The 70,539-nt window shown below is 39.0% G+C and overlaps 6 protein-coding genes across 8 annotated transcripts; 3 read left to right on the top strand and 3 right to left on the bottom strand.

Annotated features, from left to right (window-relative positions):
- Nucleotides 1-2,628: 2,628 nt before the first annotated feature.
- On the top strand, nt 2,629-5,872 carry LOC145467360 (protein FAM151A-like). The gene is made up of 2 exons (XM_081450910.1): nt 2,629-3,742; nt 4,389-5,872. Exons 1-2 carry the CDS (start codon nt 3,712-3,714, stop codon nt 5,870-5,872), a joined length of 1,515 nt encoding a protein of 504 aa, XP_081307036.1. The 5' UTR covers nt 2,629-3,711.
- Nucleotides 5,873-10,907: 5,035 nt separating this feature from the next.
- On the bottom strand, nt 10,908-14,098 carry LOC145467491 (uncharacterized). Its single transcript, XM_081451046.1, has 2 exons — nt 13,056-14,098; nt 10,908-11,392 (listed from the first exon to the last, which is right to left on the bottom strand). The coding sequence occupies exons 1-2, from the start codon at nt 13,644-13,646 to the stop codon at nt 11,279-11,281; spliced, it is 705 nt and encodes a 234-aa protein (XP_081307172.1). The 5' UTR covers nt 13,647-14,098; the 3' UTR covers nt 10,908-11,278.
- A 4,485-nt stretch (nt 14,099-18,583) lies between these two features.
- LOC145467350 (neogenin-like) lies at nt 18,584-47,322 on the top strand. 2 transcript variants are annotated; one of them, XM_081450902.1, is made up of 9 exons: nt 18,584-18,685; nt 19,012-19,161; nt 20,440-20,547; nt 21,551-21,871; nt 22,293-22,568; nt 38,993-39,307; nt 39,460-39,527; nt 42,416-42,644; nt 46,320-47,322. In XM_081450902.1, the coding sequence occupies exons 3-9, from the start codon at nt 20,469-20,471 to the stop codon at nt 46,640-46,642; spliced, it is 1,611 nt and encodes a 536-aa protein (XP_081307028.1). In that variant the 5' UTR covers nt 18,584-18,685; nt 19,012-19,161; nt 20,440-20,468; the 3' UTR covers nt 46,643-47,322. The 2 variants fall into 2 exon arrangements, with proteins under 2 accessions (XP_081307028.1, XP_081307027.1); XM_081450901.1 differs by lacking the exon at nt 18,584-18,685 and having other exon boundaries at nt 18,900-19,161.
- On the bottom strand, nt 31,631-33,496 carry LOC145467413 (putative ATP-dependent DNA helicase RecS). Its single transcript, XM_081450971.1, has 2 exons — nt 32,877-33,496; nt 31,631-32,691 (listed from the first exon to the last, which is right to left on the bottom strand). The coding sequence occupies exons 1-2, from the start codon at nt 32,989-32,991 to the stop codon at nt 31,880-31,882; spliced, it is 927 nt and encodes a 308-aa protein (XP_081307097.1). The 5' UTR covers nt 32,992-33,496; the 3' UTR covers nt 31,631-31,879.
- On the top strand, nt 46,762-49,915 carry LOC145468675 (uncharacterized). Its single transcript, XM_081452385.1, has 5 exons — nt 46,762-46,921; nt 47,016-47,118; nt 47,752-47,984; nt 48,951-49,178; nt 49,695-49,915. The coding sequence occupies exons 1-5, from the start codon at nt 46,762-46,764 to the stop codon at nt 49,913-49,915; spliced, it is 945 nt and encodes a 314-aa protein (XP_081308511.1).
- A 14,294-nt stretch (nt 49,916-64,209) lies between these two features.
- LOC145467467 (uncharacterized) lies at nt 64,210-66,279 on the bottom strand. 2 transcript variants are annotated; one of them, XM_081451025.1, is made up of 5 exons: nt 66,202-66,279; nt 66,002-66,070; nt 65,322-65,378; nt 65,133-65,252; nt 64,210-65,024 (listed from the first exon to the last, which is right to left on the bottom strand). In XM_081451025.1, the coding sequence occupies exons 1-5, from the start codon at nt 66,211-66,213 to the stop codon at nt 64,788-64,790; spliced, it is 495 nt and encodes a 164-aa protein (XP_081307151.1). In that variant the 5' UTR covers nt 66,214-66,279; the 3' UTR covers nt 64,210-64,787. The 2 variants fall into 2 exon arrangements, with proteins under 2 accessions (XP_081307151.1, XP_081307153.1); XM_081451027.1 differs by having other exon boundaries at nt 64,211-65,024; nt 65,133-65,249.
- Nucleotides 66,280-70,539: the final 4,260 nt, after the last annotated feature.

Below are 70,539 nucleotides of genomic sequence, written 5' to 3'. Positions count from 1 at the left end.
TTTAAATTTTTGCTCCGGAATTTTGCCAAATTTGACCTAATTTAAACATCCCCTGTGATTCAGACAAACTCAGTGGAAACGAGTTCTATGTCTACAGTAAATATGGCTCACGGAAACCACTGTTAGCGATAGTAGAGTGAAAACAGTACTAAAATAACCAGTTTTGCTAGATTCCGGTCGACAAAACAGGTAGCGAAATAAACAAATTCTCAACCTAACCAGTGCTTCGATAAAGACAAATTTTTTACGAAGGCAGAACTTATACTAAAGAAGTAAAACAGCGACAGAAAACAACAATTGAGCTGTCTCTGTTTATGATGAGAAGCTTTATTTTTGTAAAAATGCTCAATTGCTCAAAACAACACTCACATTCAGTGTAGTAACACTCGTTCTCTGGTCATCTCAGCGAAGTGAACCAACGAGTGGTCAGCTCAAAGCTTGCTCTAGATATTCTCCTCTGTGGTCGAAGTAAAACCGGTGGGAGTAGTTTAGCCTGTCTAATTTTTACGCTAGTTCGGGCAATCTTGCTGCAAGCGGCTGCAAGCCGTAAATAACTGTAGCTCCTTTCAAATTCAACTCAGCAAAATTATGGGCTACAACTTAAAGAATGCCAGAAATGGAAAGAGCGCATCGAAAATATCAAAATGGCCAAGTTTGAGGCCCCCATCATTAAAGAAGGAGATTTTATGACGCTCCAAATTTTTAAAAGAATAAGAAGATTTGTATGGAAAGCGTTGTTGGAGAGCAAGGCCTTGCTCTCCAGCAACATTTTCCATACAAATCCTCTAAATTTTCCGAAAATTCAAACTGTCGTATAAACTTACTCTTTAATTCCACGGGCCTCAAACTTGGCCATTTTGGTATTTTCGATGCGCTCTTTCCATTTCTGGCATTCTTTAATTTAAAGCTCATAATATAAAAATTTTATAGGAAAAATTTGGTCACGTGACCCCAGCTGCAAAGGGCCTATTATTGGATTCTTTACCATAAAACAAATAAAGAAGCCTCGACTGTGCTCTGTTCTGTTGTAAAGCACTGAGGAAGCGGTAGAGCACTCAAGAAAAACACGATTTCGTCTCGTGTTTTCCCCTACACTTCTTTCGTGCTCTACCGCTTCCTGCGTGCTTTACAACAGAACAGAGCACAGTCGAGGCTTCTTTACTCGTTAAATAAAACATGGGTTTTCGACCAATCAGAGCGCCAGGGCCCTATTTATATTATAAACAAAAATAAAAACACATAGACATCTATACACCATATAGAATATTACAACAAACACTGGAAATATGACTTGCCGATATTTCGTCTCTATTTAACAAAGACTTCGTCAGGGCAACTGAACAAGCGATCAGTACCGTTGCAAAAAATACCAAGCGTAATATAAGAGTTTGCAGTGGTAAACGATGGCTGAAATATAAGAGTTTGTATAGAGAATAGAAGATGTCATCGAAATCAATCAATGTATGGGTATTTTACCGAATAAAGACTCTTGAACATTTAATGGTGTCATTCTGGAGAGTTTATAGGAGATTTGAGGAAATTTTGATTTATTTATTTACCCTACGGTGTTATTAATAACAGCGTAGGACAAATAAATCAAAATTCGCTCAAAATTTTCTTTAAACTCTCCAGAATGAGACAAAATGACACCATTGAATGTTCAAGAGTCTTTGTTCGGTAAATTACCCGTACATTGAACGAATTTAATGCCATCTTCTAATCTCCATACAAACTCTTATATTTCAGCGACAGTTCACCACTACAAAATCTTATATTACGCTTGGACGACCTGTGGATATGTGCTAGTTGATTATATGCAGCAATATGAAAATGCACGCGCGTTATCAAGCGCGCGCGTTACAACACAGACCTAAATGGAATCTAATTGCGCACTAAAACAAGTCCCTGCTCGGGTTATGGCTGCAGAAAAAGTTACCACCATTTAGAATATTGATAAAGGATTTGCGATGGTAGATTTAATTGATAGTCGGTTCGAGATATATTGATAGCCTAAAGCCTGGTACACACTTGTGAAATAAGCATAGCATTAGTGAAATAAGACCAAGCATAAGCATAAGGAAAAGAAACATGTTTCATTTTCTTGTCCTGGCGCTCACGATTATTTCACTAGTGTTAAGCTTATCTCACAAGTGTGAACTAGACTTTAGCCACAGAATGCTGGTTTTCCTCTCCTCAGTTATAAGGTAATACAAAGAAGTAATCATGGAATGTGAAAGTTTATATGGTAACTGAAAAGCTCCCCGAACTATGTATTTATTTGCAATTAACTTAGCTAAACATACGGGGTTTTTTTTTCTGAAAACTAGTACACATTTTCGCAAGGTCAACCACAAAGTTTCACTTTGTTCGACTGAAGGTCAGTTTCTTCAAGCCTTACAATTAGGAAAGTAAATAACATTTGAGGCAGTTTACGCCTTTCTTACGAAAGCGATATCAGAAAAATAATCATATTTAATTCCACAGTGATTGGGAGTTTGTCTGAGAACACTATTTTGCTATCAGCCGATAAGGGATTGTACACGCGAACCTCTCGACAACGGCCACCTTGGGTACAGAGGAAAGTAACCGTTGTAGAAAGGTTGATGGGTCGTTATAACCACTCTTTATCACTTGATGCTACAATCATGGTATCAAAAAACTGCCCAATCATTGGTGAACACGTTGTTATTATTTTCGTGACGCAATATGTTACCATAGCAACAGTATGATCTTCTAAAAACACCCTTGATTACATACATATACAGCTCTAGGGGCTTATAATTCAAAAACGGCACGGTGAAACTTTTTTATACTATCAACATTTAATAAGCATGATGAGTAATTAAGGGTGTTTTTAGAAGGTCATACCGTTGCTATGGTAGCCTATTGAGGCACGAAAATGATAACAACGTGTTCACCAATGATTGGGCAGTTTTTTGATACCATGATTGTAGCATCTAGTGATAAAGAGTGGTTATAACGACCTATCAAAATCTAAGTGTTAGAACCTGTTTTGAGCTACCTTAAATGGATCAATCGTCTGTGTGTATAAAAGATGAACATCGGATGAATCTCTTGTTCGGACGGTTAATTAAATATTGGAATTTTATGGATCGGTAAAAGCGCACTGTAGTTATGTGAAAGGAATGCCATTTTCTATTGAAAGTATGTGACAGGGCTACCATTTCTGTCGAAATATAAATGGGTATGGGTTTTGACCTCGGGGCGGGGCTTCCCTATAGATAACTTTTTTTAGTAGTCCCCCTCCGACATTTCGATGTCTAAAAAAGCTGGCTTATCAGAAACCCAATTTGAATTACACAAATTATACAAACCCTTCCTCAAAAGAAGTAGAAAAATATGTTTCCCTCTATCATTGTGATCGAAAACTGGACTATCACCTCTACCTCCTTCGTTTTATCTCTTCTTGCGATTGAGTTTACTGTGGTGCGTCTATCTTCATCTGCTAAGACTCTGCCGCGTCTGAAGAAACGAATGGTATCGTCATTTAAGAAAGGGATATTTAGAGGGCTGATTTCCCCAAAGAAAGGTTGTCTTCACCGAGATATTTTTCTCCAGGCCTCTTCTCTGGTCCATTAGAAAAAGACAGTTTCCTAGGAAACGTCAGATATGGTAAATGATTGAATAACGTGGTGGAGAGCCACAAGGTGGTCACGACATCTCGAAACAGCATCGTATATTTCTCGCAAAATGAGATACGTGCTGATTGGAATAGCTCTTGGTAAGTTTAGAAACTTCTCTTTTATCCAAAGCTATCGAGATTCTGGGACAGCTATCATCTTGGGTATCTACGTGGTTCGTTATTTGCGAAGTCGATTTAAGCTAGATGACTTTGCTCGGTCTATTCGCACGCGCACGTAAGCTCAGTAATTGCAAGTTGTGAGGTTTTCAACCTCTTTTCGCTGTTAATTGAATGGCAGTTCAGTTATTGTCGATGTGTAAGTTTTCTAAATACAGCATGAGTATTTGCTCTTAACTGAATTCGCTAAACACGCCATGTAATTCATATTATGATGCTTTTGAGCAGTATTGATTAAATATTCATCTTTGTGGAATCCGAGCGTCATATAATATTCATAGAAATATTGTTATGATTAAGTGAGGCCTAGTTCACACTTGCGACATAACGTAACGACAAAAACGACATAACGCTATATAAATAGTAGCTTGTGTCGCATTGTGAACATCGACATACAAGCATAAGGAAAAGATCAGGTTTTCTCCTTATCATGCTGTTATGTTGCTATTATGTTGTTATGTTCATGTCGTTACGTCGCCAGCGTGAACTACGCCGCCTTAGCGTAAATAAGAAAGTCCTTTAGTTGACCCACTTTTCACTCACGTATTTCCCATGTCGTCTTCTTCAGGATTGCTAAATCCATCAGCTATAGGTCAAGAAAGTAAACTTTGCAAACCCATTCATCACCAAGACGCACGAGATGACATTCTGGCCTTCTTTGGAGTGCGAGACGCTCTTGACATCACTTGGTTGCACGCAGTTAATTCACCGGAGAAATTGGAACAGGGCTTGTTAGGAGACATTATGATGCTAGAGGCAGATGTCTTGATGCGGAACAACATTGTGAATGGAACTCCTGTAATGGCACATCCCCCAGACGTGGACAGCAACTTAACATTACACGGCTTCTTGACACAAACAACGAATTCGACAAAAGGAATCAAGTTGGACTTCAAGACCATCGAGGTGGTGGAACCTTCCCTGAAGATGGTTCAGAACATCACGTTCGGGCAAGAGGTCAAAACCCCGATTTGGCTCAATGCAGACATCTTGCCCGGTCCCTGCTACGATAAGGTGTGCGTTCCGGTCGACCACGCTAGATTCTTGTCTCTCTGCAAAAGGTACTTCCCTAATGGAACTCTTTCAATTAGTTGGACAACTGGGAAAAATATGACAGCCCCAGAAAACTTCTACAACTGGTCTCAAGTGCTTCCTATGGGGCAACTTGTCTCTCAGATCGCTCAGCCTATCACCTTTCCTGTCCGTGCTAATCTTGTTCAAAGGTCTTGGGAACAGTTTCACTGGTTGCTCGACCTATCAGAGACATTCACCATAACCATCTGGTCTTCCACTACGGATAATCCAGATGTCCGAGACCTGGTTGCACTACGGTATAATGTTTCTGACAAGAGGAGAATCTACTATGACCTTCCACCGGATCAGGAGAAAGCGTTTAAAGACGCGCTGGCAGCAAGTTCTGACAGAAGCAAAGGTGATAGTGAAAGTTTCCCCTGGAAAGCCACCGCTAACAAGGATTGCAAAGATGTGCTAACTGGTCATAACAGTGTGATGTTTTCGGGAGATGGTGGTCAAGTTGTATCTGAAAAAGTCCTGTACAAGGTGTCAGCTCGTGAATTTTCACAAATTGTTGGCCAAGTTTCCTTCATCAAGACTGGTGGAGAAGACGGCAAAAGAAGTGTCAGCATCACATTGCATGTGAAAGACGCAACAGGCACGGCAATAGATTCAAATCCTCTTGTCACACTGGTGCTTCATAGCAGCGGCGACGTCCAGTTCTCTTTAACCAATGGGGATGTCAAGCAGGGATCCATTCAGAGCGAAACCGGTGTCTTCAAATTCGTGATCGTAGAGAGTTCGTCCGACGGCAGGCAGAGGTCTTTCAGTTGTGACATTACTGCGCAAGACAACGAGGAAGATAAAGTTTCCGTTTCCTTGACAACAGAGAGCGAGCCAGTAGGAGGGTACGCCCTAATCAGGGTAGGGGCACAGTCAGATGCGATTCTAGTGCAGGATGTTAGCACTGCGCTTGCAATGCCAGAGACTGCAGGAGGGAACCCTGGACGTGGTCAGTGCTGGTTTCAAATATTGTAGTTATTTTGTCAGCGTTATTTTGCATGTTGTTGCAGATGTGAACTAACGTGTTTTGCGTAGTTAATCTGCGCTTTCTCTAAATATTCTGAGATCTTTTTGTTAGCTTTTAGGAGTTGACCAGGCGGAGTCTCAGCCACTTACTAGTGTGGTAGATGTTGCCACCGAGACCAACATTGAATTATTAAACATTGGACAACGGGACACAATGCAGCTAATAAGATGATAATGCCGCGTTTAGATACGAAAGAAACAGTCCAGGTTTCCAGCGAGGTACTAGCTTTTTTCATAATTATTCCTCTAAGGCTCGGAGCCAAGTTAACCAAAATGTTAAAGTATGAAAATAGGCCTATTGTACCAGAAGATATTCGTCAGAGTTTCTACTCTGAAATTTTACACATTCGGCAGTTCGAGGTTGTGTTGTTGTTGTTGTTGTTGTTGTTGTTGTTGTTTAAGCGTGTTTCAGGTGTGGGTTTAAGTAAGAGCAACGTTTGTAGGTTTCTTTGATTCGTGCAGATCCAACTTGAGAACTTGCTCTTCTCAAGCGCCTGCCAGCTGCGGAAATTCCTTCGTGACAGTGTTGCAAATTTGAAACTGAACCGAATACACTTTCAAATTGTCTTCACCTCGGAAAGTTTACAGAGAAGCCAAAAACTAATAAAATTTTAGTAATGTGACCGTTGAACCGAAATTTTCGGAAAGAGCTTATTATACAATTCCTTGCGTAGTGTTCAGGCCGTTGAACAGAAGTGAGGCTAGATTTGACTTTGTTATTATACAAACCTCGATACTCAGTATCGTGCTAACTAGTTTTTGATCTCATAACATACTAACTAAGGTGAACCAAAATCTGGCCCTCATGCCAAGGTTTTTACATTTTACAGAACTGTAAAATAGCCTATTCCGCGAAAAAAAATTAAATTGAGGGCGTCCAATGTTTGTGATCGGAAAAGAGGAAAGACAAACTGGTAACCTACGTTAGATAACGGCCTAAAACAGAAGTAAAGAACGTGCTATAAGTGTAGATGCGATGCGATTAAAGTATTCAGTGTTCGTCATTCGATGGAGCGGTATGTAATCTACCTTACATACATACCTTGACATTGTTAAGTGGCTGACAGTAGGATCGCTTAAATAATGTTATTATAAATCAGCCTTTACAAGGCATGGTTGTTGCATTTCTGGCTTCTGACTGTTTCAATAATCGGATGCTTTCAGTCTTGAGACAAAAGAATTAACGAGCACAAATGGTTAACTCTGATCAAGTCCAATTAAATATACTTCATCGGTGTCGGCGATGAACTCTGATTTCTTTTGCATAAAGAGTAGTTTATTGGTGCTAACCCCTCCCTTCTTCCACCCCACACTTTTTCTCTTTTTTAAATGTGAAGTGTTCTGTTTGTAACTTAATGGTTAAAAATAAGATTTCCTTACCTCTTTAAGCATTTCTGGAGTCCGTCTTTACTGCTAAATAATTCCTAATCAATTTCTTCGTGTTCAAGGCAAGCTGATCGATGCCTTACTCCACTCCAGATTTGAGATTTGAGAAGGGCAATAAAATTCAATTCTTTCTGCCACTTTCTTTGACAATATCATACTTGCATTTTAACAGAAATACAACATTTCAGAGGAAATTATGCTTCGTACAGGTACAACGAAAGTACAGAATACAGAAGCCGCGTGGAGTCCGGAGCTTGGGCAGTGCCTCAAACATTTCCAGCCGTGAGAGGTCTGGGTCAAACGATGCTTTGCATTCAACCAAAATCTCAAATGGTAAACTCAACAAGGAGCTATTTCTCAGAAAGAATAGTGTTTCGTTTCCGGAAAGATATTCATTCAAAGTCTGAGAAAGGCTGGGGTTTTGATATCTTGTGCATGAGAATTCCCGGGGTGAGGGGTATATGTGCTTTTAATGCGCCGCCTTGCACCGCACTGATCTGCCCATTTGCTAGAGCCTGAGCTTTTTCGTCCAGGTGAGGTTTAGTACAGATCCTATTGTAAAACAGAAAGGGCTAATTAATTTAAGTTGACTACACATGTATCAGTTATTACAGTCAACGCGCTTCGAAATGTATTTACTTGTGATACTTCACTCTGACTCTACCCTAAGGGAGGAGGGATGCTCCCTTATATCTACTATATAGGTATGGCCAGCGTCAGAGGGACATGTTTTTTTAAGACATTTTAGTCAGTAGAGTATCGATCTTGGTCATTTTGGTCTCAAACTTGGTATGGTTTTTGCAAGCAAGCTAGTCTTGAATTAGGTATGTTTTTTAGGAGAAGCTACTTTTTTCATCATTATCGGTAAGACCAGCAACTAAAGCCATTCACAATACCTTTAACATCATTCTGAACTAGAGAACTACGGCAGGTCTGAAACAGGGTATTAATTTAAGGCTCAGGCCATAAATAGGTTAGAAAAATCACAGACTTTGGTCTTAAATAGGGTAAGTGCTTTGGGAAGCGGGCCGCACAGCCCCACCAAATTTTCAGAAATTCAAAGTATTGTGTGTGAGGCTAAATAAAGCTAAGAGGCAAAAGCATTTGACGCATAATATTTCCATTTCTGTGCCAGGCAGTCTTGGTTCGAATGGATGCGGCACCTTACGTTTCGTTGTTAGTGACGCAGTATATTTAACAAATGGTAAACGCCATAGCGTGTACTATTGAGTTATGGATGCACGCGGGAGGTTGCTAAGCACGAAAGAAGCGTAAGAGTCGCACGAGGCGATAGTCGAGTGCGACTCTAGCTTCTTGAGTGCTTAGCAAACCACCCAAGTGCATCCATAACTCAATAGTGCACGCTATGGCGTTTACCATTTGTTTTATAACATAACATTGAGACATTGGAACAACAGAAGTCCTTTTATTGAGCTACATCACAAAAAATGTTCGTGTAGTCTTACATGACAAGAGAAAACAAGCGCGCGAAAATTCATTCATGACAACCGACTGCATACCAGTAACTCGATAAAGTTTCATCTTCACACAACTGTGAAGACAGTTTCGCATTTCTGGCAAAAGAACGTCGGCCATTACTTTGGAAACAATGTCTGTCAAAAGATTTGCTTTGTAAACATTAGCATACACGTCAGCAGCGTACACCCATGGGAAAATAGTAGACGCTAAATTAACCAATCAGAGCGCGCGCTTTGCTTTAGTTATGTTATAATTTCTTTTCAAAAAGGACGCCTCATGTGTGACGACAGTTGTGCAATTATTCCTCCACTTTGGCTTGAATACTGAGTTATGAAGCTAAAATACAAATGCTATCGGTTTTTTCATGGAGACCAGCTCTTGAAATGCCGCGGTATGTCGAAATACAAATTTTCTTATTTTTAAAAGCGCGCTCTTTGAAGTAAAGCTACTGGAATTGTGGCGGAAATTCGAGAAATTCAACTAAATCTGGAAAATGTAGACACCTACGATATCAAGAAAACCTCATAAAAAAGCCATATTATACCAACGTTAATTAAACTACAATATGATGAATTAGTTACGTTCCACAATATATCGTATCTGTTGTATCGTCCAAACGCACCAAGTGCGTGTTCTTTTCTCGTAAACAGCCACAGAAAAGGGGCGGGATTGTTATTCCTGACAAGTGTTCTGTTTGACCAAAATTATGTCGCCGTAGTTGTCATCTTAATCACATTTAAATCAAGCACGTAAACAGATATCTTCGTTTCTCTAGAACACATCGTTTCAGTAAGACTTAGGAACATTTAAGTCGCCAATTATTGCTACCTGCATGACATTTTAATTTCGTTTTCTTTCCGTGACACGACATAAAATTTAGTTTCGAGAAGTTATTTTTGCTGAACATGTTTACCTTGTGAATTGCAAGCGTTCACCCTGATAACATTCATACTCACTATGTCAATAAATCACTCTGAAACGAAAAACAGTACCATTTCTTTGTTGAACTAAACAAAACAAAAGGGACAAATGGTATGGAAATTTTCCGGGAAAAGTTCCAGAAAACCCGGAAATTGATGAATTTCCGTAAAGCGAATCATTCAACCGAAAATTCCGAAATTTCCAGAGTGCAGATGGAACTGAAATTTCTAGGAAACCTTTTTTCGAAAATTTGGGTATACCTCAGGAGGTTGCCCTCTTTTAAGTGCAAACAAGACAAGTGCGATTTCATCCTGGTCACTGTGCCTAGTTGAGATTTTCACTCCATTACGAAAACTTGCCCCAATATCATGAAAACAATGAAACATCCCTTGCGGGGTAGTGCATGCATAGTTTTTACCATTTAATAGACTAAGGAGGCTCTTTTATCGCTGCCTCTATGTTTACAAGTGCGGTAATGGAATAACTTCCCACAGTATCCTGAGAACTGCTAAGAAACAACAGTGTACATAATTACAGTACACGCAACAAAGACGATCTTAAACTTCCATCTGTAAAACGAAATTGGGGATAGGAAAGAACTTGTTACCATGTCTTCAAAGATTGGAAAAATTTAGATAGTGATTTAAGAAACTCGTGTACCATATCTGATTTTAAATGTAAATTTCTGGAATCATTCTCAGTTATGTAATTTCTTTTTCTTTCTGCATTATTTTAGTTCTAGAACATATTTTATTCCTTTATTTATGTGATTACTGATATATTTAGAACATGAACTCTCTGTATATCACAGGTAGGTGAGTGAGCTTCCTGTAACAAATATTATTATTATTATTATTATTTAACATTTAATATTTAATATTTATTATTATTATTATTATTATTTCAAAACTAACAAGAACTTTATTAAAATCTCCTCAGAACACCTATTTACAAATCTTCACAAATTCCACTATCATAGACTAAAATTTTGATGAAAATAAAATATCATGAGATCCTAAAATACTAATTAACAAACTCATGCTATCATCGACTTTCTAAAATTGGTGGACACATGCCCGGTTGGCGTTTAAACAACAGAATTTCATTATTATCATAATATGATAACAATAATAATAAGAGAAAAAACACTATTCATGTACTAAAGATTTATATGATAACAAAGTATGAAACTGTAAAATGTGCTATTTAGGCTGGGTCGCATCGTTGAGCCACGTGTATTTTTAGGTTATTAATCACACTTGTACGGAAAAAAGTCTTTTATAGAAACTGATCTGATAGAGTTTGCATGTGTTAAGATCTACCAAATTTGTCAAATACTTTATACATTAAATTATAGATGGAGAAGGTGAAGTTTTTTCTGCATTCTGGCAAGATTCAAAAATGGCGGATGATTTCACTCTGTTCACTCTACGAAACTCGAGATCTGGGCAGAAAAAGCCGTACAGATCTGAGATCGCAGTAAGAAGATTCCGTTTAAGGCTAGTCCTACCCACAAAAGAAGCGAGTTCTGACTTGGTTCTATAGAAGTGTAAATTCTGTGCGTGAAACTTATATTTCCTTCTCTCTCACTCCGTTCGTACGAAGGAAAATCATTTTCCTTCTCCAGAACGCTGAAGCATAACACAAATACACAAGACTGTAAGGCAGGCAGAGTGAGAGCACCTGCCCGACGATGCTTTAATTCATTTCACACTAAGCTAGGCAAATAAGTACAAACAATGTGAGGAGGGGAAAACTGGCTACATCTTTACGACTGAAAAAGCCTAAGTAGGAAAATATTTAGTTAGTTGTAACCTACTTTCCAGAGAATCTTTAACATACATATTCTTAGCTTTCTCTGATTTCCATCGCCCGTGAAGCATTAATAACCTACCAGAAGCACCTGATTTCATAAGATTGTCTGCTATAAAGGTAGCACCGCCTGATCTAAGGCATGAGTACTATAGGGGATGGAGTTAATCCCTATAGCTGAAAGCGATTCTTTAATTAGCTCTCTACACCTAGTATAACTTAGTCTCCTAGGGCCTAGAGTATACAAATTGCCCTTCTTGACAAATTTAAGGGTTCTAAAAATGTGAGCAGATGAACTTAGATCAATACTTGCTGCTGAAAAATAACGGGCTAATAATGAATGAGGACATGCAAGACCACCACTTTTAGAAATAAACACAATATTGCCTTGCTTATATTGATCAGTTTTGCTATGCTTAACATTAATCTCTAGATGATCATCAAAAACTACAATATCCGAAGCCTGTATATCCAAAAGCTCATTAACCCTGAAGAGGCCATAAAAGCCTAAAACAAAAATTAATGCTGTACGTAAACCACTAAGATTACAGCCTTCATAAGCAAACTTAATACAAATTCGACGTATCATATCAGGAGTAATAGGCTCCTTTTTTCTGACTGGTCTGCTAAATATACGTTTACTAGCCTCCAGAATGTTGCGAGATAGTGCAGAATCAACTGGATTACCTTGTATCCCGTATGGAATGAGATCATGGACCCATTTTAACGCACAAAACGTCGACAAAACAACAGCATATGATTTTTTGGTTTCGTGATGATTAGACAGGTATTCAGATATAAGTAAACTATCATAAGGCAAAACCAATCTTAGGCCTCTGGACTTCATATAAAGACAGAAAAGCCTGCATTGAGCGACATACTTTTTAACAGAAGAATTAGCCTTAGACGATAAAACTTGCTTCAGCATTAAACGCCTTTTGGCAACACAGGTCCGTCCCCAAGAAGTGGCTTCAGTCAAATCCTTAATGATATCTTCGAAACATCCGACCGCATCATCATGTTCAAATAGTTGACTGTCGCTCGTCTGGTCTGTGGGATTGCTCTCCGGATGTACTGCCTGAGCCAAGTCTGGTTGTGTTTCTGTAATTCCCGAATCCAGGACCGTCGCTGAGCCTCCCGCAACTTGAACTCCAATGACCTCTCTTTCCGCATCTGAAGCAGATGTCTGCTGGAGAAGGCATTCTACGGCCTGAAAAACGAAAAAACAAAGAACGCACAGCAGAAAGCCTTCACTAAAGAAAAAATAAAAACGTGGAAAAAATAAACAAAACAAACAAGAAAACTACAAGGAGCGTCGAGTAGTGTCGCACTTGATGAATATATCAACCTATTCACTCCTTATATATATTCCAACTGGAGTCTCGAGAGACTCCACGTGCTAACACAAGATTTGTTAGCATAAATCACATGCGTGCTCACGCTGAACTTCCGAAGGAAAATACATTTTCCTTCTTCAGAACGCTGAAGCATAACACAAATACACAAGACTGTAAGGCAGGCAGAGTGAGAGCACCTGCCTGCCACGTTGAAAAAACAAAGAAAGGGCAAGGAGCATACCTCGAAAAAGAGACCGGTCGTCAGCAGCACGAGAAGTATGAGCGCTGAGGGGAGTCTTATTCTTCTCGGATTTCTTAAAAGCATTTTGCTTCTTCTTCTTCAAAGCCCTGTCCTGCGCCTTCCTGATCCTCTTCTCGTCGTCCGAATCACTAGCTAACTCCTCCGCCTCGTATTCCTTCACCGCAAGCCAACCTGCTTCGCTCTTGTCTGCCAGTTTTATGATCTTCTGACGATGTCGCAAACTTTTTCTTAAGTCCTCAACCTTTTCAGCAGCTTTGTCGACGTCGCGCAAGCCAAGAAAATTAGCGGCTTCGTCTACCGTCGCCTGAAGTTCGGAGTTAAACAGGAACTGGTCTTTGTTGCCTTGGAACTTAAGCTTGCCGGCCTCAGACGCTCTTTGCAATTTTCCAGTTTCACTTGACGATTGCGAGCTTAATCCCGACGAGAGATTTTCAATCTTGTGGTCAAGGTACGTGTTAAAACGTTCGAAAACGTCCTCTGTAGCAGACTCTTTAGGGTTCTTCGAAATTTCGGGACTCGAGGGCATCTCAAACACGATGAAACAAACAAGAAAACTACAAGCACCGTCGAGTAGTGTCGCACTTGATGAATATATCGACCTATTCACTCCTTATATATATTCCAACTGGAGTCTCGAGAGACTCCACGTGCTAACACAAGATGTGTTAGCATAAATCACATGCGTGCTCACGCTGAACTTCCGAAGGAAAATACATATTCAGATCGTTAACACGAGCGCCACAAAACGAGCTTGAGTACCCAGACCTCCTCGGCCAAAGCTACTACATTAGCCGCTGTTCCGAAAATGAACCCTGTTCCGAGAATGAAAATTTTAGGAAATTACTGAGCAAATTGAGATAGGCTTTCACTTCGTGCAAATCATGCTAACCAGAAAAAAATATATTTGTTTCATTACGGCGTAGAAACAAAGTCCGTTGATTGATCGATTTAATAAACCTTTGATCAACTTAATAAACCTTCCACGGCTTTTCCCTGTAGAGTATATGAAACGCCTTTTAAACCATTTTATTAAAGGTTTGCGTAGTTAAGGAGCCATTGCGTCTAAAATAAATATATTTGCTGGATTACGCTCGTAGAAGTGTTGTTGCACTCTCATAGCAACAATATAATTGATTCTTTATGACTGCGACCATTTATTCCTTTGTAAATTGTACAAAAAACCTTTCGGCGAACTAACTTTTGGTCGATCGGGGCGAATCGACTTTTTCGGGGACGACACGACTTTGAGTTGGGGCGAAATAGTTCGGTTCGGTTCGGTTCCGATACGGCGGCCAGTGTAAAATGGGGTTAACGGGCTTACACGACTAATACGGTTCGTGACATTTGTACATTTACCGTTCTCTTCTCGGTCTCTCGACCTTTCTTTGTTTCAAACGTGTTTATGAAGGGTACTTTATGTCGTGTTATTAGGGCCCGGCTGTTTGATTAGAACTGTTCGCAAGAAAAGTATGTTGCTTCTATTCACGGATGTCATATTTATCATTTATCTTCGCCCGATTTTCCTTCGGAGACTACCGTAGCTTTACTTCGAGAAAGAACACCTTGATTTGCAGGTCGATAGCTGTCGACCTCCTGAGTAGGTTTTAGCACGCTTCGCGGAAGGAGTATCTCCAGTCGGCGATCTACATGCGATGCGCCCCAATTAACTGAATACCTGACCAGGTAGAGTTTGGTACGCCCAGATTTGTGCTTAATTGATGATACCTGGCTTCGGAATTTTAACGAGGAGTATTCACATAGTCCCTGGGATAACGTATGCTTTCTTTTTGATAGCCGAGTATATGTCAATTTACAGAGATTTTATGGTGCCTCGAGTATGTCAATTTACAGCGATTTAATGGTGCCCCGAGTATGTCAATTTACAGTGATTTTATGGTGCCCCGAGTATGTCAATTTACACAGAGTTTATGGTGCCCCGAGTATGTCAATTTACAGAGATTTTATGGTGCCCCGTGTATGTCAAGTTACAGAGATTTTACATGATAGGGCTAAACGCGTAAAATCTTTGTAAACGGTAAATTCACAAACATTCTTAGAAGATTTTGTTAAGTCGGTAAATTATGAGTTCTTTCCTCTTATTCTAGCCGGTACCATTTACAAACATTTTACAAATATTTTTAAATTAACAAAACTAAAAACTAAACAAAATCTTTGCAAAATAAATTTACACGCATTTTGTTTTTAAGCGGGATAAGTGACCAAGTCTGTAAATTCAGGATCTACAGACATTTCATAAAGTCTGTAAATGGTCAAAATTTCCAGTCAGTGATTCGAGTTAGGCATGAATTAAATTTATTTATGGACACTGAACGCTAAAAATCTCTCTTTCTCAACCCTTTATGATTTTCCTTTCTCGTTATGTTAGTATGTATTTTTTTGTCTAAAAGCAGCTTGGTTGATTTTTTTTCTCGTCACAATTACCCAACCCCACTCCCCTTAGTAGATCATTTTGCATAGCTTGAACAACCTGCCATCCAACCATCCAGTCTGCCTGAGGAGCACCTCGCGTCGGACAGCAGCATTTCCTCTCAAAAATAGGTAATATAATTTTTCACGTTGTTATTGTAAGATAGTTTTGTGCTGGTATGTAAATTCGTTGGTATGCAGGTTACGTAATTATGCTAAGAAGTTAAGAAGCTGTCTCTGTAAAAACCGACCACTGATTTTACTTCGAAAATTCGATTTTTCTCATAAGCTGGGATTTTGAAGCCCTTACCTAGTCAATTACTAAAATGAGTTTAATCTGATTAAAAATTCTAATTGAAGTTTTCTAGGATTAATTGAAGTTCGGTCCGCTCGACACAAGTTACGTGTTTGCCCAAAGTGAAAAAATAGCACGTATTGCCGGCGCTGCAAAAAAAAAATAGTATTCGCTCAAAAGTCCCAATTCTTTTTTCAACCATAGAAATATCATAGCAGTTTGTTTAGCCATGCTGCAGTTATAATTCAACGTTGTTCCTTCAACGGTTAAAAGAAGATTTTCTACCCGTTAAATCGAGTTTTGAAGCAAACGCGAAAATAGCTCTACTTTGAAGGCATGTTTTAAAAATGTGGCACCTGCTTGAAACCGCTGAAGTACATGAATAGAAAGTATAAATGTCCCTTAATTTAAAACAATAATAAAATTTGTCTGCCCACTAGGTTTTCAAAACTAAGGACCGCTTAAAGTTCAGGAAATTTGGAAAATATTCCAGCGAGTAACCAACACACTCGCCTTCTTAAAGTGCTCCGATAAATTCACGTAAATCTCTAACCTGGCTTCAAGGTTAAAGTTTTGGTCCTTTGCAGCGATCCTTGAAACCTAAGTAGCATTAAAACTGCCACCTTTTCCTTCCAGCTGTAGGTTTGTATATAAAGTACATTTATACGTTCCTCATCTGTGTCGAGCGTGACGATCACATACTTCGATGTTCTTTGTATTACTGACCATTGTTTTCCTCGAAGCCGGTTTAATCATGTAGAGTCCTCTTGAAAGGTTTGCACTCTTTTGGACAACTCTCGGCACACATACATGTATGAACAGTAAACGGTGATCCGGGGAGCCAAGGAAGGACTGACAAATGCCACGGCCATTTTGTCTTTACAACAGGTGTTTTAGTTCCCAATGTTCCGGTGAGGATCACATTCCTGTTATACTCACGGGAAGATTGGGAACTAAAAACACCTGTTGTAAACATAAAATGGCCGTGGCATTTATCAATCCTTCCCTGGCTGCCCGGATCACGTTTACTGTTCATACATGTATGTGTGCCTGGAGTTGTCCAAAAGAGTGCTTCTACAAACGGTCGCAGCCTTTTGTAACATGACTTTAGAATTTACAGTGGAACATGGCTGCAGTCGACTACGCGGTCACATCAACACAGTTAACTACTTTTATAAAGGCTAGTTGTGCCGGACTTGTCTTTGTGTGACGTCAGAGTTAACAGCAGTCAATTACATCGTCAGCGTTAACGGTTCTTCGGGTTACTATTTGGTGACATGACGTCAGACATAACGGCAGAAAGTGGCTACAGTTGACCGCTTTGCTATCACAACAATACCACTAAGTTATACATTTCTGACTAGCTTTGTAGTTGACAGTCCAAGTTATCTGGTCAAATCTGGCTTACGCATCATGAAGATATTTCTTTGCTTTTTAGTGTTTCTTTTTTTCCCTACAATCTTTCAATCTTTCTTAATCAAAACAGATCACTATCTTGAAAACTGTGTTTACAGAAAAAAATACGAACAATCGGCTCCTCAACCGCCATCTACTACAAAAGGCCTTTTGATGGCAAGTGCGAACGGTCACCGTGTTTAAGAACTATATTACATCGTGCGACGCGTTCTATCTGTAGACCAAATTCTAAGGGATGTTTTTGAAACTAAAATATCCCGAGAAACTCATCGCCTCGAACATCAACGGTCTCCAGTAACCTCCACACTTGACTCGTATGCCATAGGGCAGTCCTTTACAGATCAGTATATATGCCTTACAAGGATCAGAAATCTGCCGACATGGTTCACAGACAACTTCACGACCTTAGAAGAAAACAAAACAATCATGATTTGCAGCCTTAAATTTAGAAGCAGAAAGATTAGGGAAAAAAATGAGGAATTTAAGTGTGAACTGTGAGATGCAAAATATATCGGCTACACGTGGCGCTACCTCCATCAACGTGTACAGGATCAGAAGGAAAAAAAAAGACATTCAAGGACGGACATAATGTAAAACCGCTGGTGAACCTTTGTGAGATTTTCAATATCCCTAAGGGATGCCGGGGCAAGCTTAAGTGTTGAAATTTTGCGATGCTCAAAATTAGACAGAAATGTCCGGAACTGGACACTCATAAGACTCTATTCGCGCGAAACGTTTCGTATCAGTTAAGGACTTGCTTTTACCCTCTTTGAATGAATGAATTTTGTCAGAATTCCATTTCTGAATATATAGCATTATAGGTCACTTATTTTAATTTCTTTTCAATTCCACAATCATGACATGACGTCGTCGAGACGTCATGTAACGTGCTTATCGTTAATTTTCTTTTTCTTCTCTTTTAGTAATTAATATAATCTACATGTTTTTCATTATAAAGGACATTTTAAATTAAGAAAGAGAGAAAGTTATGGACAGAGAAACAGTTAAATTTTCCGAAATGTTGATTACCCCAGTGGTCTCCTGATAATTTCTAAATGTCAGTTTTGCAGGTATCTAGGCTTGAAGTCAGCCTTCAGAAACCTCTGCAGGTGTCTCGAACAGACATATTACTTCATATCAGGTTGCATGCAGATATTGGTACCTTCAATTCCCAGTTGGCAGTTTAATGTCTTTCCGGGAAACGTTTGGAATATTAAGTTTTTCTTTCATTCTACCTTTAGGCAGGCAGTGTCTGGGCTTTAACACTTTAATCCTGCATTGCTCACAACGTGAATAGATAAACAAATAAATGACAACAATAGAAATAAAGATATGTAAGGTAAGTGAACTTGGTATCAGGGCTGACAACGAAATGGCTTAAGATGTATAAATGAAGGCAAGCCCCGAGGATCAAGCACGTCATACAGGTAACTTATAATATCAGCCGTAGAGGATTGTGTCTTTTATATTTATCTATCAGTGATTTTTTTTTATTATTTTCTTTTAAAAATTGAAAACCATAGAAAAAATTAAAATGCCATCTCTGAGGTTTAATTACCAGCTATATGATGAAATACACCGTTGCTATGGCACCATCAGACAGGTGGTTTATTGAGCAGTGTGACAAAGTACGGTGCCTCTTTTCCGTCGAAATAACCCTTTTTAGCATCAGTTGAAAGTTGAAAGTTTTATCCTTAGAAGACCCAAACGTGTTGAAATCACCACCGAAATAGGAATTTTGCTCTAAAATCAGCAATTAAAGAACAAAGGCAAAGGCAAAGACAAGAACGCAGTTAAATATCAGGCTAAGACAGATGCCAGTGGCTTCATTTTCTGGCAGGTTGAAAGGAATACTGTTAATGTCTTTGACTGAGAGCTTTAAGATTTGACGCGATTAAAAAAGGTAAGCAAGTACTATTTTCTTCTCTTAAATTTCGATTTTTTTTTAGAAAAATCTTAAGTTTGGACGGCGACCGACAATCTTTGCTTCATGTTGAGAAACATTATTGCTGACGGTTGTTCTATAAACTTATTATCATCATGTTTGAAAATTTTGGAATAGATGATTATTGCAAAGCAAGCTTCCGTAACTGTCGACTGTCGTTTCATCGTGTAAAGCATGAGACTTGTTATTTTAAAGTACAAATTTATTTTGTCCGAGTCTGGCGTAATGATTACCATGCTATTTAATCAAACGTCATATAGTCCCGTTGTGTACCCGTGCAAGAAACTATTGGGAGGGAAGCATCTAAGTACATCTTTCCAACGTCCTAGAGTGTCAAATAAAATGTCTAAGCATTTTAACATAAAATTTAATAAAAAATAAAAGCTTTTAAAATAAGAGCCGTATTTCCAGATCAACTTTCTAATTATAATATTTAATTAAATTGTTCTCGTTAAATTGTCAGCATTGATAGAAAGACGTCATAACTCCCAGTCGCCGATAATCTTCGCGCAAAGCATTTTTTCTCTTTTTTTTTATAGAGATTTTATAATGATGAGCGCTTCAAAGGAGCTAATCTATATATATTTTTTTATATTTTTGTCTTAGAAATGTTTCCAATGTGTATGCTCAGCAGCTGTTTAAATTATTAAGATAACTTAATACAGGAAGTTGAAACTTGGGAATAATCGGCATAAAGCATTAACTGTGAATCGTGCATTTTCACAAAGACAAGAGCATCTTCTTCCCGACATGACATTTCACAGATCAGCAATTTTTACAGATATGGTTTTCAAATAAAAAAAAGAGAGAAAAAAGAAAAAAAAAAAAACAATTCCTGCCGTAACGTTTGCTCGTAAGTGACCGCAACCACTTTTAGAGCTAAAAGTTTCGAATTTTCTTTTGTTCTTATCCTCCCGTAAGCGATCTCTTGACAGGTAATAGAGCGGAAATTTTGATAATATGGTGTTGTGATGTTTTTGCATTTCTGGGTAGTACTAGAGACGGAAGTTTCTCAATGGGAAGTACCAGAGTTTATCTTAAAATTGACTTATCGCATGAAAACATTCAAAACTTGGGGTAAGTCTCTTCAGTTACCATATGCTAATTTATTAAAACAAAATACCTTTCAAGCAAATTGTGGTAGAAAGTTTAGAGATTCAGTACCCAATCAGTTGACCGCGTTTAGTTAGTCAGTAACATAATGTTGATTGTTGTTGTTGTTTTTTTTTTTTCCAGGGGAAAGAAAGAAGAAACGAAGAATCGTCATGCTGTTGGTTATGGCTTTATATGTAATCGTCGTTGATGCAGAAATTGGCTGTGTCGCTGTTGAATATCTACATAAATGTGAGTGATACAGAACTAGAAAATACTCATCTTGAATTAGGGACTACCTTTTCTTGCTCTTCTACTCTTTGTTAAAACATTGAGCACAAAAATAGTAAAATCGTTTAAATTCACTTATGAAATTGTGTTTCTCTCCAATCCTCCCCACCCCTTAAGCAAAACAAGGGTATGGTATTCTTCCATATATAATTACCTTTTTTGATGTTTTGTTACGCGTTTTGTTTTTATTGTTATTCCTTTTACAAAATTAAATGCCATTCATTTGGGAAGGAAGCTCTTGCAATGAAGGGAAGGCGTTTCTAAAGTGTGAAAACAGTCCTGGTCATGCCATCATAACAAAGTGTTTTTATCCGTTTTAAAATTACGGCACATCCCCTGAAATTCCTTCCCGCAAGTCGTGTTGACTGAAAAGTAGTCTGACTTAGTTTGCTTAATTCTGTGTAACGAACTGTGGGAAAGAGATACCAGCATCAATCCAGTGCTAGTGTTGGGGAGTAAAATTCGAAACTGACTTCATGGAAGAAGGGCTAATTAAGAAAATGATTTATTCCACGGAAAAAACTAAAAACAGAGTAACAATGGATCGAGCGGTCCGAGTTCGAGCCCTAGCCGGGGACATCGTGCTCTGTTCTTGGGCAAGACACTTTTCTCTCACAGTGCCTCTCTCCACCCAGGTGTACTATTGGCTAACGGCTGGGGATAACCCTGGGATGGACTAGCATCTCATCGAGGGGAGATTAGAATATTCCTAGTCGCTTTATGCTACAGACACCGGGATAAGCTCCGACCTAATGGGTCACTTGGCTCGTATGCAGACTTTACCTTAGGTTAGTAAAAAGGCACAAAAAGGCTTCAATAAGCAAACGTTGCGAAATACAGGATTTAACGACTCCTTACTTTAGAAACTGACCCTTATGCAGTTTGTATCGAGTTTAAGAAAGTGCTATTTATTTCAAGGCTGTAGAGCGAAAATTTGATTAATTGAGAATAAAATCTCTACCAGATCCTAAAGCTCCTTCCATGTCGCTAAACATTTTGGAATTTCCGGGAGAGGACGTCCTCCCAATTGGCTACGACATAACAATCATTTGCACCAGTAACTCTTCAAAGGAGGGAAGTCATCAGGCTGCTCAACCTTATACGATCCAATACTATTACAACGAGAACTACGATGACTATATAAAGGATTGCGATGGCAGCGGAGAATCACTGGTATGCAAGCTTTTCATTCAAAATGCCAGGAAGAGCGATTCCGGTAAATATGAATGCGTGTCAGAGAATAGCATGAGATGCACGAAGGATAAACTCACATTGAAATTTAAAGGTAAGTCGTGACACTACCCCGTGATCTGTTGTTGTTATAATGGCGTTCTTATAATTCAACGATTAGCAAAGTATTAGCCATTAGTGTGCTGATTAAACGGGTAAAACTACTTCCGTTTTCAGCTAAACAGCAAATCACTATAAAGTACGTCGTCGACGACTGCGCGACGACGAACTGACAGAGACGAACATCCTCAGTTCCTTGAAAGTGTTATGAACTGACTTGTAGTCGTCATCGTCGTCGTCTTCCTCTCATCGTCGATGCTTAAGTTCCCTAATTAAAAGCACGAGGTTAAAACGTCTTGCTTAATTTGGAATCATTAAATTTGCGTAATTGCATTTTGAATGTTTTGTCCTGCTGATTTATACGAGATTAGATCTTAATTAAGTGTCATTAACAGTGGAAAGTATTTCAAATGCAGACCCATTACCACCATATTTCAATGTCGATCTTCCAAGTCAGAGAAACTTTTCCGCGGGAAGTACAGCGAATCTGAGCTGTCACGCGTCAGGTATCCCCCGCCCAGTCATCACGTGGTTCAAAGATGGTCATCGCGTGCCAAGCTTTTCTGTGAAGGAATTTAAAGGTCACTCCATACTAGCTTTTGACTCTATTCGCCTGAACGACCAAGGGAAGTACTGGTGCGAGGCAAACAGCACTGAAGGCTGGAACAGATCATCTAGTGTGAGTTTAACAGGTACATGTGCTTACAAAGTACAGGGTTGTTACTATCAGTATAATTGAATGAAGAAAACGCCCCGTAAGAAACCGCACCCTAAAAGCCATACTCTATTGGCCTGATGGAAACACAAATCTAGCTGTAGACGGAATTATGGAGGTGCGTTTTAAAAGATATGGAAAACAATCTCCACGAAGCTGTGGGAACTTCTGGCCACGGCTCGTATTCCCTCAGCATTTCTCCCTCCCCAACTTCCACTCGTGTTTCTATAACTTGGTGTATGGACAGAAAATGTTTTCTATCGCTTAAACGTTGTTGAGTTAAATCAATTACCTTGTAGTGACATTGCCAAATACTCTTCATAAATCAGTACATTTATTAAAGCAAATTTTTGCTTTCAAGATGCTGTAATTTAATGAGTGGGTAGACTACGAGTAGTCCCTCTTTCGCTTAGTCCGTCGTGCGTGACGCGAAAAAAAAAAACGCGAGAAAAAAATGGCCGCGCGAAATCCTGGGGGCGAGAAGAACGCGAAAGGAGGGACTACCGCCTAAGCCCAAGAGTTTGCCCTTTCACGGTCAAGTGATTTTTTGGTGTGAAATTTCCAATCTAATTAAGCGTATCCAATCGAATTCTTTATCTTGACGTCCTGTCATTATCGGCTGTCGTCGACAACCTCGAGAGATGTCTAGGAAAATAATCGCTCAAATGTCAAATAGCGGTGCCAAAACATGTCGTGAAGGATGTCTTTCTCAAGCGATCGCAAAACCCCCAAAAAAGCTGTGAAAGGAAGACCAACGAGAGAACAATCGTGTAACGATTTTTGCCGCGTTTGTAGATGCAACTTTAAAGGTTTTTACGGCGATTTTAAACGTAGAGTTTCGACGAAGAATTTATTTGAGCCCTCCAAACGAGTGGGAGTAGAAAAATGTCGTCTGGCTGATCTGGTCACAGAACTTGGTTTTTCTTGTGAGAAAAATGTGGCTGAATCTAACAGAGTGTGCGCCAAATGTGCCACTAAAATTCGGAACGCTTCAGAACTTATGAGGTATCTGAAGAGTGTATTTCTTGTCCCGCAAGAGCATCCCATGCCATTGCCATGACTTGTTCGCCTATTGCAGCGGAACTTTTTAAGCGAATGTCCGTTTCGCGGCCTCATTCAGCGAATTCTGGAAAAATTGGCAGGACCGACTCACCGAAGGAGGATGGAATTTCAAAACTTGAAGTAGAGTCAAGGAAAGCATCAACGTCCAGACGATCCATTCCTCATAGTTTTGCAAATGCGACCCTGCAAGAAATTTCTGAACTCATGTCCGCGCAGGAAGTCGAGAGACCGGCAATGAAAGTTGTTATTCCAACTGGTGATGACACGTACTCTTTTCGTTCAACACCAGATGCCGCAACGGCTGACATCGTAAAAAATATCTGCAACCGAAATTGGAAGCCAGTTGTAAACGCGATGTTTGTGCACGAGGAACTTAAGAAGGAACTCTTGTCGTCGCTCGCCAAACAATTGGCTCGTGAAATGACCGAGTACACTCGTAGCGAGAGCATGCTAAAATTCAGTACTCCGTCAGAACTTGCATGCTTTTCTAATCGCAAATTGGTGCACGAAATAAAGGTCTTTTGCCCTTTGTGGTACACGTGCATTACAGGGGCCGCATGCGTCGATCCGTCTGATGAGAAATTCGACGAGAGCATAAATTCCCTGGCATTAGCGACTTCTGCAATTGCACGCCTGCGAAATCCACGAATGTCTGCTCATGCAAAGCGAGTCTCCACCGTTCTTGTCCACAGTGGGGCAAAAGCGGCCGATTTCACGCGTCTAAATCGGCTTGGAATTTGCATCTCACACGGGCAAGTTGTTCGTGATCAAGCCGAGGTGGGAAGAAATCATGATTCTAAAGTATTGCTATGGAAAAAGGCGATTGAAGAGAGGAATGGCACGTTGTCGCTGATTGAGGAAATTCTTGGCCAGCAATTACTGGATGATATTATAGATGTCTCTAAGTCATCTCTGGAAAGCAAGATTTATTATTCTTCTCAGGCATTCGAGAAACTTATGGATCTGCTGGCTGGTTGTGACACAAGCAACATCAGCAAAGCAGATCTTAAAGAGGCTAAGTGTAAGCTGCTCAAGGAAGAGCCATTGTCTTACAGGTAAAACTGATGACTTGAGTTTTCTGCGGCTTTTCTTTGAATGTCTATTCCCCGCAAAAATCCACAATCCGTGCGCTTATTAAGGCCAAATCCGTCGATCCGAAAAACCTAGTCACCCCCTTCCTTGTTCTTTTCAGAGAGCAATTCTTACTCTATACTCTATTATAATTTCTTTTATGGTATAGATAGGACCCTTTATCATGAGCCTCTGGCTCCGGGGACTGGGAGACCACCCTCTGTGTAATTTGACATGAAATAAAATTGTTTTATCTTATCCTATCTTATCTTATCTGCGCACACTCTGATTGGTCAAAAACCCATGTTTTATCAGAGTATAAAGCATAGACAAAGGGCGTTTTATTTTATTTTTTGCCTATATCATAAAGCAAGTGAAGACGCCTAAGCCGTGTATTACACTGGGATAAAACACTCTGGACATTCGAGAACACTTCAGAAATGCAGAAAACACTTGCCTGCGGCTCGTGTTTTCTACATTTCCCTCGTGCTCTCAAATGCTCGTCGTTTTTTATCACAGTGTGATACACGGCTTAGGCTTCTTCACTTGCTGAAGTAAATAAGCAACTGGTCTGCCTCCTGCCAGTTGGGATTTTTGTCAAGTTTCCGTTTAATTTACAATATTTGTTTGCTTTTGTCAGTGTCTACAGCAGTGCTAAACCACGTAAATTAAGTGATTTAGTCATTTTGTTTTATTTCATTTACAGAATTGTTGCTGACAATCTTGACTTCAGTCTCTCAGCTAGAATCCAGACCAGTAAGTTCCGGAATCAATCAATTCATTGGACACATCACCTGGCTATTCGCGATAGGGTTATACGAGACCCCAGCTCAGGCCCATCTGTCTTCCCTACAAAAGGCCAGTGCAAGATTGCAGATCTAGAGCTTTCGGAATTACTACCAAATGTAGAAAGTAACCTTGCTGTGGAGAGTGATTTTGTTGTCTTGGTTACACGAATGGTTGTAAAGTTTGTGCCAGCTTTTACAATGTTCAGGGATGTAGTCATTCACCATATTCCTCACCAATATAGCAACGAAATGGCCAGAAAGTCTGATGTGGTAAGAATTATTTGTAAAATAGGACAAGAATGTTTTTTTTTTAGAACCTTACCATTTTATTTACCCAGTATTTTACCAACTTAATCCATTACCTTGTCTAGTTTATCAACCTTACACTTCACAACAAAAATGATTGATAACTTTATAAATTTTATACATTGTAAAAATTCATTCAGCAAAGTTTAAAGGTAAAAATGAAGCAACCCATGACTTAAACAATTGAAAAATAATTGATTTAGTAGGTAGCCTACAGCAGTTGCAACTAGTGTCTCAGTTCACAGGTAGTCACTAGATTAAAGAAGTAGTTATTGGTTGTGGAATACATAATTATGTTAATTTAGTTGTTTATTCTCAGTGTATTTGAAGTGTTTCCTTGGTTTGGAATTCTACAATACAAATATTTCTGGTGAGATGGCACAGTACTTGATGTCTGTCCAAGAAAAGTATGTGCCACAACTGACCCAAGGTGATAGGAAGATGATTCTTCAACCAATCTTTTTGGATGGTGACCAGTTAACTGAGGAAAGGGCTAGGAATGTTCAGTGGGTGTTTCAAGATGGTGATGATCAGTTTGATAGACTAGGGGGGTTGGATCCCACTCATGCAGACTGGCATGCCAAGGTCAATTTATACAAGGTAAAAAATCTGTCATTCACCCTTCATGTTATTATCAGATGTACTGTCATCATCATCATCATCATCATCATCATCTTATGTCTGAGATAACTGGAGAGAGTTAATTTTCTTGTCTGGATTTTTAAATAAAACAAATGGACGATTAGTATGAAAGTTTACATCAAATTTTAAAAAGAAAGAGGGTATTTTCAGGATTCCTATATTTCTATGGAGAAATTATGCCAAAAACTTTTAAGTGGTCAGCGGTTGATTGGTCAGCGGTTGGTGTACAAGATGGCGGCAATTTTGTGAGCTCTGCCAAAACTGTTGTATCTTCAGTATTTTTTTATGTTATATGTTGTTCTAGTCGCCTTAATCATGTCAGTAATTACAGCGGAGGCTTTGGAAGCCATCCTTGACAAAAAATTAGCACCACTGAATCAGAAAATTGAAGATGTTAATCTGTCCATGTCCCTCATCAACGAGAAATACGAGCATATGCTTAAGAAATTCTCTACCTTTGATGAAGAGAGAAAGGAACTTACTAATGTGAACCAGGCCCTTAAAATGGAACTTCAAGCGACCTCTAAGAGACTGCAAGATTTATCTGCGGCCCATAATGATCTAGAGCAGTATGTTCGGAGGGAATGTGTGGAAATTCGTGGTAATACCACTTCCAAGTAGCCAGTCAAAGGAGGATACAAATGAAATAGTTCTTAAAGTCGCTAACCTGATGGATGTTGATATCTCCATAAGTCACAGACTCAGGAACAGCGAGTGTTACAAAGGGAAGGGTAACAAATCCCCACCAATTATTGTCAAGTTTGTGCGAAGGATAACCAAGGTAAGTTTTATAAAGCCCGAAGGAAGTTAAACGATCTTTCAACTAAGGATCTTGGTTACCCAATTGCCCAGAGAATCTTCATCGCAGAGAGTCTCACCCAGAAAAATAAGGAGCTCTTCAAGGAAGCTTACCAAGTGAGGAAGGACAAACAGTTCAAGTATATTTGGACTTCTTCAGGGAAAATATTCTTTCGTAGAAATGATACCAGCCCTGTCCTCCCAATAATGGGCATGAATGACCTTGTAAAGATCAAGGGATGAGCTTACTTTTCATCGCATTCTTCATCGTAACTCAAGTCATCTCCCAGCTAAGTATAGCTTATATATTAAGTTTACTTTATGAATAGTAATTTACAAAGTAGGACCCAAGAATATAGTCTATTACCTCGCCTGGATATAAGCTCATCAAAATCAAATATACCTTATTTAACCAGATCTGATATAGATCTACATATGCCATGTGAACTAAACTTTAACTATTATACTTCTGAAACTTTTAATAATGACAATGACAATGACATTATTGAATGCTTTAATGGGAAAAATTCCTTCTCAGCACTAAATTGTAATATTAGGAGCCTTTCTGCCAATTTTGACAATCTTGTAAATCTGTTATCTGAATTAGCCTTTACATTTTCCTTGATAGGTCTCACTGAAACCAAAATTAAACTTAATCAAGATCCTATAGTAAACATTACGTTATCTGGTTATCATTATTTATCACAAAAGCTCAACAAGCTAACCGTCTTCGATCCCGAACCCATGCCAGCAGCTATTGACTTGTTTCAGAAGTTGAATGGAGACAAGTTCTTTTCGAAGATCGATCTTAGCAAAGGATACTGGCGAGTTACAATACCAGAAGTAGATATTCCTAAGACGGCCTTTGTTACCCCAGATGGTTCCTATGAGTTTCTGAAGATGCCTTTCGGCACGGTGAATTCTGCGGCTACACTGAAGCGTGGAATGAAGAAATTGCTCAAAGGCATGAAGAATGTCGAGTTTGACTGGGATGATATCCTGGTCCACACCCGTACATGGGAGGATCACCTTAAGATCCTACGAAAGCTGTTTAGGCCCTTAGCTCAAGCTGGCATGACGATTAGACCGAGCAAGTGTATCTTTGGTGTTGACAGCATTGATTTGCTCAGCCATCAATTGCAGCAGGGTTTAATTGGTCTCCATGAGGATAATGTCGCCAAAATCAGAAAAGCTTCGAGACCAACAACCAAGAAGCAGGTTGGTTCCTTTATGGGACTGGCAGGATATTACCGAGATTTCATCCCAAACTTCGCTGCTGTTGCAGCTCCCCTTTCTGACCTTACACGAAAGGGTCAACCAAGTAAAGTGGAGTGGGGTGACGCCCAGGAGAAAGCCTATCGAACCATCAAGATCCTTCCCACTAGTGATCCAATCTTGCGACTACCAGATCCTGAAAAGACCTTTGTTCTAAGAACGGATGCTTCAAACTACGGGATCGGTGCAGTTCTGATACAAGAGCATGGAGGCAAATTGTTTTCTATCTGTTACGTAAGTAAGAAGTTGAGTGATGCAGAGCTTAATTATTCTACGATAGAGAAAGAGTGCCTAGTAGTCGTGTGGGGTATCAAGAGATTCCATATGCATCTGTATGGTGTGCGCTTTGTACTACAGACCGATCACGAGCCTCTCAAGTATATGAACAGTGCAAAGTTCACTAACAACCGGTTGATGTGGTGGGCTATGTTCTTACAGAGTTACAATATGAAAGTGGAAGCTAATAAGGGATCAGACAACGTGGGAGCTGATTAACTAAGTCGAGTGCTGGAGTAAGCTCATTGCTGGAATAAGTGTATACTGCCTATCCACATAGACAATTTTTGGTTGTTATGCAGAAATTTTGTAAATTTCTTCTCAAAGAGGGGGTTATGTTACGAAAAATTGTCTAAGTCAATTTCTAGAACAATCTAGAACCGGATGTCATTCAGCCGTGACCGATTTGTATAAGAACATTCCAGAACATTCTGATCCTTATGTAATTACTCAGATTAGAAATTGTGTCAAACTACTTAATTTAGTTCCAAATAGAAGTTTCTAGAACTTTAAGCCTCATGTATATTAGAGCGAGAGGTTCTGCTGTAAGAGAGATTGATTCAAATTTGAAGAAGCTTAGTGCTGTAAATTCGCGAAGTTACCTTACGGAAATAAATTAGTTTGTTGCTCTTACCGGCGATCCTGAGTTCTGTCTGGAAACAACCTTGCTCTACAGCAATACTCGTAACACCCACCTTTGCTGAAGATATCATCAAATGCTTGTTATTTTAAGATAGGTTATTTGAGAAAAATAAACGTCACGCTAGTGGCCTTATTTACGCCAGAAAGTTGTTTGCTCACAGTGTTTGCTTAACTTATTAAACGTGCTTCAGCAAACGAGCGCGACGAGAGCAGTCCCCAAACCCTTCCGAGGAGTAAAATGGAACGAGATAAAATGTTGTTTTCGCAATAGTAAAGGTACCAATTAATTATAATTTCCTTGTTTATTTTCTATCTTTTTAATTCAGGCATCGCCAAAAGCAGCATGGAAGTGAGTTAGTTACCACTAGTAGTAATGCAAATGATGCCACAAATCCAAAAGAGAAGGAAAGCAAGGAGGATTATAAATTCAATTACCACAAAGCAAAGATGCGCTTTGGCCTCCTTCTAGCTGACCTCAATGATTCCATCCGCGAGGGGGATGGAAAGCGTCTCGTCAATTTGTACAAAATTGCGGTTCTGCTGTACAAATACCATGGCCATACAAAGTGTGCTTATACTACCCTCCTGTTCTTGACCAAGGTAAAGTCAGTCTTACCAGCAGAAAGAGCAGAAAGCTTAATTGCAAACAGATTTTGCAATAACCATGGCAAACCTGGCAAAAACATTTCTATGGATTTGTTCCTTGAACACGAAAATAAATCTGTTAAGTCCTACACTGATCTCTTAGGGTCCAACTTCAAAGAGGAGTCAGCCCAAAGAGTAGCCAGGGCAACCGGAATCAGATTTTGTTTAGTGTTGATGTGGACTGCAAGGAGTCCAAAGAAGTCGCCAATCGATCACAAACTGATCCAACAGAAGCTGTTCAGCAAGTCGAGGCTGACCTGTTAACTCAAGATGTTTTTATTTACACTCCAGGGAGAGAAGGCTATCCCTCCCTTCTAAAAATTAGTGCTAACCTTGTGCGTGGTATGGACTATAGGGACTTGTACCAATGGATACAAACCAGGCGAGATAAATGGGCTAAAATTTATGAGCATTAATTTTTTATTCTCTTATGGTCTCCTACATGAGAGATGAACAGGTACCAATAATTTACAGCTTGTTGTTTGTTATTACGAAAAATTGTTATATTTGCCATAAATACATGGTGCACCGACAACATGGTAACAAAACTGTCTGTTAACAAAAGTGATTAATTTTTGGATCCAATTATTTATAAGTGGTTGTTTCTAGGTAGCGTAAACTGCCGCTTAAAAGCCCTGGGCTTATACAGCTTCGTAAGGGCTTTTAGATGGGCTTATAAAGGTGGTGTGGGGGGGGGGGGCTTAGTTTTTCATACTGGTAGATAAGCTTTAAATCATAATAAAAAAATTCAAAACAAGTAAAGCTAATGGAGTTGGGGCTTGTATCCAGGGGGGCTTAAAACCGATGTATTTTCTGGTTTACAGTTAGGTGGGCCTATATCCTGGGGGGGGGGGGGGGTTAAGTGGGTTTTACAGTACACAGGTACAATTAACAAAAAATTGTTTTAGTTAGCTTAAATACATGGGGCCCAACAGTATGGTGGTGCACAATCTCGGTTCACAGTTTGTTAGCATAAGTGAATCAATTTTGCATCAAATAATTTACAACTAGTTATGTGTAACTATAGATGTAATATAGTAACAACAAATTGTTATATTTAGCTTAGAAATACAAGGTCCCCCAAGAGGATAGTTGTGAACAGTCTGTGTTTAAAGTCTGTAACAAAAATGAATCAACTTCTGCTTCAAATAATGTACAACTCGTGCGTAATACCGAAAAATATGTTATATTTAGCTTAAAAACATTCTGGCCGTCCAGGATTGCCGTTCACAGTGTACTTAGAATCATTGATTTTATACCTCGAATAGTTTTGGATACCGTGAGAAAGCATGATAGAAAATAACAAATATATGGTACAAAAGTATGTAATAACTGATTATGTATGAATTACAGATAGTTGGAAATACACATTTTCTTCACTCCATTAAAAATGACAAAATTCTGGATTTTCACTGCCACTGTCTGAACTGTCAAAATATTTCTCTAAATAATGGCTGTTGTCATCTACATTGGATTCTGAGTCAAACAATAAACTATCCACTGTGGAAATTAATAACATTGTCATCAGCTTCAGTGTAAACAATGTCTCCAAATATATCTTGGAAAATGTCTAGAACAAAATGAGCATGTGCAGTAGAGAAAACTGGGAGTGTTGAAATAATATCATCCAAATTAAAAATACTGGCAGCATTGCTAACTATCTCCTTGATAAGTTCATCCGTAAAGGCATGGGTTGATCCTAACAGTGTTGTTGTACCATTGTTCAAAAATGATTGAAACTCCTTCAATGCCTCCTCCAATACTGATTCATCTTCTTTGGAAATTACCCGTGTTTCCCTTGGCTGACTTTCCTTTGCACATTTTGCAAATGGAGTGTCCTCACAACTGCAATCTTCATCATCGCATCTGCATAAGGTTTTGCAGTTTGAGCAGCAATTGTGCAATGGGGATACACTCTCAACCGGTACATCAAGTGCTGCATAAAAGCTTTTCTTAAGCAGTCCTTTGTTCTTGCAAAATTCTTAACGGCAGTCTCGCATTGTGCTAGTTTTTGGCCAGATGTTATAACAACATTATAAGCCTGCTTCCCATCACGGCCAGCACGACCAGATTGTTGAACACGATCAATTATGCTCTGAGCTGGGCCCAGGTGGATCACGTAGCGAACATCAGGAAAGTTCACCCCCGTGCCTAATGCTGAAGAAGCAAGCACAATCCGGACATTTCCAGAATTAACTTTAAATGAATCCATTACTCTTTCTTTGTACTTCTTTAACGTCATTGAGTGAAATATTCCAATTATTCTGTTGGCTGGTGTCTTGGGCTGGCCTGGCACAAACACATGATCCTGGAGCATGCGAAGTAGGTAAACAAACACAGCTGCAATTTTATTGTATGTGTTACAGAATATGATAGTTTTTGGGGTAGAAGGTCCCTGTTTCTTTGCAAGGTCTACCAGCCACATCAACTTGTCCAGTTCTTCTGCTTTTTTCACCAGCTCCACATGGTACATTATGTTTTTCCTGTCAGGACTCACCAGTATTTCTTTCGTGTTTACACTCATGCATAGCAGCTTCTTTATTTCGCCTGCCAACTTTTTGCCAGCTGTTCCTGTCAAGGCCAGTATTGGTGTTCCTGTTAAAATAAAAAAAAAGTTTTGATAAGTGCAGGAAATTAAAACCTTTCTACTGTGTGTGAGAAGTGTGACCTCAATGTATTTCAATGGCTCCACAGGCAATGCATAAATGTCATATCCTGCATAGTTGGGAAGTCGTTCACGTAAAGGAACTAAAACAGTTAAACAGGATCATGAGCCTTACCTTGTTTGCAAAGTGATCGAAGTGTTGCCAAATTACCATAATCTTTTCGGAAGGCAGGCATCCGTTTGTTTCTCTTCGTTTGATCGGTCCCCCTTACAGACAAAGAAAAAATCATAAAAGAGGTAAACAAGAAGCGAGTACATGAACTTTACTACAAATTGCACAAATACATCGACCAACACACGCTCTCAATACATCACCGAGAATATATAAGCTCAATCTTTATAAATGTAAGTATATCTATTTTTTAAATCTTACCATGATTCGACCGTGTGAGATTCATCGACAAATACCATTTCGATTTCGGGTCCTTCGTGCTCAGATTTCAACAAATCTTGGAATTCTTTTGACAGGCATCGCTTGGCAGAACAAAAATGAAGCGGCACTTTCGTTGGGAAATATCTGCCATGCATTTTGGATCGTTCTCCTTCAAATTAACGGCAGGAAGGCCAAGCTTTGTCAGCTCCCCGACTTGTTCCTCGACTATGCTGTTGAGCGGCACAATCACAAGAACGCTCGCATTCGAGTTTGAGGATTGCTTTGCCAAACAAAACACTTGATATATCAAGCTCTATCCGAAGCCTGTTGGCAGAATCGCGAGGACATCATCGCCTGCGAGAAGCGATTCCAAAGCCCCGATTTGTTCCGGTTTCAAGGAATCTATGTTCGGAAATCGAGATAAACAGTCCTGTAAAACGTCACCCATCGTAATTATTGAAGCATTTCGAGTGTTGACGACCCGTTGACATCTGGTTGTCAACGCTCCGGCATTAGCCAATCATATTTTTGCGTTGTGAGAGCAACGCATAATTCAAACTCTTGGGCTTAGGCGGTAGTCCCTCCTTTGGCGTTCTTCTCGCCCCCAGGATCTCGCGCAGCCGTTCTTCTCGCCTCCAGGATTTCGCGCGGCCATTTTTTTCTCGCGGTTTTTTTTCGCGTCACGCACGACGGACTAAGCGAAAGAGGGACTACTCGTGAGTGGGGGACGGCCAAAAGCGGATGACTCGACGGGATTCCAATTTGGCTTATGACAGATTACACACGGGCTCGGTAAATGACGAGAACCGATATTACAGTTTTAATAAATTCCTGGAATGAAATGACACAAGATGATTTCGCACTGTCATTTGGTCAATTTTATTTCCATCACATTTTAACGTTCAGTCAGACAACTTTAGTTGCGTCTTTGATAAAAATCTTATGCCTACTAACTCGTTTATTATTGTCAACAACAATGACGCAATACATAATTAATTGTAAACATTTGCCATCTTTCATGGGTCTTAATATAACAAACATGCTGTCATGGGAAAATTTGAACTGACAACACACACGATAACGAAGTCATAAAATTTGGTGGTTATAGCTCGAATTGTTTAAAAGCTTGACCAAGTTCCAGCCAAAGTCAAGACAGTCTAAACGGCGGTAGCGCAGTACAGCTGTTACCACCTTCATCTGTGACTGCCTGACTAAACTAATGCATGATTTTAAGCAATTATCGAAATAAATTCAAATATTAATATACATATATATATATATATATATATATATATATATATATATATATATATATATATATATATATATGTAGTTAAGTGTAAGATGAGGCGTCATGAAGCAAACTTCTAACTGTTCCGGCTTTTAATGTGACGTTTCGGCCTTCGGCCTTCTTCAGATTGGAACAATATTTACAAGTTAAAAAACAAAACGTTCAAAATCCTCCTATATGATGAACAGTGGTAGCAAGACTTCAATTCCTCGTTTTATTGCGACAACGCTGTTTCGTATGGTCAAAGAATGACCACACTCATCAGGCAATATCAACGAATGACCGTTGAATTTCACGAACTGGCAATTAAAAGCTAACTTTAGGCTGCTATGAGATATAAAAACAGTTGCTATGATATGGAAAAACAGATGCTATATGGCATTGAAAAACTGGCAATAAAAAGCAGTTGCTATGGGATTTAAAATCTGAAATTACGTGTTACTTAAAGATTGCGTTACTTGGTCACAAATTTCTTGAGTAGGTATCTGTTTCTGTGGGGGCACGCACTTGCTAGTTCGTTTCGCTTGTTTAAAGTACACAGACTCTTCTTACAGATAAAATCTTAAAAGTTGTTGTCACTGACTTAAAAATCTTAAAATAGACGTTTCGACTAAAATACTATAACTTTCTTCAGTGATGAAATGAATGTTAATGGCGTCTAAATGTAAATGAGATGTTTATAAGAATGTGAGGAGCTCGCTAGGGATTATTTTAGCATTTTGTAAATGTCTGGAATATGCGCGTGGTCATTAATTGAGTTCGGTTCGCGAATGGAATGCCACGCTTCCAAGAACAATCTACGCGACCACAAGGGACAGCGGGCTATGACCTTGACATTATTAAAATCAAATGCGTGGTTGTTTTTCATACAGTGTTGCGCCAAAAGAGAGTTCTTGTCACATGTGAGGACGGCTCTTTTATGTTCTTTTATTCTGGATCTCAGTGCTCTGGATGTTTGACCGATGTAAAGTTTTTCACAGCTTTTACAATTGATTTTATATATGACACCAGTTGACAGGTCTTGATCAAATTTGTCCTTCGGTTTCTTCAGGATCGAACCAACCGTTTTGACGGGTTTATGAGCAACATTTACGTCGAATTGTCCCAAAGTTCTTGCAATTTTTTCAGAGATTCCTTGAAAATATGGCAAAGTAACAAAGCCTCTGTGGCTTTGAAGCTGATTATTTTGGTTATTTCTGATTATTTTGATTATTTCTGATTATTTTTATTATCTCTTTTGGCGCAACACTGTATGAAAAACAACCAAGAATTTGATTTTAATAATGTCAAGGTCATAGACCGCTGTCCCTTGTGGTCGTGTAGATTGTTCTTGGCATTCCATTCGCGAACCGAACTCAATTTATGACCACGCGCATATTCCAGACATTTACAAAATGCTAAATTAATCCCTAGCGAGTTCCTCACATTCTTATAAACATCTCATTTACATTTAGACGCCATTAACATTCATTTCATCACTAAAGGTTATAGTATTTTAGCCGAAACGTCTATTTTAAGATTTTTAAGTCAGTGACAACAACTTTTAAGATTTTATTACTATGCCTGACTACAACTACAGTATCTTCTTACAGATGATCACAAATTTCTCAAAAAGACATAAATTACATTTGTTACTAATGTTGCTATAAGGTCTGCACTGCTTGATGATTCTCCACTTGATGATGAAAGGTTTGTTGTTGTCTTTGAGTGTCCAAATGTGTTTAGATAGCTCAGTTTCGTTTCTCTTGTTTTGGTGTCGAAAGGATGCTGTGTGATTCCTGTAGCGCTCTTTAAAATTTGTGGCGAGGCCCACGTATGATTCTGATGATGCTTGTGTTGTGGTTGTGGCTTGGCAAACTACATTTTTGTGAGGCATTTTCCGTCCAGTGGGCATTGGTCTTTTTTTCTGCAGTTGCATTCTTTGACGTTTGTTTGTTTTCTACCTAAATTTTCAAACGAAATTGAAATACAATGCCACGTGGAAGCGGAACAATTTACAAACCATAACAACGCTGACACTTGATATTTTTATTGAAAACAGCTCACGTTTGGTCGATGGATTTCTTAATTCTTGTAAACGGCAGAAGAGTTTATTCGTTTATTATTGTATTTAACTGTTACCCGCTGACTGGAGAGTGCCTGTGTGGTAAAGTCGTCACAGAAAAAAAAGAAGTACGACGTCTTCTAATTTTTCTACCCGTCAGAAATAATCACATTCGTCGAAATTAAATAACACTTTCAAACTGTGGTGTTGAGCAATTTTAAGACGTTCCAGGTATTGAGGCATGTCTAACATTTACCCTTACTAAACACGTCCTTGACTTAATACGTGAGCTAACATTATTATTGTGGAAATGTGAAAAACATTTGCATACAAATCTGTCAGACGGTTATTAATGAGCGGAAGATAATTGTTAGAATCATGTGATCGACAGAATTAAGAACTAAATGCACGCTAAAGGGAAGAAGGCTGCCCATCCAGTTCCTAGGATGGATTTCAAAGCATTTTTTCCATTCTTCTTCCTTGTACCTCTCGCTCAGGCAGGTTAGTTGTTTTATGCAGTTTCACGACGAATGCGCTACATCATTGTAAGGCGTTTTGATATTGTCAAATTTACATCGATTATGTACTTGTGTGAACGACGGTATTTCTGACGGATTATATATTGCCTCGTAACTTTTGATGAAAGCTTTATTGGAGTCGGTGAGCTTCCGGGTCCGCCAGTATAGTGTATAAAAAGGAACAGAAGTCCCCGAAGAGGACATGTGGTTACTGGACAGTATAACTAACTACAGTGGTACAAAAGCAGTTACGGAGTTTTGGTTTTATTGCAAAGTATTGTTTTAAAATTTGACTGGTCGAAATATATGTTTTCTACATCAGTATACGCAACATTAGGGACCTTGATATACGAGGACGGGAAGGCCACGACGGGACTGGCACTGGACGCGGGAACCTGTCTCGTCGTATTGCCAAAGACAAAATGCTTGGGAAGTGTATTTTCAACATTTTCATATAGGACGGCGAAGTCAATAGCTTCATAAAAGCTTCACAAAACCAATGAAACTCTTTAGCTTCTTTGCAAGGAGCCTGGATTCTGTAGCCTGTTTCTATATTTAATTGGTTATCTCCTGGGTATTTCTATGCAAGACATGCGTCGACTACGATATACATGTACAAAGTGACAAACTGGCCTAAGCGCAAAGTGATTCAGAAATGAAATTCATGCTAATGAATGTTGATTCACGAACGATATCTAAACTCAAAGTAAATCGGACAAAAATCCTCGAGAGAGTGTCATTCAATAACGTTATGTGGAGAGCCACTGGGTGTCTAGCACGAATCAGCCACGCTGCAAATGTTAAGTCCTGCCTCAAGCTGCGGCCTTCCGCTGATTAGGATTACGGCTCCATCTTCAACTCTAATCGTTCCATCATCTAATACATTGTTTATTTATTTATTAGTTTTTACTTTTATATTCCAATGTCGCATGTAGCTTCATTCAAACATTCCGATGGTACATTCAAGAAAGCCTCTTCGATAATTGAAAGCCTTAGTTGGAGAAAATCTCTTCCAAATGGAACAGGCAAACGGGCGGCTCTGGTACCAAACGCTATGTTTAATATGTCTGACATTTGAAATCGCCTCTACTAGATGTTCTGAAACAGATATCACTCGTGGTTTTTCGTGAAATGATGTCATCTACAATCTGCTACTCATGGCAATACCAACAACTACTTGTACCTGGAACACTCCATTTCGTAGAGGAACTTTATAACTATTCTGCTTAGCCATTTTAATTTATTTCAGGCCACGAGAGTCGGAAGTAGGTTGAATTCCAATTAAATTTATATGCTCTGTCACTGACTATGTTCAGAAGGGTTTGTTAGAGCTTTTCGTTTTTCGCGTCCTTTCACAAAAACCAACACTTCTAAATTCCAATTTGCTCTCTAAATATTCCATGGTTGCTCATTCTTATTCATTTGCAATTCAACTTCATTTTACTGGATGTTTGATTAACTGCAATAATTGCAGTTGTGCCAGAAGAGACAATAATTAGTGTGTAATAACAGTCGTTGAACGAAGACAGTGCCTGCTGACATGCCAGTACACTGCTTTGCCACCGGTGTTCGAAGTGCAGTGGGAAAAAGATGGAACTGTGATAGCAAGAAATTATAGTGCGGAAAATAGTGAATCACGAGAGACCATTCCTCAATACAAAGATTACCAATTCAAATAAAATTGTGAGGGTTTTTGTTTCTTCTAGGACTCTTAGTTCATGGTTTCTCAAAGCAAAACACGCCCTGAATAACAACTGATTTTGTATCTGATGAAGTACAAACGTCATTAATAACGAGACCGTGATATCATCAGTAAAAGTGAAAAAAAAAAACTGGTTTTATTTGTTTGCCGAGACTAATTGCCAGTAGAAATTTCAGAACATTTTTCTTGTCACTTGTACCTTGTACCACTTGTACCTATTTTTACCTTTTGGGTAATTGCTAATGAGCTTGAATTGTACATTTGAATGGTTGTTGAGAAGTGTATATCTAATTAACTCTACAGTGGGACCAAACCCACCATTGAATGTGTCAGTTGACTCAAAGAGCTCACGAGTGGTGAATATTTCCTGGATTGCTGATTTTGATGGGAACAGTGTAATTCAGAACTACACAGTGAAGATAAGTAGAGATAATGAACAGTTTGTAGATGCTCTCTGTCAAGGGTCCCTATCAGATAGTTCCTGTGTGGTGGTCAGTACAAGTGCTTCTCTTGGAAACCTCTCACCTTGGACATTATATTACTTTAAAGTGTTTGCAAGAAACATGATTGGCATTAGTGATGAGAGCTCTGTGGTGAATGCTACCACAGATGAAGAAGGTGCTGTATGCAAACAATGTAGTTGTTTCAATGTTTACGTAACATTTGTATCATCCTTAAATTACTCAGGTGCTGATATTTTAATGATGAGGTGAATCAGTTCAAACTTTTGTTACTGATTACTAAAGGCATGGTGTAATTCCTTTTTACAGTTCCAAGTACTGCTCCAATCTTTGATGTGACTGTTGTCAATTCCACTGCCGTTAATGTCTCTTGGCAGGTATTGTAATGATACACGTATTGGACTAAGCATGAGGTCTAAGTAAGGTGACTGGGTCTCAAGTTAGCCTTTTTGCATGTTACCCTACTGAAATACAGTTGAGGTTCATAATCACACAAAAAAGGATGAAGTCAACATCCAGCCATCTTGAACAAAAAAAAAAAGACTAAAATGGTCAATTAATGATGGCATTACAGAAGAACACCATTAATATAGGATATGCAGTGGAATCCCGAGTTTTGGAACCTTTAAGGGAAACGAAAATTGGTTCGAAAAATCGGAGAGTTCAAGAAATCGGGGGTAAAATTACAGCTTTTGGCTGAAGAGGGGAAACGACTTTCGGTTCGAGTCATCGGGAGGTTCGAAAAACTAAAGGTCCGAGAAATCGGGATTCCTCTTTGTAGGATATGATTTATCTTGTGTGCCTGTGTAGCTTCCCATAATTAAGTTAACTTTGCAGTGTTTAATTCCGACTTGATCAATGCCATTTGATGGGTAGCTATGGAGAAAACTGTTCGTGTGGAATCTCACTGAAGACAGTAGATCCTCAATTAGGACAAAAATAAATCAGGTTGACCCAAATATTTAGTTGTTTGAAAGAATAAAGGCTTCTTTCAAGTTGAGGAGCATAGAGAATGTCGGCAATATTTTGTTACGTGAGTAATGAATTAGCGCTCTACAGCCCAGGCCAATACACTAAATGTTCCCTCGTGGACAGCGAATCACATTACATGTACATCAGTGTTTCACATGGCATCTTGCAATCTCAGTCTTATTACTGAACAGTTCAAACAAAAATCCCAGACATTGAAAGTACTTTCCGAACTCCTGATGTGATTGACAATGATTGCTTGAAACAATTGACCTGAATTGATATGAACCCTGCACAGAACCCAAAGAAACCTCAGCATGAGATCCATCATGCAATATTTAAGTCTGCTATTGGTGTATGTGTTTATTACAAAAAAATCACTGTTCGTGTTGCCATGTTTTTTCTCAATGCTTTTCATTTCTTTTTATTATTACCGTATTTAACAAATAAAGAAACCTCCACTGTGCTCTGTTCTAGCTTGTAAAGCCATCAGGAAGCAGTAGAGCGCGAAAGAAGTGCAGGGAAAACACGAGAAATAATCAAGTGCTTCCCCTTCTTCTATCGTGTTTCACCGCTTCTTCCGTGCTTTACAACAGAACAGGGCAAAGTCAAGGCTTCTTTATTTGTTTTATGATAAAGAATCCATTAATTTTCCCATACATTCAGCTAATCTTTTCAACCAAACTTTATTTTCCAAACGAAGAAAAGTGGCCTGCATCTGTTCTCTGAAGAAGCACGCTCAAATAAGCCAATCACAATCCTTATTAGAATTTCTCAAATAATTTCATTGTCTAATGAAAATGCGAAATGCTGAGCTGTATTTGAAAGGAGCCACAGTTATTTACGGCTTCAGCAAGATTGCCCGAACTAACGTCAAAGTTGAAAAGACGAAACCGCTCATATCGTTGAAAGCTTTTTTATTGTTGATTACATTCATCAAGGTGATTCCTCAGAATTGAATTGGGCATCCCTACTTCGCACGATTTTGGCGTCACGAGCACGTGTACATTAGCGCGTGCACATACAGTACACAACCTCGAGAGATTTCCTTAAGCTAAGCCCGACAGCGAAATAAATCCTCGTTTCTTCTTATATTCTTTATTACGTAATTGCGACGTGTAATTTATCATCTCCAAGAGAAACGTTTTTCAAAAAAATCGTTCGGAAGGAAAATATATACAGCTAAAAGCGTGCACAAAACCGTTACATGAGGATGCAAATTATGACCTTGAAAACAACGTCTTCAGAACGTTTAGAGTCGATTTCGTTTAAAACAGTGTGAATGTTCCAGAAATTGTATATTACATTGTTCCATATGGTCGAGACTTTCTACTTATTAAGTTTTTCATGAAATATTTTCCGCTACCGAAAATGGAACGTAAACCGATGAAATAACGCTCATGATTAGGCATAAATGGGGTAAGATTGGCCCATCATATCGCTTTTGCGAGCATGGTGACCTATCTTTTTTATTGTATTTTTTTGAAACAGTGCTTGGTAGGGAACCTTCAGAGAAAGTTTTTTGAAACAAAAACAAACGTTCGCCAGTTTTTATTTCTGAGGAATCACCTTTATGTTACAACCATGACAGACTGCACACTGACGGGAAGGTATTTTACATGAAATCGGAAAGGTTTAGAATTATAGTACCTGCCTGTTCAAAACTGATGAATTCTTGAAGAGTGGGATTAACCTGGTTTGCTAATGCCTACTGTTCAAAACACATTTTGTTGCGCTGGCGCGTTGAAGGCATCTGCACAAGTTCATGCGATCTGGAATTACCGGGATAAACAACGGTCCTAGATTAGTCATCCTGAAAGACATAGGCAGGCGAGCTCCATAAACTTAAACGAAACCAATATTCGCTAATGCAGCGACACAATGTGCAGTAGTTTTCTAAAGTAATTATTTTAATGGATCGTTTATGATAAACTAATGTGTTCCACTATCTATTCACGGAAAACGTGTGCACCAAAGTTAAGGATTTACAGTGTAGTTTCGTTTTTCAGGTTGCCTTCGTGAAAGTTTAACTTAAATTGTCCGCCAAATATTAAAAAATATATATACCTAACACCAAACTGATTTCTTTGTTGTAATATTAAAAAGAAACACTTTGAAAGGCGAAATTAATTCGTGAGCGGTCAGTCCATCTTAGTGGTCCGTATTGCAAAATTCGGACCATTCAGGAAACCATTCAGCATTTTCCGTTTCAATGCCATGTTTTAACAACTCATGTTACTAGTCTTGGTTGTTGGTAACTTTGAGTGGTATATTGTTATCAATGGTCATTATTTAGGTGCTGACGAGAGAGCAAGCCAGAGGAGAAATCTTGGGTTATTACGTTTTGTACAACATAAAATGTAATCCAACATTGGCAAATAGAAAGGTTGATGGAAAAGAAACCACTTCGTACGTGATATCATCCTTAAAGGAGTTCACCTCGTATGAGTTTGCTATGCAAGCTTTCAACAGCAAAGGGGTCAGTCAAAAGAGCTCAGTCTTGGAGAAAAGGACAGACGAAGATAGTAAGTTTATCTGATTTTGATATTTTGTTATATCACACATACAGTAATATTGAAAGTGAAATTTGCTAAGGCAAGCCAATTTTCCCTCAATTCCATGCGCTGTTCGTAATTGATTGGCATGCTGACTCAGTCAATCAGAATCTCGTAGTTATATCATGGATAGCGGCAACAGCAACTCATGTACTGTGCTCCAGTTCTTGTTTTCAACCTTAAATTACAATCAAGGTTTAAATCTCAAGCGTTGATTGGTATATATTTCAAAGACTAGGTGAATCAATTTGATTGGTTTGCATAATTAAAACGTTTCAGCTTTTTTGCTTTATAAGCAAGAACACAAAACTTCCAGGACCAGGATATAAACCCCATATAAAGTTTTTGCGATATGCCTTAACTCATTGCCTTAACCGGCCGTGACGAACGTTCGGCCTTTGTTCCGTTACTGACGTCACCGCGTTTGACCAAAATTGGCATCACTTATACAGTACTCAAATTCTGCAGGAGGAAAAGATCTTTCCAATGATAACAGATCAGAGGTTTCGAGACCATTGATCCAGAAATATGCACGAAAATGCTCAGAAGTTTGAGCAAAAAACTCGGAACATAATTTCCCTCAACTACACTTGGCTACCCCATGGTAAGAATTTTCCGTCTCGATAGTAATTTCTCGGGAATTCTTGAACTGGAAGCAAGCCCAGTAGAAGGCTAACCACTACAACAAAAAGATAAGAAAAGGAGAAAAAAGGAAAGGCGAAAAGAAATAAAAAAGCCCGAAAATCCTAAAGTCGCAGGTTTCTGCACATGCCCGAGGAAAAATGTCATAGAGCCTGATGCTATTGGAAAGAAAGGCATACTGTCATGTTGCAAATGTCTTTTTGAGTAGATTGCAGCTAATTTGGCTCATGTCCAGACTAAAAATGTCCGAAATGCCCCAAAAATGCATTTTTGGCAAAAAGTTCCGCGTTTCAATGGGTAAAAGTTCTTTAAGTAGTCAAGCTTTCGGATTCAGCACACTTTTGGAATGGGTACAACTTTCTAGGGTCGTTACGTTGACCTTACCATGATAAAGATTTATACATACTCTTTTGAATCATTAATCTTTATTTTAACTAGAAATTGTGTCAACTGTAAACTGAAGATACAGAGAACCGCTACATAAAATTGATTATTTTGTGTCATTGCAGACTTTAGATCTTCCCGTAGTTTCAGGACTTTTTCTCAGTGTTTAAGCTTTAAGCATAATATAGAAAGAAGAGGTTTATTCTTAGTTTTAAGGAGGTGCTGACAGTTCTGAAACTAAAAGGACAAAGCTGATTGAAAACATCAGACAGCGAAGCCTAATATGATTATTTATTAGGTGTTTTCACTGGTTTTGGGGGATTGCTGCTTCCAGAACTTTCCTGGGTAATTAAAGTAATTTTAATGGATCTTTCACTCCTCACGGGAAGATATGAACTCAATTAACTGACCTCGCTCCCGATGTGTGGTTTCCCGATGTGTGAGCTATATAGCTCAGTTGGTAGAGCATCGCACCGGTATCGCGGAGGTCACGGGTTCGAATCCCGTTGAAGCCCTGATTTTTTCAGGCTTCTTCTTTCCAATTGCTTAAATTGGAAAATTAACTGCGATGATCATTCTTCACTTTCTTTTAATGGATCTTTTCAGCGATCCGGCGGTCATTTTGAATTCTGTTCATCCCAATACCCTATTGGGATGCTTTGGGGGCGAATACATATTAATTTGCCCCCTTAGAATCCTACAATAGCTATTTGAAACCGTAGAATTTAAAATGGCTGCGGTATCGCCAAAAAGGTCCTTTGTTCAGTTCTTTCTTTGCTTGCTTGTTTCCTTGATTCATTCTTTAGCCATTTGCACCACACTATTGCGTAATTATTTCAGACTTCCCTAATAGCGTCGTAATAACGTTCTTGTTGTTTCTCTCTTTTTTTTCTCTTCTTTTCCTTTCTTTTTATGTGAGCATTTGTGCTCTCTTGCTGATCTGCAATTCATTTTCATTTAACACTGATGTCCACTGGCTGCCTGGCTCCGCTAGCCCCTATGATTACTCCAGGCAGCCAGTACTCTAATTTTCATTATCGATATTTTTGTACAATTAGTATTATAGTGTGAGAGAGTACAAATAAAGATTGTTAGAAAACAGTCCTAAGAAAATACGCGCGCTAATTGGTTGAAAATTGCGTTTCTATTTAACAATTAAATTATGAGCTCGAGATTTCTATGAGGAGATAGTTGATGAGGCCGAAATCCGAATCAACTGTCACGTCATAGAAATCGAGAGCGAATAATCTAATTGTTTCAGTAGAATTCTAACTGAAATTTGCTTCAAATAACGATTCCAAGTATTTCTGGTCTTAATATTAAACTTCTCGCTTCACAGAATTCGCGCCGACTGAGCAGTCAATTTGACATTTTCAGTTGTGTGCCTGCGCTTATCAGTTTCTTTCAAAATATTCGATTTTTTTTTTTTTTTTTTTTTTTTTCGGTCTTCTCAGGAATTTAATTATCCTTTTGTTTTTAAATGTTCTTTCAAAACTTCGGAGAAACGAGTAAACGTTGAAATTTTAACGACCACACCAAACCACTGAACACTAATTAGATTATGAGCTCGAGATTTCTATCGCGTGATAGTTGACGTGGGGGCAGCCCGAGTCAACTATCACGCTTAGAAATCGAGAGCGAATAATCTAAATGTTTTAGTATAAATCTGCTAGTCGTTCAAAACTTTCATCTAAATCCTCTTCACAGACACTTCGAAAACACAAAGAAGCGGCCCCCAGCGCACGCTGCTACGTTACTCACTATCTATCACAGAATAGAACGCGAGTAGCGTAGCCAATCAGAGGACGGCATCCGTGATAGAACGCTGGTAGATTTATACTAATGGCTGATAGTGTGCAATGGCTCAGCCAATCAGATCTGTTATCAGAGCACAATACAAATGCAACATCAAGATACCTTTCTGCAATCAACCGATGCATTTTACGTATTTTCACTACTTACAAAGTTGGCTTTTGTTTCGGGAAAAGAAATCGGCTAGCAAGTAACCAAGCGCCGTGATAAAAAGGAGAAAGGATTTTTCATTCTGCTTCTTGTTATTCCAGCTAATACGGTCACGCGAAATAAACAGGAAATAATTCGATTCGAAAATGAAAGTCAATAGACTTTCTATGGTGTTGCCTGGTGTAGATTATATTCATATCTTAAGTTAAAATCATCGATAAAGTTATCAACTCATGCCCTTAACTAAGGTGAAGATCATGCAGAAAAGTTGGCCATACGGTTATACTCCTGTACAAATCACTGTCGCCATTGAAAACAAACAATATACAAGTCGATAACAGATAAAGGTAATAACCTGCGTGAAAGCTTAGTGGCCTTCAGGACGGACACACAGTCTTGAACAGAAGAAAACTATCTTACAGGAAAATTCGTTTTTTTTTTATCATTATCAAGATTTTTAAAGAAAAACAACATCTTAAATGGAATGGTATACCATAAAATACGTACATAGACAGTCCCTTTGCCTTAAATACCATCGGTACCGGGAGGCGTTCTTGCCTAATGATTTAACATAGTAGTAGTTTATCTCAATATAGCAACTGGTATTAAACCTACCTGCACTCAGTTTACAAAAGCTCAAATTGTTGTATGTTGCAGTACCTTCGAGTGCTCCTGTACTTATCTCTGTAAAGGTACTGAACAGTACTAGTGTCGAGGTGGAATGGCAGCCAGTTCCTGAAGAGTTTACACATGGTATCATTACAAAGTACGTCATATTCTACACAGCCGAGAGAGGGACGGGCGAAAAGGAAGTACCTGCATCGCTTCTGAAAGCGGTCGTAAATGGGCTTAGTCAGTCTACAACATATTTATTTCGAGTTAGGGCTGAAACTGTGAAGGGTGCAGGTCCAAAAAGTGATCCCAAAAGTGCGACTACTGAAGGTAAAGATATATATGCTTTTCATAAACACGGCAAATAGCAATTACCAGAAATTCAGCTGTATAGTAAAGCAGTAAAAGCAAATGAACAATATTATTTTGAAATTGAGCGAAACATCTAAATGGCAGTAATTAACTGAAGGTGGACTGTTCAAACGAAATGATAGAAGAAACACCCGTGGGAGTATTATCCACGGTAGAGTTGGGTACTATGTCTAAAAATTACTTTAGAGGAGTATGGCCCATATGGAGGATTAAATCTCTCATCCTTCGTCAATGTACGTTGGATGTTGGCTTAGAAAAACGATCGACTTCCAAACGTAAGTTCCGGCCGAAATTATACCTTGCCAGATAGTATGTTAACGTTTTAATCATTTAATATACCTATACCTATATCAATATGTTGTTTTTCAGACCCACCGACCGCTCCGACGCTTCCCGATAGCGACATTGGAACAACAGAAGTGTCTGTCCCCTTTAAAACTAAGAAAGAGTTGAGTAATGGCAAACCTGTCAGGTCAGTGGCGGTCACGGAACTCGTTATTGAGTTTCTAGCACCTAAATCCAAAATCAACGGTGTGGCTGATTGTACTGTAGCTATAGTAACCTGCTAAGTCAAGTAAATGACCAAATCGTTTTCAGCATCAATTTTGTAGAAACCTGATAATAGTGGTGGTAATTTGCACGATATTACATATGGTCCTACAAAACAAAGGAAGTACTCCCAAAAATAGACAGAATTCATAGCTTTCTATCTTCTTTAGTACCTTTTGAGTCTTAAACCTCAAAAAAATAAATAAATAAATAAATAAATACATAAAAATAAAATTAAAACAATTTCAATATATACGTTTTAAAAGGAAGCCATATATGCCAGGGAATATATTAATAATTTAGCTGAGATTCGTAGTAATGACCTTTTTATCTTCATAGCTTACTGGATACATTTATGCTAAGTAGTTCTGTAGTAGCCTTTTAGTAATGTAATGTATTGTACTTCGATGTAAGTAAATGTTGTTATTTATTAACAAAACAAACAAACAAACAAAAACAGCGGTAGTGACAATCCGTCAAAGTATGACTGCTACAAAATGCGGTATACTATTGCCAGCCACCTTATGTGAAAACAACTTACTACACTCTTTTACAGCTTTTATCAAATGATCGTCACACCCTTAACTGACGGACAGAACCTAGGAAAACCATCGGACACACAATACGTTAAAGTCATGCGAAATTACGATAACCAAGTGAAAGGAGAACCTTATATTACGGCTGAGTTCGCCAACGATCAGTCAAGGGCATCATTTGCTGTTGGTGACCGGAAGTATTATTCCCGAGATGGTGTTACTGAAGCTAAGAGAAAGCGCAGAGAAACAACATGTGAGTCAGTTCACACCTAATGGCGTTCTAGAAATAAGGACGGTCTACATCCATTTATAAGAACGTATATATTGACTTGGAAGCATGCTAGCTAAAATTTGAAATATTGACCCCCAAAGTTTAAGTCAAAAACCAAAAAAACTGAAAATTGAAACAAGTTTTTATAGACCTATGTATTGACTTGAGAGCATGCTGGTTAAAATTTGAAATTTTGACCACCAACGGGTAGGTCAAAAACCAAAAAAAAAAAAAAAACAATTGAAACAAGTTTTTATTGGGAAAAAATGAAAAGAAAGCCTAGAACCACAGGTTTTCATAAATGATCTGCTTTGGGTTTAAATTGATCAGAGTTATCAGAGATCGTAATTGGCATAATATACGTTTATTGCAAAGTAGCAAAGTACCACACCCTTATCAAAATAATCTTTCAGACGAGCAACGAGCACGTGTCCCCTTAGAGAACATAAATAGAGATTTTGTTAATAGACTCCAAATATATAAAAATTTCTTCCCAAATCTTCAAAGTTTATGCATCCTTTGGAATAACATTTTTGAAACATTTTGAAAACCATAGTGAACTTTGAGAATGTCTGACGCCACTGTGGCCTAAGTTTGGACAATCCCCGCTTAATATATAAAATAATTTATAATAGATAAGTTTAATAATTTGGACTTAAACAGTAAAGACTGAAACCGTTTGTTTGCTGGCTTGCTTGTTTTGTTGTTTTTGTTGTTGTTGTTGTTGTTGTTGTTGTTTGTCTTGTGTTGTTGCGACTTCAATGCCATCATTTCTGTTTCTTCCACCAGCACCTGAAGGGTCCCTTTAATATATAATAGTCAAGATACATTTTTTTCCTAGACTTGGGAGGGCTTCATTTCTCTCCTAATACTTCATTTTGTCAGTACTCATACGAGCACGCACAGAACTGAATTAATCCCGAGGTGCCTCTCCGCCTTTTCTTTCAGCTTTCATAAAGTATCAAAACGGAAAGCTTGAAAAAGGCACACGATACGCGGTCTTTCAACGGTCTTTTGACGAAGATGGTGATTATGAAAATGAGGGATTCATTACGTTTACCACCAAAGATGATGGGATCCCGACAACAACTTTGATATTGTCAATAGTAGTTGGTTTACTTGTTCTTGTGATCTTGGCCGGTGGGATTGTAATGTGGCGTCGGTTGCATCCTAATGGTGAGTTTTAACTTTTGTATCTGTATACGGTTCAACCCCTATTAAAACGGCCACCTTCGGGAAACTCTCATCGGTACTTTGATTACTGGCCGCGTATTATATAGGGATTGACGTTTAATAGCTGGCCGCTTGATAGGGGGTCGACTACAGATAGTTGTGATATGGTATTTGGTAGATTAGCTTTCTTGTTTCACCTAACAATATCGTAAGGGAAGGAAGGCAGGCAAACAGGCAGAGAGGGAAAGAGGGAAGGCAGGTAGGCATGCAGGGAGAGAGGGAAGGAGGGAAGGATAGCAGTTCAGCAAGAGCGCCAGAGGGAAGGAAGGGAGGAGAGAAGACAGGCAGGCAGGCAGGCAGGCAGGCAGGCAGGCAGGCAGGCAGGCAGGCAGGCAGGCAGGAAGGAAGGAAGGAAGGACGTATAAAAACAATTACTACCCATGATAATTCAAAACGAAATAAAATGCAGCATAGAAAAACACGCTGCTCTTTTCTTTTTCTGGTTCTTTTATATTCTAGCAGAGAAAAAGTCAGTTTCAAGGAATCCTCAACAAGGTTCCACGCAAGAAATCTTAGAGCTGTCTCCCTATGGTGAACCATCCACAGAACCAACTTACTACAACACTACTCTTAACGAGCTAGAAACTGAAAGGCAGTCCACTTATGAAGCTGTTGATGACGTAAGTTCTGGCCAGGTCACTCATCATGATAACGTTGGTCCACAACAGGAGGACACTTAACAGGAAATTGATCATGGAGTCCATTACCACCCATTAAATGTAAATTTTCAGGCTACTTACGAAGGGTATGTGAAGCCAACATCGTCAAACTCATGAGAGTTATTACGATGAGTACGAAGATATATCAATTGACTCCTGCTTCGTGTGCTGAGAACAAACGACGTAAAAAAGAAGGGAAATAAAAGGAAACCACGGGCACCAGAACTCGACCACTCACAAAATAATGTTAAAAAGTATTTGTTATTATTTGTTGTTATTTGTGTGTTAAAAGTAGTTGTTATTATTTGTGTCTGATCTCGAAGAAGTGTGGACACTGTCGAAAAAGATTTACAGCACGTTCGGTTGTGTTAATTTGGCCTCTTTAAATTCTTGAATATAGACATATCCAGACCATATTGAATATTGATAAAGGATTTGTGGCGGTACATTTAATTGATAGTCGGTTCGAGATGTATTGATAGCCTAAAGCCTGGTACACACTTGTGAGATAAGCATAACACTAGTGAAATAAGACCAAGCATAAGCACAAGGCAAAGAAGCATGTTCCATTTTCTTGTGCTGGCGCTTATGCTTATTCACAGCCTACCTCACAATTGTGAACCAGGCTTTAGCCACTGAAATGTGGTTTTTCTCTCCTCGATCATAATCACAGGGGCCGCGGACACCATTTTAAAGTGGAAGGGCTAAAAATTCTGGCCAATACAAATAAACGTCAGTGTTTTGCCATTTATCTTGCATATGCGCGCCATCTGGAGCCCTAGAAAATAAATCCCAGCATCAATAAAAGTGGTAGGACTCTAGCCCTACCAGCCCCTCCCTCTCCGCGGTCCCTGAAGGAAAATACGAAGAAGTGAGCATGGCACGTCGGAAAGTTTAGTAACTGAAAAGCTCCCCGAGCTATGTATTTATTTGTAATTAACTTAGACATAAGGTTTTTTTTCTGAAAAACTAGTCCACATTTTTACAACATCATGCACGAACGTTTCGCTTTGTTCGACTGAAGGTCAGTTTCTTCAAGACTTATAATCAGTAATATAAAAACATTTCAGACTGTTTTTGACGGGTTATGCCGCCTTACTTACGATAGCGATATCAGAAAAATAATCATATTTAATTCGACAGTGATTGGGAATTTGTCTGATAAAACTATTTTGCTGTCAGCCGACATGCGAACCTCTCGACAACGGCCACCTTGGGACAGATGAAAGTAGCCGTTGTAGAAAGGTTGCCGTTATTAGAAGGTAGGAGCGTGATGACACTTGATTTCTTTTTTTTTTTTTTTTTTTTTTCTCGGTGAGTGCGGCCCTTTTATTATTATTTAATTAAAAATACGTAACACAATCAAAATATATCAATAAAACAGAAGCCAAACAAAAACAGAGAAAAATAACGGGAGCCTCGTTGCCTTTCATAATGAAAGGTGACCTATGGCCAAACTCGTGGATTAAGTAATCTAGAGATGAAACATGTTACTGAACTTGCAATTATTGGAGTATTATTAAAGGCTGTTAAAACAAGCCGGGTTCGTACCACGCAAGGTCCCACTTATCTCACAAAGCGTAGGCTCTTTTCGTTGGCTTTTGTTGCACACATAGTACAAAGACATAGTCCACAATAGCTAGGGTGGTAACATTGCAGCTGAACATGGACTGGTAAAGGGTTCTTGGGTCACAGAGGACACTCCTACCAAAAATATTGAGTACTCCTCCCACCGATACCTTGACGTTGATGTTTGTCTGCCTGCTGGGAAAATTTGCATGTATTCAAGAACATTTTTTTCTTGTCGTACGAGCTTACCGACTTTTCTCATTGCATTTCACTTAGGGCTATAGGTAAGGTTTCTAATGATATGTACAGCACTTCTTCTCCAACGTGGAACCGCTTGTCTCTACAACAAAATAAGTACCCTCTTTTTGACACTATATAGGATTTAGAGTTTAAAATCGAAGTGGACAAAGGTTACGCAGCGAGGGTAAAATCTGCACTGACTATATTGAGGAGTCAGCTTCACCAAACTACGTGTACTAGAGTGGCGCATAAGGCTTCATACTGAGGAGTACATTACACTAATGAAGCAAGTCTTAGGTCTATAAATTTAACCCTGAAATATTGATTGATAGTTTCTTTATCGCTCATAAGACTGCCAAGATCACGATTTTACATCAATCAGGACATGCCTATTGGTAATCAGATTTGAATTTTAAGGTTTAAGGCAGTCACGCATATTGTACTTGAAAAAATGAAAGCGCTGTGTACACTGGAAAAGTTGAAAATTTACATGGACATGTCAATTTTAATTTACAGCATGTAAATATTGATTTACATTCTTTGTAAATTACAATTTACATGTTAGGGTTTTGTAAAATAAATTTACAGGAAATTTACAGCTTTTAGTACAGCATGTAAATGCTCTGTAAATAGTGATTTACATTGTCTTTGTCGACAATGACCATTTGAAGAACATGTAAAAACCTGTAAAATATTTTACGCACTTTTACAGTATCTGCCTTTGTAAAAAACATGTAAATTGCTTTGCTAAACCATGTAAGAAACGTGTAAATAATTCAAGCGAATGCTGTAAAAAGTCTGGAAATGTTATGTTTGTAACCCTGTAAAAACCATGTAAATGAAAAAAGGGGGCCTGTAAGAAACATGTAAAAACCATGTAAATGAAAAAAGGGGGCCTGTAAGAAACATTTAAAAACCATATAAATGAAAAAAGGGGGCCTGTAAGAAACATGTAAAAACCATGTCAATGAAAAAGGGGGGCCTGTAAGAAACATATAAAAACCATGTAAATGAAAAAAAGGGGGCCTGTAAGAAACATGTAAAAACAATGTAAATGAAAGATAGGGAGCCTGTAAGAAACATGTAAAAACCATGTAAATGGAAAACCTAGAAGTTGCACGGGTGCAGTGGGGGGCTGTAAATAGCGTGTTAAAAACATGTAAATTAAAAAGGGGGACCTTGCAAAGGCTGTGAAAACAATTTAAATGAGATAATGGGGGCTTTTCGAAAAACTGTCAAGACCACGTTAATGTAAAATGGAGACTCTTAGAAAAAAAGATCTAAATTTAAGAGAAGGCCTGCCTAAACCCTGCAAAAACCATGTAACCGAAAAGTGGGCTTATTTAATATAACTCTGGTGTAACGGTTCAACCAACGAAGACTGTTGAAATGATGTAAATTCCAAGTTACCGACAGGTTCGCTATCCTCTTGTAAACGGTTGGTTGGATTTTGCAAGGAAATAAATGAAAAGTTACCCCGGCCAGGTTAAACTTGGGGGGACGGGGGAGAGAGAGAGGAAGGGTTGTCTCGGGTAACCGAGAACATATAAATGGGACCTTTTAAAGGCGTGTAAAGTTAAAATGTAACACCGCCCTAAAGCTCCGTAAACCTCCGTGAAACCTCCATTAAGGTGCCTTTTACGTTGAAGCATTTGAACTTCTCTAAAATCCAAGTGTGTGCTATAGTGTGCTTTAAATTGAATTTGGGTTAGAAGGTATGCACCAAACTAAATCGCTGCATTGATCGACACCGCACTAAGCTGTCTTCTTGTGAACTTTCCGCGCATCCACAACGACAAAATAAAACTAGAATTGTTACTGCACATGCAGGCGTCCCAAGCTTACGTCTCTAGAAAAGAGAAAAATTAATTCTTGGACACGTACGTGTTTATTCATGAAGGACCATGAAAGCGTCACGTGTTGTATGAGTTCAAGTCCAACGACCGTTTTCTCTCGAATGCTTTGAAACGCTGTTTTAGGCTATCTGGTGTACTTTCAAAGCTCTGTAGGTTAAGTTTAGGTTGCGCAAAAAAAAAATTATCTGTTCGGTTATTCTAGAGGAGCTTGTGTATCTCGTACTTATTAGGGCTTTTTTGTCCATTTCCCGAAAACGTTAGGACTTATCGCCTTTCCGAAAATGATAGCTGACTTTTTTTCGGTACCCAAAATGACATTTTGGTTTTTTGTTTGTTTGTTTGTTTTTTGGTGATTTCTACCGTTTTGTGCTTTCATTGCCATCACTGTTATCCCAGTCCCTTTATAAGAGCATACCAGCCTTGTGAGTGCCCGATCACCAACAAACAGCAATCAGCGGTCTTCATGTTAGGTAGCGGGTCCTCTCGGTTCTCCCGCCATGTTTGGCAGTTCGTTGGAACTTGAATCGAACTCGAGCTCTGTTTTAGCGGTCCAAAATCCACTCTACCTTCGCTTCGTCATCGTGCACGGTTTCAAGGCAAAGTTTTCCGTTACGCAGAAGCTGAAGATAGCGATTACAGGCAACAACAACAACAGGTAAGCAAGTTTTGCATAAATTGAACGAGTAGCGTAAAGTAACGTCAAGATACGTATACGTTTCGTTTTGCCTTTGGTTGTGAATGTGTCATTATCAAGGAGAAGTTACATTGTTTGTGGAATCGACTTTGTTGAGGTTTACCTGCTGTGCATAAAGGGCTTTATTATCTGTTATTATCTGTTCTCGATAACCGAGTAAGAGCATGCGACATTTGTTATTGGCTTATATGCACCTTATGATTCCTTCTGATGCATGCTCTTGTAAGGTTATGTTGCCCTCTGATGTGAATGCTAGTAAGCTAAAATGTAATGTGCCATCTTCAGCAGAGAAATTTCTCTTATGCTAGTGTAAGTATTCTGAAGTTACTCAAGTGTCTACAGTTGTACCTACATGCAAGTTACAATATGCTACACAACTGTTCATGGACATTGCACACACTGGTGCTGATAGTAAGTTAAATGTTGTGAAATTTTCTTTCACAAAAAAAACACTACGATACTTTATAAAGAGGTATACATGTACCTCAAACTGTCATGAAAACTACACAGGACTTGAAAAAAAAAAGGAAAAGTAACTTGCCCAGGCAGGAAAATCTACTTGTCTTGGACAACACAGTATAGTCAATCGATTATTTCATAACAATCAATAGGAATTAGTCAATGATATCAGAAATCAATAAAAGGATTTGTCATGAGTAATCGATTGTGATCAAATTTTCAATAAACATTATCAATTTTGCTGATACTAGCGTATCTTCTAAGCAACATTTAATAAGAAAGAAATGAACAAAAGATAGAAAGTGAAATATGAAATCATGAATACAATTGCATAAAAACATAACATTGTATCTTGTAAAAAGAATATTTTGCTGGCATACATGTATTGGGGACTATGTTTTGGGGATCTTTGGTAGTGCCTTTGAAATCTACATAAAAAAGTTACAATCAAACATTGTGTTGAGGGACACAATTTTTCTACAGTTTATGTGAACTAACAAAGAGAAGCCAACCTTCAATTGATTCTCTAATGACTGATAAATTTGGTAAAATCAAATTGATAACTTGAAACTTCTCTAGCATGTGAGTATGAATTTCTTTCAATTGATTGATAGCACTGATAACACTTACATTAATTTCAATTTATTGATTTATATCAATTTATGGATCAATTTCAATCGATTGCCTTACCCTGGGATGACCAGACAGCATTTTAGAGACCTGTTACAGCTGTACATTCTACTTGTACGAAATTGGGCTCTTAGCAAATACATGCAGGTTTCATGTGTCATGCATCTGTTCATTCATCTGTAGCAGGGCAGGAAAAAAAATTGTAAGTCACTTGCCCAGTGGGCCAGTCAATTTCAGTTTTCACTTGCCCCCATTTAAATATTAGTAATTAATAATTAACTAATCTTTAGGTCTTAAGTTTTGAAATGGAATGACTGGAAATTATCATTTATCAAGCTGGCATTTTTAGTCAAACTCACAAGACTACTGAGGCTACATTCTAATTTCACTTGCCCACCGGGCCGCTGAACTTCTATTTTCGTTTGCCCAAGAGCAAAATTTACTTGGCTGAGGAAATCAGACCTGGTTTTTTCCTGCCCTGAGTAGATCACAGATAACACCAAAATGTGGTAAAAACAAAAAATATTTGCATAAGCCATTACCAGAGTGTGTCACAGAATCTGTGAATTTTTCAGGCGTGTCACTGATGTTCTTACCACATTTTGATGTCTTCTGTGATCTATTACTGAACAGATGCGCGACAGCGTAGAATCTATCTGCTTCGTAATACATAACAAAGAAACAAAAACAAACATTTATGACATCAGCTGTACCTTTGTCCACCAATAGAGCATAAGTGCATGTAAGAAACAATCAAATTGTGCCTGCAAATAACTTGACTTATTATTTAAACATTGTTTGATAGGAGTTTGATTTATTGTGCATGAATATTACAATGTAGAAGATAGTGAACATTGAATATTTACTGCCACACATTTTGAGTTTAGTTCTTCTACATCCTCTGACATTCAGTGCCTTCCAATCAGAGATGCAAAGTTTTTGTCACACAATAGCTACAGATGTAGATGTAAGATCTGTTTGATTGATGAATATTCAGGACTCAAAATAATGGCCGGTCAACGGGCAATGTCTGGCCAGAATGGTGACTTGACTGGCCAAAAACTTCACTCGCCGGTCATGTTGACCAGTCATGTCATGTTGAGACGGTCACGTTGTTCATTCTTGAATAAACAATCAAATCTCCAACTGTAAATCTGAGAGTTTTTAATCTCTTTTTTATTATGACCTCTAATGAAAACATACACCAATGCGTACATGTATCTGTTCGAACGGCTAAAGACCATTCGCTTGCTGTTTGTCATGCGTTCAAGATCGATAGGAATGCCATTCGAGTGACTGGGGTTAAATCCGTTCGGAAGAATATTAAGCCAATTTTTAAACGGTCTAGCAGTGACTGGAACAAACAAACTATATTTGTGGGTTTAATTTGGCTCACATTACATGTACTTGATTTTTGCATAAATATCCTGACCGGTCAGAAACGAGACGTGACCGAGCTAAAATTACTTTGGCCAGTCAACATGACCGGCTACAGTCCGATTTCAAAGGTCACAGTATAAATTGGAATGATAAGAAACAAAATAATAACTCCAATGTAAAATTCACTGATTGATATCATACACAGAATTTGCTGATTCATACTCAGACATAACTTATCTTATTTAACAAAATGTTTTATGTTACTTGTAGGATGAAGTAAAATTGAGAGCGGTCAATACATGCATACTCCTTGGCATTGATGCTTGATCAGGAAAAAATCAGCCACTGAGAAGTCTACAGTACTTATGACTCTATAAGGGGTCCTAGGCCCATTTCTTGAAGGCCCTGGAAACTTTTCGGGCCCAGAAAGCCACCTTTAATTGAGCTGTGTCTAAAAACTAAGAGTTGTATATGCCTGAAACTTCTTGTGTGAAGGAAACCTCTGTTCATATTGAGAATAAGTGATTAAAACAGCTCTGTAAGCATAAGATTTCAGATTTTGGTAAGGCTTTCTGGGTGCGAAAACTTTTTGGGACCTTCGAGAAATGGGCCCCTGGTGCATTACAGTCTAACATGGTGACCTTCAACACTTTGATATGCTCTAGCAGCTTTCTGGCATAAATTCAACCACTTTAAACATTATTTTTTAATGCTTTGAAGTATCACTTACACTGTACCTGTGTTAGTGAATTAGCATCAAATTTAAATATCTTAGATTGCTAGGTTGATACTTATTGTTCAATACAGCAGCTATAAGATTTCATCATAAAAAGCAAAGGCTATGTTTACAAACATGTAGTACCAGGACAATAATTTATTAACTTATGATGTGTTATGGGAACTATGGTACTAGATACGCCTTTCAATTTCAACAGGCCCCTGTGAATTTTTTTTTTACAGTACAGTTTTTTTTTATCACAAAAAGGAAAAGTAAAATTTTGAATATTGTTTACAGTGAATGTTTTGTCAGGGGTCCAAAATGTTTGTACTGTTTGGATTCTGTACAGTTTTGGAAAAAGAAGGAAACTGTGACTTTGTAAACATAGCCTAAAAGATGTCAGAAGCCTTGTTTTATGTTATACAATGTAGTATTCCTTTGGCATGAATGTTTTTATGATGAATTTAAAATGTCAATCTCTATCTTGTGGTAAAGGTTTTTTCTCCCTATTTTCTGTTATTTCAAAAGAACAATTCACTCTATGAAAAAAGTTGATCAATACTTCACACTTACGTTGCAGTAATTTTCATAATAAGGTACAGGTAAAGTCTGCATACGAGCCACGTGGCCCAACAGGCTGGAGCTTATCCCGCTACCTGTAGCAGGAAGCGACTAGGACTATTTCTACTCCCCCTTGATGAGATGCCAGTCCATTGCAGGGTTACCCCACCATTAAATTCGCTGGTACCCACTTATACGCCTGGGTGGAGAGGCACTGAGAGTAAAGTGTGTTGCCCAACAACACAACAGAATGTACCCGCCTAGAGCTTGAACCCGAATCGCTCGATTAGGAGTTGAGCGCACTACATGTAACTACGAGGCCATCGTGCCTCCCCCATTTTTCATTATTAAGGCTAATTTAATCCTACAGTAATTACTTAGTAAGAAAAAACAGTTTATTCATTCATTTTATGATAAAGGTATTATCATTATGTTACATTTGACTTTGTGGATTTGGTATATATTTAAGACAGGTATCCATTCGCAAACAATTTTAATTTAGTAATACACCTAAATTGCAAAATTTTTACTAGTTGTAGCTGACAACAGTATAGTTCTTCATCATTTTATTATTTAGGAATTAAATAGAGCTGAATATGACATGGTTTCGCACAATCTTGAAAAGGTCTTGAATTTTAGTAGTCTTCTTGAAAAGTGCTTGAATTCGGTTAAAGGAGCTCAGTCATGGTATTTTAAAATATTTTGGCCATGCACAAAATTGCATTTAAGTCGTCTTGTTATGGATAGATAGAAAAGAAAACATGTTTTATTTGTTGCAATAACAGAGTGCAATGTCAAAGTGGAAAATGCACTTTTCAACTGGAAACTGAGAATGTTTTGTAGCTCTGAGAACTGTTCCCAGTCTTGGCCAATAAGGGAGCATGAAATCACATTCATTCATAAACGAGAAACAGTTCTCAGTATCCACCAATGAGAACGGGCGAATTTTTCATCGAAAACAAAATGTCTGGTAAGCATCTGTCATGAATCACCGATAAGTAATTATTCTCGAACGTTTGTTTGTCATCATCTATTAACCACACATGAATGAGTTTACACAATGGTCTTTTATCAATAATAGTCGAGTTGAATCTTTGCGAATTTCGACTATCCACAAAAATGGTGTTTACGTGGCTCTTTAACTAAGCTTATCAACAACAACAAAAAATGTACTCGGGATATTAAACCGAAAACTTTCTAGTTCAGCCGCACAAGTCCACATAATTGCGTTGCGGAAAATACAACGTGAAATTCTGCTTTTCCATTTTTCTTTTCTAACAAGCATATCAAGGAAGGTGGCAACTTACCAACAGTGTGTCGATCCGTCGTCCAAATGCAAATTTCATTAACTTTTTCCTGGGTCCATAAATCTAGAAAGCGAGAGATCGTTTTCCCTGAAATTCGCGCCAAAATTTTCCCACACTTGTTTAGCCACTGTTTCATTACGATCTCTTTGAGTATTTCCTCGGCACCTTGTCACTTCTGATAATTTACCGTTTGGTGCAATCATTTTGATTCGTTCTTCGGCGCAACTCCAAACTCCTTTCTCTGAAATCTACCCTTAGCACGCGCCAACCCGCCACGCCGGACGATATTTCCGATTTATGGCTACTTTATCAGAACATATCATACATTGAAAGGTCACCGGCGGGCGATTTAGGTCAAGATATTTTTAGAATTGAGAACTGTTCTCGTTTTCTACCAATCGACATGGTTTATATTGCTTGTATATTCGCTTGAAACAGCTTTATAAACTGATTATTTTCCTGGACGGATGGTCAGTAATTCTTCGGACTACAGAGCAAGTAAATATTCTGCTGAAATCTAACGCTTAGAAAGCAATAATTCGTGTTTTCTCAAAACCACGAAATGACGAAACGCGACTAGGGCTTTCGAGGTGTCATGTTACGAGATCACGAGTGTTGCGTGTTGTTTTGACGTCATGTCACTCATCTCCGTTCATTACATTTATGGGAAGACTGTAACCTGAAAATCTGTTGTCTTGGTTTTTCTGTCTCGGTGGCCTTCCATAAAATAATATATTTACGGCAAACCGAATAATAAAATTTCGCATCTTATCGCGCTCTGCAAGGGTGGCTGAGCATTGAATTTTCGCTGAACGATTTCCTGTGCTGCATAACTTTCTGTTCGAACATTCCCAGAATTGTTCTCGCTTTCAGCCAATTGGCGCTTTGTTTATCCGAGAACTGTTCGCAAATTCAGCCACTTAGCGTCAGAAAACCATGACATAATTTGCGTGTCACCCCCGAGAAGTATTTTCCGATCTTAGAAAAGGGACATATTGTTAAATTGTGAGAACTGTTCTCAGTCTAAGCCAATAGGCTGATGTCAGTGTATCTCTGCATTAAAGAAAAGGAGTAATTTAGTTACTTGTGACGAATGGTAAAATCCAATACTCGCCGAGACCCCTGTTAGAAAATCCGAGACCGAGACCAAAACACGCAAGACTTCGACACCGAAATAAATGCAATATAAACGAGACTTCGAGACTCTTCGCAAAGGCTGTCGAGATTTCGAGATCAGATGAAAAGTTTGCGAGACCCAAGATTTTGGAAGTATCATTCGCCACCCCTTTTAATGGATTATGGGGACGAGTGAAATGAACTTGGCCGACAATTTCTTGCCTGTGAAAAGGCTTTGAATTCTGGTTGTTTTTAGTAATTCTTTCGCGCTCTCCACCGGGATTACTCAGCATTGAATTGTCGCTGAACGATTTTCGCACCGCAGAGCTTTCTTATTTTAACATTCCTGTAACTGTTCTCGCTTTCAATCAACTGGCGTTTTCTTTGGCCGAGAACTGTTCCCAAATTCAGCCACTTGGCGTCAGAACAGACGATGGTATAATTTTGACAGGTTCCGGCTCAATTTCCTTTGTTTATTCTTTGTCTTGACTAATCGGCACTCTTGTTATAAAAGCTAAAGCAGCCCTACAAGGGTCACAATGTACTAAAAGTTTCTCAAATGAGACATTTGGTCGTGTTTTGTCCTTCCTGTACCCTTTTCCCTTCATATGACCGGATATGATACAATGTGATGATGCAACTGGTTATTTTGCTTACAAAACGACCTAACATAAGGAAATTGTGTTCAAAATGCAAAATGGCTAGCAGAGGAACACTACCGTGAGAAACCGTGCAATACATCAATGCTGACTCAATTCAGACAAAAATAAATTCAATTTTTTGGAGTATGTTTTTACTCACTACACCTTGGAGAAGGAGTTCGAGTTATCGTGAGTAAAATCATAGAGAATATGACCTGACGGAAGAATAGACCACTTCGAGTTAGCAAAAGGTTCGAGTTTTCGCGGGTTTCTTTCGCGCATTCTAAGGATGAACTGTCGCTGAACGATTTTTTCGTGCCGCAGAACGTTTTTGTTTTAACATTCCCATAACTGTTCTCGGTTCTAGCCAATCGGCGATTTGTTTGTCCGAGAACTGTTCTCGAATTCAGCCACTAGCTTTCCGCGCCTTGAAATGAATGTGGCTTTGTGCACTCAGTCTAGCCAGAGAGCCTCCCTTGGCGGTGTATATTGGCTAAATCATGGAAATCGTGTAAGTTCAGCAAATTTGAAAACGGCCTTTATTGAAATACTGAAGCGGCCGATATCCTTGTCAGGGTTGCTTCATCTCACACTCACTCAAACAATGGACTTGGTGATCATGAGTGGGCTCAAATGTGTTACTAAATAAAAATTTTCATCCTCTTGTCACCTCATCTCAGTTTCCCAGTGTCCTTGTAAATAGAAATTATGCTCTTACTCCACTGGAAGACTCCACAAAATTTGGCAGGGATGAAAAGGGCATTCAATGCAGTCAACAATTTGAATGTGAGAGCTCCCTTATCTCTAATATCCGAGAGGTGTTCTCGGTCTTGGCTAATCAGCATCTTATTATAAGAAATATTCTCACGGAAAGCAAAAACAGCATTACAAGCGGTACAATTAAGATGAACTTTGTCGAATGACACATTAGGTCTTGTTTTGCTCTTTCTGTTCGCCTTTCCCTTCATATACGCCTTTAATGAGCGGTCGGGCAAAATTCCGCAAAATTGTAAAGTATTTGCCAGCGTATAAGCCATTGACGCATACAAAAAATAGTTCCAGTCCAACTGTCTACCAGTTGCCATCATTGAGCAGCCTGTAGGCAATCTGCCATCTGTAGTCATCGATGTCATGCTATAGAGGAAGACGAAGTAGATATAATAAATGAGTTTACACAGAATTACAAAATTGGCCTAATTTGCGGAGAGAACTATATTTGCATCACAGTTAAGGGTTAAGGATCGCCGAGTATTTGGTCCCTCACAAAATGACTGGATCTGTCTCGATATATAGCTGCAAATTCGGCTTGTCGGGAAAAAACGATTGGCACAAAACAATTGCCTGAATAACTTGTTCTTGTTTTGGTGACTTTACAGTGACTACAATTACTACGTTGGTGAAGTACAGCATTTCGGTTAAGACACACCTGTTGGAAGGCGATTTCCTTTCTTTCTGTAATGCACTCCGCGATGTAGGGAAGAAAAGTGACTGTGTCAACTAACGCATGTCAGAGTCTAACTACATCCATGGTAATTTTCGGTTTAAGTATTAAGAAAACGAATCACATTCTAAAGGATTACCTTCAATACGTAGACTCCACAGCTGACATCATCGTTTTGTAAGGGGTGAGGACTGGCCATGTCAGTCCAGTAACATCCCTCAAGCTGGCTCCTTTTAGTTAGGAAGACCCTTGCAAGGAAATTGTGAATAATATAGGCTTACGTCATGCTTGTCATCTCTTTTAGAGGTCTAAATAACGGATTGTAATAAATTGTCCCTTTGGATTTTCGAGACGAGTCGAGCGCAAATACATTTATCAAGATATCGCTTAACGTTTAACGTGAGGGAATAACAAGTGCTATTATCTTTATTGTGGTCTAGGCATTTCGACGACGCTGTTATGATTTAGGTTACCGTAGCTCATATATTTGTTGGTCTAATTTTGAAATTGTGTCTATTAGGGATCAAATAAGGTTTGATTTACACCCAATGCAATAGCCTCCGTCGGGAGTTTAATCCCCATCTTTTTCAGATGGAAGGCCCTGGTTATACGATAAATTGTTAATGTCCATGGTTCTTTTGTAAAACTAAAAATGATGAGCGAGTTCGAGAAAAGCCAATGAGCTTCAGTTTGTCTAAGGTGATTATTATCGGTGGCGGTTATGTTTAGGTTAAGTATCTGAGCCCGTAATTCCCCATAAGTATACTTACGCCTAGTGTCCAGTGAAATCACTGGGCAGCCTGACGGGGGAACACAAATTTCTTGTATGCCGAAATGTCAAGTTGTAACCAAATGCAATAAGCAGACATTGGAAAAAAGTACACAGGTTGATAAATAACTATGACAATTTCTTCTTTGTTACATGACGGATAGCTAAGCTTGAACATAAAATGTAGTATATTATAGTAAAATGGGGAGCAGGGATGGTGCAGTGGTGAGAGCGCTCGCCTCCCACCAATGTCCCGGGTTCAATTCACGGACCCGGCGTCATATGTGGGTTGAGTTTGTTGTTGGTTCTCTTCTCTGCTCCGAGAGGTTTTTCTCCGGGTACTCCAGTTTTCCCCTCTCCTCAAAAACCAACATTTCTCAAATTCCAATTCGATCCTTGAATGCACGGACATTTGAACTCCTTGGTGCTCCGTGGGTAAACAAAAATTACATTTACAAAAAATTACATTTTACATTTACAATTACCAACATTTAGACGCCCTTAAAATTTCCCTCTATTTCCATTTCAAATTTTAAGGGAACCCTTGCGTAATTGTGAGCCTCGTGTATACCAATTTTTAAAAAAAATTAATTCTGCACGTACGTTCAAAGTGGTATGAATGTAATGTGTATGTCAGCTACTTACCCTTTTGCGCCAGGGCATCCCTTGCTTAGTTCTTTCATAGAAAAAACTATTCGCAGTGATAACGAACTTGCCCTGCAACTGTTAAAGAGAGCTCTCAAACTACTTTTAATTAAAATTGCTACTCGTGATGTGACGCAACATTGACCGTAACAGTCATCTGATACTTACGTTTTTGTAGGCCCGTTTTTCTAATACTGCCACATATGCATTGATAACCTGTTATATTAAAGGAGACTGTTAGAAGCTTGCAAAGATAAAAAAAGGTGTAAATTTGTTCTGCATTTGTTTCTATAAAGCGAAACCGAAAATCAAGAGAGCGCTGGAATCTTGCTCCTTTCGCATTTAGTGGATGCGTAGTTAACTGACTACGCATTAGCCGTTTCTTGTCAGTAAAATCCTACTTACTGAATCATTTAGCCATCCAGGTTGTCGATGGCTCAAATAGAGACACCATTAAAGATTCGTGGATGTCCGGCATTCCTAATTGCACTGTTTTGATATCCTTCCAATTCAAGTAACACCAGTTTTGAAAGTGCAGTAAGGGGTGGAAGTGTCATTCCATATGGCTTGAACCTGACGAAAACGAATTTTTGCCAAATTGTAAAAGGGTGAAATTGTGGTAATACGTTTAAAAAAGACGTAGTTATCAAAAAAGCAAATCAAACTGACTACAGTAATAGAGTTGAATTCCTTTTAGTTTAGTTCTCTTTGGGAAGCCAATCCTTGGTAACTCCCGGCTACCACATTTTTAGGCTTTTTATGTCAGCTATCAAATGATGGTAATTACCTGAGAAATCTTAAGTCTTTCTACTAGTGCCTCTTTGCACTGAGGGAATGCTTCTTGGACTTCCTGTATTCTGGGGAATGTTAAGGCATTAGCCAGTTTGTACCAGCTTCCTCGGCTTCTAGGTCAGTGATAAAGACCTGTTCGGTGTCCACAGTCTCCACTGTTGCCTGAGCGGGCCAACCGAACACACCATTTTTTCCATGAATTTGTTCCAAAAACGTTATCGAAAAAATGCCATCCTCCGCCTTCAGCACTCTCCCCAAAAAGAAACAATCGCAGTTACTGTATGCGACAGCGACAAACATGCCAATGGATACCTGCAAAGGAAAACAGCTTATCAGCAGTAAATTATTTTCTAGTACATGTAAACCATTTGTGAAATCAACATAATTCATTCCTTTCTACGTAGCCGTTCATCGGTTTACCTCTCGGCTTTTCGTAGGTTCCTGTTTTTCTTTTCTTTCTGAAACGTCCAATTCTTGGAGTCCTCTCGTCTCCGCCGCTCGTGGTGGCGTCATATTATTGGTTTCTTTATGGGGCATCTGCTGAAAGAATCAGACATAAGTTAAATTGACAGCAATATTCAAATAGATGATGCAAGGGTGGTTACTCACCGATTCCGGCTCTTCAGGTGACTCAGCTTTCATTTTCTTCAGAGGCGTGGAGGTACTCTTAAAAGCAATGACAACAATATTACGAGGTGGTCAAAGACAGTTGCGCTACGGCTATATGGGCTCACTAGTAACAGTGTCATGGTTTATGATACTATATATATGTCTGCCACTCCCAATCTCAGTGCTAGAGAGCTTAGGTGGTCGGTTCGTTAGAACGTCTGAGTCGGGACCGGGAGGTGCCATGGACTAGCCTTTGCTGTACAAAAGAAAAAACACTAGGATAACAAAGTTAAAGAACCTGAGATGAAAGCTAGTGGAGCCTACCACGTTAAAGTTCGTACATCCCGCTAACGCATAGTAGAGACACTCGCAGTTGGTTATTACATACAAAATTTCAAATTGGCTCCTGATGTTCATCTATATAGATCACTCAGCCATCGACCTAATATTTCCCCTAGCCATGATACCTTTACTAGTCAGTATTTACGGATTTCTTTGACTTTCTTGTCTGAAAATGAGGCAGATTAGATTTTCTTCAAAAGTGACACAGACCCTTCCTTCACAGGAATTTATGAAAGGGACCCTTATTTGGTACAAACGTGCGTCGCTATAAACGGCGAAAATGAAAAGCAGGTTACTACATGGCAAGCACTCAATTACGTAGCAAATCTTTCACTCACAAGTGGTATTAGCTGCTCCTCGATTCCTATGCAGTTTCCGTGAACTTGTTGTCCCTCCTCGACATTTATCTAGTAAAGGAGAGTAAATCGACCCTTACAGATTGCATAACACTTCTTGTGGGGTATTACTTCCTCCTTTTAACTTCGGTTGTCACGTGAGTTAAGTAGATATAATGGTAATGTATAAAGGCAGCACTTACTACAAAAGGCATTGGTATGGCGTCTAATGGGGCTCCTACTGTTGCTTCCGGTGACGAGGAGAGAACAACGCTCGAAGAGTGCTGGTCGTCGAGCAAGAGCTTTTGCTCGACGATAAGGTTATCTGCAGCGAGTAAGGGAAACTAACATTGTATAGGCATCTCAGTCTTTGCCAAAGGAGCAAGACAGATTGTAAATAAAATCAAGTATGGATGAGCTTACTTCAGTTGACTTTCTTGTCATTTTCCCTGTTGTCTGGGTGGTTTTTCGTTCGCTCTTGGTTTGGCCCTAAGAACCAAGACAGTTAATATTTCCACCTGCCATAAACTGCTGTAAGCCTTGAGAAGATACCATTCGGCGACTTAGCTGTGGATGTAGCGAGTTAGTACAAGATGCAATGTTTCATTAATGTAGGTACACAAAAATTGCGGTGCGTAATCTGCTGTTACTATTCCTGATTGACCTATTCTTTGTTGATCCAGAGAGTACTAATCAAATAAGGCACCAAGCATAGACCATTGAGAGCAAAGTGTTACCTCAACCCGCACTCTCAAGCTTTCGGTCTTCGTAGTGTTTGCCTTACTCGGTTTTTCCTGTAATCGATTCATACAATTATATCAGTCAGCGAAAACCTGAATATTAGTTACAAGGGGTGGCACCTCTAACAGAGGCGGTTTCGGGGATGTCAGTAAATACTTTGCTCCGCGAATTGGCGGAAACGCCAGGTTTTGGGATTTTTATCCCAGGACTTGCCAGAAACTTGGGAGGGACAGAAAAAAAAAAAAAACATTGGGACCTACCAACTCATCATTTACTTCGAGAAGCAGTGTTTGATCCAGGTTGGCTTTTGTGGACGACCGTTCATCTTGCAATCTACTGACTACCTAAAAATATCAAAGGCAGAATAGTCTTAACGGTTACTGTCTTTCTCTCGAGAAAATCAATAGTTACAATCTAACACCAAGAACATGAAAGGATTCGCCTTCACAAAAATAAGTCACTTACATTCAAGTTCCGATGAATGATGTTGTTGCTTGCCTTCCATCTTTTGAGGATATCCTTCCCTTGAGTGGGTTCCTCCGCATCTCCTAAATCTCCTTGCCACTCGTAAAGTTTTTCCCTCATTGACAAAACAGTAGTGACAAAATCTGGAGTGTCGTACTTTTTCCAGGTGGAAAAATAGCCCGGTTTTCATTACGTGGGGCTATCGGCAAGAACTTAGCCACTATATCTGTAGTTTCAGACGAGCTTGGATTTTGCACTCTTGCGGTTTGCTGCTCTCAAATGCCGCTAGTCCGGTTGTCTGAAGTTTATGATTATATATGCTGAGATAAACAAAGGAACTGATCTCCACTGCGGAAGTGAATTGCACTGTTGGAAACAGGACGATATGTGAAACACGTAAAGGGAGAAAACTGTTTTGGAACAAACTAATTTCAACGATTTATTTGATCGTTAATTTCGTGGATAACGGTTCACCTAGTGAGCTGCACATGACCTGCGTCAAGCTTCAACTGGTGCTCTCTGAAAATTTCTTGATTCTTCAGCTGCAAAAACTGCTGTATTTTCAAAACAAAGCATGCTACCGAGCTGAAAACATGCTAGCAGATACATTTCTAAAACTTCTTTTTCGTGATGGAGAGATAAATAGAAACGTCTGTTTACATTTGAATTTTAGTTTTTCATGACGGCACGTGAAAACCAAGAATACTTTAAAGTAGTTGAAAAGTCGAGCGGAGTTTCTGCAAAATGTTTGTAAAAGCCAGCATCTCTTAGAAACGCCAGTCTCTCCACTTAACTTGCTTACTAGCCTGAATAAAACGAACAGTAGCAAACCGTATTATGAAATATGATTTTCTATAGAAACGCAAACGGTCGACTCGGAATTACATCCTGCTTTCATGCTATATTGCGTGCACAATTTTGCGGAAGTTTGCCTGACCTCACATGTTAAAGGCGTATATGAAGGGAAAGGCGCACAGAAAGAGCAAAACAAGAGCTAATGTGTCATTCGACAAAGTTCATTTTAATTGTGCCACTTGTAATGCTCTTCTCGCTTTCCATGAGAATATTTCTTGATTGGCCAAGACCGAGAACACTTCTCGGATATTAAAGATAAGGAGGGTCTCACATTCAAATTGTTGACTGCGTTGAATGCCCTTTTCATCCCTGCCAGATTTTGTGGAGCCTTCCAGTGGAGAAAAAGCATAATTTATGTTTACAGGGACACTGGGAAACTGAAATAAGGTGACAAGAAGACGAAAATGTTTATTTAGTAACACATTTGAGCCCACTCGTGATCACTAAGTCCATTGTTTTAGTGAGTGTGAGATGAAGCAACCCTGACAAGGAAATCGGCCGCTTCAGTATTTCAATCAATGCTGGTTTCAAATTTGCTAAACGCAATACAACTGATGGGACCTTACACGATTTCCATGATTTAGCCAGTATACACCGCCGAGGTAGGCTCTCTGGCTAGACTGAGTGCACAAAGCCACATTCATTTCAAGGGGTGGGAAGCTAGTGGCTGAATTCGAGAATAGTTCTCGGACAAACAAATCGCCTATTGGCTGAAACCGAGAACAGTTATGGGAATGTTAAAACAAAAACGTTCTGCGGCACGAAACAATCGTTCAGCGACAATTCACTGCTGAGTCATCCTTAGAATGCGCGAAAGAAACCTGTGAGAACTCGAACCTTTTGCTAACTCGAAGTGGTCTATTCTTCCTTCAGGTAGAGGATTTTACTCACGATAACTCGAACTCCTTCTCCAAGGTGTAATGAGTAAAAACATACTCCAAAAAATTGAATTTATTTTTGTCTGAATTGAGTCAGCATTGATGTATTGCACGGTTTCTCACGGTAGTGTTCCTCTGCTAGCCATTTCGCATTTTGAACACAATTTCCTTATGTTACCTCGTTTTATAAGCAAAATAACCAGTTGTATCATCACATTGTATCATCTCCAGTCATTTGTTCCCATCTCTCGCAAACTCGAACTCCCGCTAATTCGAACCCTTTCTGGTTTCACTTGAAGGTTCGAATCAGCCGGAGTCAACTGTAATAAGAGCCAGCCAGAATTCAAAGCCTTTTCACAGGCAAGGGTTCATTTTCCCGCGCGTTGTCCTCATCATTTATTAAACTTGATATAGTAGAACAGGTAGAGAGCAATGAAAACTAAATTACTCGGTTTCCAGAATGCAGAGGTACACTCACACTGCCATCTATTGGCTAAGACTGGGAACAGTTCTCACATTAACAATAAGTCCTTTTGACTTGCAAATTGTTCACTCGTAAATACTTGCATGCCGTTTCCACGCGTGCACAATTTTGTGGAATTTTTCCCAACCAGTTAAGGCGTATATGAAGGGAAATGGGTACAGGAAGGACAAAACACGACCAAATGTCTCATTTGAGAAACTTTCAGTACATTGTGACGCTTTTAGTGCTGTTTTAGCTTTCATAACAAGGGTGCCGATTAGCCAAGACCAAGAACAAACAAAGGAAATTGAGCCGGAACCTGTCAAAATTATGCCATCGTCTGTTCTGACGCCAAGTGGTTGAATTTGCGAACAGTTCTCGGCTAAAGAAAACGCCAGTTGGCTGAAAGCCAGAACAGTTACAGGAATGTTAAAACAAGAAAGCTCTGCGGCGCGAAAATCGTTCAGCGACAATTCAGTGCTGAGTAATCCCGGTGGAGAGCGCGAAAGAATTACTAAAAACAACCAGAATTCAAAGCCTTTTCACAGGCAAGAAATTGTCGGCCAAGTTCATTTCACTCGTTGTCCCCATAATCCATTAAAAGGGGTGGCAAATGGTACTTCCAAAATCTTGGGTCTCGCAAACTTTTCATCTGATCTCGAAATCTCGACAGCCTTTGCGAAGAGTCTCGAAGTCTCGTTTATATTGCATTTATTTCGGTGTCGAAGTCTTGCGTGTTTTGGTCTCGGTCTCGGATTTTCAAACAGGGGTCTCGGCGAGTATCGGATTTTACCATTCGTCACAAGTAACTAAATTACTCCTTTTCTTTAATGCAGAGATACACTGACATCAGCCTATTGGCTAAGACTGAGAACAGTTCTCACAATTTAACAGTAAGTCCCTTTTCTACGATCGGAAAATACTCCTCGGGGGTGACACGCAAATTATGTCATGGTTTTCTGACGCTAAGTGGCTGAATTTGCGAACAGTTCTCGGATAAACAAAACGCCAATCGGCTGAAAACGAGAACAATTCTGGGAATGTTTGAACAGAAGGCTATGCAGCACAGGAAATCGTTCAGCGAAAATTCAATGCTCAGCCACCCTTGCAGAGCGCGATAAGATGCGAAATTTTATTAT

This window comes from Orbicella franksi, chromosome 14 (assembly GCF_964199315.1).
Source record: "Orbicella franksi chromosome 14, jaOrbFran1.1, whole genome shotgun sequence".
NCBI lineage: Eukaryota > Metazoa > Cnidaria > Anthozoa > Scleractinia > Merulinidae > Orbicella > Orbicella franksi.
This window is presented reverse-complemented; position numbering and strand designations above follow the sequence as displayed.

Coding starts and splice junctions, on each gene's coding strand:
- LOC145467360 (XM_081450910.1), top strand. CDS start 3,712: ATGAGATACGTGCTGATTGGAATAGCTCTTG. Junction 3,743..4,388: donor GCTGATTGGAATAGCTCTTG/GTAAGTTTAGAA, acceptor CGTCTTCTTCAG/GATTGCTAAATCCATCAGCT.
- LOC145468675 (XM_081452385.1), top strand. CDS start 46,762: ATGATAGAAGAAACACCCGTGGGAGTATTATCCACGGTAGAGTTGGGT. Junction 47,119..47,751: donor AGTAATGGCAAACCTGTCAG/GTCAGTGGCGGT, acceptor ACTCTTTTACAG/CTTTTATCAAATGATCGTCA. Junction 47,985..48,950: donor AAAGCGCAGAGAAACAACAT/GTGAGTCAGTTC, acceptor CTTTTCTTTCAG/CTTTCATAAAGTATCAAAAC.
- LOC145467467 (XM_081451025.1), bottom strand. Junction 65,253..65,321: donor CACCTGAAGAGCCGGAATCG/GTGAGTAACCAC, acceptor TGATTCTTTCAG/CAGATGCCCCATAAAGAAAC. Junction 65,025..65,132: donor AACCTACGAAAAGCCGAGAG/GTAAACCGATGA, acceptor TTTCCTTTGCAG/GTATCCATTGGCATGTTTGT.
- LOC145467413 (XM_081450971.1), bottom strand. CDS start 32,991: ATGATTTTTTCTTTGTCTGTAAGGGGGACCGATCAAACGAAGAGAAAC. Junction 32,692..32,876: donor TCGATCACTTTGCAAACAAG/GTAAGGCTCATG, acceptor TTATTTTAACAG/GAACACCAATACTGGCCTTG.
- LOC145467350 (XM_081450902.1), top strand. CDS start 20,469: ATGCTGTTGGTTATGGCTTTATATGTAATCGTCGTTGATGCAGAAATT. Junction 20,548..21,550: donor TGTTGAATATCTACATAAAT/GTGAGTGATACA, acceptor AATCTCTACCAG/ATCCTAAAGCTCCTTCCATG. Junction 39,528..42,415: donor CCGTTAATGTCTCTTGGCAG/GTATTGTAATGA, acceptor GTCATTATTTAG/GTGCTGACGAGAGAGCAAGC.
- LOC145467491 (XM_081451046.1), bottom strand. CDS start 13,646: ATGCCCTCGAGTCCCGAAATTTCGAAGAACCCTAAAGAGTCTGCTACA. Junction 11,393..13,055: donor TTTTTCAACGTGGCAGGCAG/GTGCTCTCACTC, acceptor ATCGTCGGGCAG/GTGCTCTCACTCTGCCTGCC.